The sequence below is a fragment of the Artibeus jamaicensis genome, unplaced genomic scaffold (genome assembly GCF_021234435.1).
Source record: "Artibeus jamaicensis isolate MK-2021 breed Jamaican fruit bat unplaced genomic scaffold, CSHL_Jam_final contig_490, whole genome shotgun sequence".
In the NCBI taxonomy this organism is placed as follows: domain Eukaryota; kingdom Metazoa; phylum Chordata; class Mammalia; order Chiroptera; family Phyllostomidae; genus Artibeus; species Artibeus jamaicensis.
The window spans coordinates 1,072,764-1,142,958 of record NW_026521861.1 but is presented as its reverse complement, the minus strand read 5'-3'; the positions used below and the strand labels follow the sequence as shown (position 1 = coordinate 1,142,958).

Sequence of the window (70,195 nt, the reverse complement as noted above, 5' to 3'; positions counted from 1 at the left end):
CCTAATATCAGACATCGAAGGAAGAAAAACGTCAAGACTCGTTTATAGTGCAATACACCAACCCTGGCCAGAAACAGAACTTTGGCGTATAGTCCCATTCGCAGTGACTCTAAAAAACAACAGAGAATACTTCCCAGTGGGCAGAATGGTGAACATTACATTTTGTGGCTCAGCATCTGGAGGTAGAGATGGCCTGAGAAGGAGGTTCAGTGAACATATGGGCAGTGGCTAATTGTTTAGACAGGTGGCCAAGGGCTTGAAAGGAATGAGATTCCTTGGGGCAAGGACTTAGAAAGACAAAATACAAAGAAAGGAACTTTGGGGGTGGATGTGGATTGTGAAAATACTTGTGTTTTATGAAACTGACCACCCAAAGCCCCCCACTATAAAAAGGGTTCTCAGTAATCAGGTGGACAGAGAACCTATTCCATATCTCAGTTGATCTCCATCCCCAGGCACCCAGGCCCTGCTCAGTGTCCTCCTTAGCAAACGGCCCCGAGACTGAAATGAGCGCTATGCACGAACTCACCATCTCACCAGAGTTCATCTGTTTACCATCACCGCCAGCAGCAGCCATCAACCCCGGAGCCCTCCGACTGTTTCACAAGCTCAGAAGGACCATCAGGTACATGGAGAAATGTCTGGATGAGCCACCTCCCGCATCGAGGCTCTGTCGATACTGTCGCCCACGGACTCACTCCACGACTTGTGCCTGACTTTCCACAGCCTTGTTTCTTACCAAGAATACACTTTGCAGCTTTAAAACCAGGCTAATGTCTATGAGATTCACTAATATTGTGACATTATGTATCCCATTAATTCCAAAGCAGCTGACTTTACAGATCAGTGGAATCACATGGCTGGTCCACTCAAACCTACTCTCCCTTTCTCCTGAGCACATGGTTGTCCGCCTGAGGGCCACATTTCCCAGCCACCCTAGTGGCTAGTTCCCCTCAATGGAATGCGAGTGGAATTGATAGTTACAGCTTGCAACTCACCTTCTTAAAGAGCTTGCTGTATCATTATCTTCCTACTAGCAAAACCCAACAACTTTGCTGAAGAAGGCAGAGCTTTCTCATTAGCTTGGGTTTCCAGACACGTTCATCTTCCTTGGATGTAGAAGTAAACTTTTCTTTTGGCAATTGTGTTTTTGGACTCAGTTAGGACAATTTAGCCCTGGCTGGTGTAGCTCAGTGGATTCAGTGCAGGCTGTGAGCCAAAGGGTCGCTGGTTTGATTCCCAATCAGGGCACATGCCTGGGTTGTGGGCCAGGTCCCCAGTGGGGGCCACATGAGAGGCAACCACACATTGATGTTTCTCTCCCACTGTTTCTCCTTCCCTTCCATGCTCTAAAAATAAATAAAATCTTTTTTTTAAAAAGCAATTTAGTATGTTATGATGATATGGTATAGTACTTCAAGGGTGAGGTATATGCTGGGAGTTAGCGATTAGTATAGGATGTTATTTCTCCCACAGCCAAATCATATATGTCCAGAAAGAGGGGGTGGCACTTCCTACAAGTGCCCAGTGATCACCCTGTGACTCTTGTTTTTACTGCACGAGGGTTAGAAAGTCCCCACCCAAAATAAACCACAGTTGCTCATGCCAATGGAAGAACAGGTGAAAAGAGGGTTATGGGATCGGCCAGGGCGATTAATTCCGAATATCAAGGTCAAATAGGATTTTTTTTCTTACACTCTGGCCAAAAAGAAGTATTTACGGCACCAAGGGGCTCCCTCGGGTCCTCCCCCCCCCCCCGCAATGCTATGCCCAGTGGTAGAAGTGCAGGGAAGACTACTGCAACTCTGCACCGACAGGACCACCGGGCTCAGGTCCCCCAGGGTGTGACGCCTTGCTTCTCTGCGGGGTAAAGGAGGCACACCAACCAGCTCAGGTGCTGGCTAAAGGCAAAAAAATAATAATAAAATAAAACAAAATAAATCACACAATGAAAAAAGGGAGGGAGGATGTCATCAGTAGAAAACAGAATGTCATACCGCAGAAAGAAAGACACTGGCTTTTACCTCCTAACCTTCATCATGTCAGGCATTTATATATTTTAAAAATATTTTATTGGATTTACTTGGGTTATATTGGTTAATAAAATTACATAGGTTTCAACTGTACAGTTCTATAGTTCATCATCTGTATATTGCATTGTGTTCACCATCCAAAGTGAGGTCTTCCTCCATCACCACTTATCTCCTTCCCCCTGTTCTACCTGCCCCACCCCTTCTCCCTTTGGTAGCCACCATGCTGTCTCTGTGTCTATGAGGGTTTTTTTTAATTTTGAAGATTTTATTTATTTATTTTTAAAGAGAGGGAGAGAAACACCAATGTGTGGTTGCCTCTCCTGCTCCCCCCACTGGGGACCTGGCCCTGAGGCATGTGCCCTGAGCGGGAATCGAACCAGGAACCCTTTGGTTCATAGGCTGTTCTCTGTATCTATGAGTCAGTTTCTATTTTCTTTGTTTGTTTTGTTTACCAGATTCCCACATATAAATGAAATCATATGGTATTAGACATTTATATATGAAAATGCAATGCTTAACTGCATTTTCTTCCAGTTGCTATTCCCTTGCTATTGTATTGTGTGATGGTGATTAACTATACAATTTAGTTTAGTCTACAGGTTGCAGAATACTGAGACAGGACTCCAATAGAACTAGAAGAAGAATAGACTTCTGGCCAAGATGGAGGCATAGGTAGACACACTGTGCCTCCTCACATAACCAAAAGAAAGACAGCAACAAATTTAAATACAAAAAACAACCCAGAAAAACAAACTGACAGAAAATCGAACTGTATGGAAGTCTGACAACCAAGGAATTATAGAAGAAACATTCATCCAGACCAGTAGGAGGGGCGGACACGGGCAGCCAAGAGGAGAGAATGCACAGCAAGGTGGCAGCTGATGGAGCAGGCAGTTCCCTATTTGCATGAGGATTAAATGGGAGGAACAACTGGGGAGTGAGACAGACCAACAACCTAGGGCTCCAGTGTGGGGAAATAAAGCCTCAAAACCTCTAACTGTAAAAACCTGTGGGGGTTGCAGCAGTGGGAGAAATGCTCATATTCACAGGAGACTTCATTAGAGAGACTGACAGGGTCCTAGAACATACACAAGCCCAGCCACCTGGGAATCAGCACCAGAAAGGCCCAATTTGCTTGTGGGTAGCAGGGGAAGTGACTGAAAGCCAGCAGAGAGCTGAACAAGCAGCATTGTTCCCTCTTGGACCCCTCCCCACATACAGCCCACAGTGCAGTGATGTGAATTGCCCTGCCCTGGCGAATACCTAAGGCTCTGCCCCTACTATATAACAGGCGCTGAGACAAAAAAAAAAAAAAAAAAAAAAAAAAAGGCCAAATAAAGGAACAGATCAAAGTTCCAGAAAAAAGAGATAGCCAACCTATCAGATGCACAGTTCAAAACACTGGTAATCAGGATGCTCACAGAATTGGTTGAGTATGGTCACAAAATAGAGGAAAAAGTGAAAGATATGAAAAGTGAAATAAAGAAAAATGTACAGGGAACCAACAGTGAAGGGAAGGAAACCAGGACTCAAATCAATGGTTTGGATCAGAAGGAAGAAATAAACATTCAAACAGAACAGAATGAAGAAATACACATTCAAAAAAATGAGGAGAGGCTTAGGAACCTTCGGGCCAACTTTAAACATTCCAGCATCCAAATCATAGGGGTGCCAGAAGGAGAAGAAGAAGAGCAAGAAATTGAAAACTCTTATTTGAATAAATAATGAAGGAGAACTTCTCCAATTTGGCAAAGGAAAGAGACTTACAGGAAGTCTAGGAAGTTGAGAGTCCCAAACAAACTGGACTCAAGGAAGCACACACCAAGGCACATCATAATTACATCATCCAAGATGAAAGATAAGGAGAGAATCTTAAAAGCAGCAAGAGAAAAGGAGACAGTTACCTACAAAGGGGTAAACATAAGACTGTCAGCTGATTTCTCCAAAGAAAACTTGCAGGCAAGAAGGGGCTGAAAAGAGGTATTCAAAGTTATGAAAAGCAAGGACCTACATACAAGATTCCTCTATCCAGCAAAGCTATCATTGAGAATGGAAGGCAGATAAAGTGATTCCCAGATAAAGTCAAGTTAAAGGAGTTCATCGTCACCAAGCCCTTATATGAAATGTTACAGGAACTTCCCTAAGAAAAAGAAGATAAAAACTATGAACAGTAAAATGACAATAAACTCACAACTATCAACAACTGAACCTAAAAACAAAAACAAGCTAAGCATACAACTAGAACAGGAACAGAATCCCAGAAATGGAGAACACATGGAGGGTTATCAGCAGGGAAGGGGATGGGGTAGTGGGGGAAAGGTACAGGGAACAAGTAGAATAAATGGTAGGTAGAAAATAGACAGGGGGAGGGCAAGAATAGTATAAGAAATGTAGAAGCCAAAGAACTAATATGTACGACTCATGCACATGAACTAAGGTGGAGGAATGAGGGTGCGAGGGGGGTGTGCAGGTCAAAGGGGAATAAAGGGAGGAAATGGGACAACCATATAGCATAATCAATAAAATATATTTTAACAGAACTAGAAGAAGCATAGAATGAAGATCCTGAACTTAGGAGCTATGAGGGTTTGGACTGTCTCCCTTGGGGGACAAGTTAAATACATTCTGTATGAGTGATGTTCAGTGCAAACTTTGGTGTGCAAGAGAATAAACAACCAGTTGCCTGTGTCCCCAAACAGGGACCTGGCCCACAATTCAGGCATGTGCCTGACTGGGACTCAAACCAGAAACCTTTTGGTTTGCAGCGCTCAACCCGCTGAACCACATCAATCAGAACTCCGTTTAAAAAACAAAAACAACAAAAAACCTGCCATGTGAACACCCCTCCTGTTTGGGAAGACTTTCCCCAAACAAGGTAAATATTTGCGGAGGAGTTTCAGCCTTTCCTTTGGAAACCTAAGGCACTTTGCTCCCTCCTCATCTCTGACAGAATGGCGCTGAACGAACATGTCTTAGGTGCAGACAGTCAAAGGAACCCACGAGCTTTGAATCACGAGGGAGTCAAGTAAATAAGGACGGAAGGACACTTGAAAAATTACACACAATGATGTTCATGCCAGGAATCTAGTCACAGGGATGCCAATGGCAGCACCCCAACCAGCTTTTCCTGTGGTGTGACCTCATGGTGTTTTCTCAAGCCAGTTTTCCTTAATTCTATACCTTTCAGGTTGATTCTACAGGATCCGAGGAAGGAGCGTCTTCTCTGCAATCTAGGGTGGAGAAGCACTTTCTGAACCCTCTGTAGGTGAGAAACCTCCTGTCCTGTGTTGGTTGGAGAGGGGTGTTGACCAGTAGGAAATACTGGTCACCAAGAAGACTCATTTGTCAAAACAACTGGGGTGGCTGTTATTGACAATTGCCCGGCCTTGGCACCGATATTCAAAGACTCAGCACCCCGCCCCAGTCCCAGAGGTCGGAGGGCCAAAATGGCAGAGAGGTGGGGAGGGTTCAGCTCTCCTGGGAGGAGCAGTCAGAACTGGGTTAGCTGTTCCTTTTCTCAGGGTTCCTAGCCCTTCTAAGGCGTGTAAAGAGGAGGCAGCGGCGCTCACTGTGATGAACACAGTACAGCCACAAGGGAGCTTCCGGCCACACAGGAACCTCGGTGCTTTCTCCCCAACAAAAACTAACAGCACCTGAACTCTTCTCTGAGCCTCGCCCTTGCTGTGATCCTTCGTGGATGCCGTTGTGTGCCGGGAGAACTCACTGCGGGGGAGAGGGGTGGGCGTAAAGCTGGCTGATTCCACCGATGCCCCCTTGGGGATGTCGTCTCGATACTGGAGCAATGCCCTCCCTGGCTCCTCCTGCATCCTCCCGGGGCCAGGACGCCGGTAGGGCTGGAGAGGAGGCTTAGTGTGGTGCTCGCGTACACCCGAGGGCCCTGGGGAAGTGTGTGTTTCTCCTTCCAGATTCTCTCCTTGGAATTCTGCGACCTTCTTCTCCCGGCCACGAGATGGATCAACTCAAACCACCCTGCCCTTCCCATGGGTTTCGGAGCGTTTACCTTTCTGAGGCTGGGTCCGGATCAGGAGCGAGGCGCCTGGTCAGGGCGGGCTGAGCTCTGCTCTCGCGAGTCGTTGCCTCGGAAACCCCCGGGAGCGACTGCGCCGCTGGGGCGTTGCCCAAGTGAGACAGGGCAGGACCCCGCGCCCCTGCGATCTGCATAGTAACCTATTTCCCGCAATTTCTGGAGGCGGAGGGAGCCTCGGATCCTGAAGGGCGGAGGGGGGCAGGGGGGGGGGCAAGCGAGGCCGCTGCTCATTTTCCTGCCTGGCCTGGTTCCCAGGAAGGGATGAAGCCCACAGAACTCGATGGTAAATCTCGCTGAGCCCAAGCTGTCTCGGACGTGTGTCCCTGGAGTGCAGGGATAAAAGGACAGCCCTTCACTGCCAAGGCCAAGGGCGCGGCCTCTCAGGCTGCCCTCCGCAGCCCAGGACAGAGCAAGGTGGCTAGATTTCGCTTGCAGCTCGGCGCACTCAGGCCCACGAGGCGGAGTGGAGCGGCTCACCTCCAAGAACCGGCCTCCTTTGCTGAATTCTCCAGCCTTTGTAGCGGCCCGTGCAGTCAGCACCGCACGGCACCACCCAGGGCCTGTGGAATCCGGGCCCGAGCTGGGTGGAGGCTCCAATTTACGGACTGGTCAGATCCAAGGGGTGGACACAGGCTGCATTTTCTTCCAGACCACCCCGCCCCTCGACACACCCAAAAGACCAGGTTTGGGGGCGGTGGTGCAAGATGGCCCTTCTCTCCGGAACCTCTTTATATTGCAAATTCCGGATGCTGGCGGGGCCGAGCTTCCAAATGAGAGCCTGTTTCTCAGCCTTTTCGCATTTCTGGAGAATTCCAACCTGGTAACCCTGCCTCAGAGTGTTCCCTTCTGCCGGCCTGACACTCCCTGTGGCTGGTGGAGTGGGCGCCTGGCAGGGTGAATATGGGGCCCTTCTGAGTCGTTCACTAACCGTCCCTACAGAGCTTTTAGCGGAACTCTCGACGCGGACACAGGCTTGAGGGTGCCCTGGGCTGTCTCCAGCGCACCAAGGGGCAGCTCCACGAAGGTGCCCCTTTGTACGCGCCGATGGGTGGGCGAGGGGGCGCTTACTGGAGTTCTGCGAACTCCTGTTACCTGGCGGTGACACCCCATGACAAGGTAGGAAGCTAAACTGCAGTGTGGAGTGGACGGTGGAACCCACCCCAGAAGGCTCAGGGATTGCTAGGGGCCTTCTTTAAATGGAAGGTTCTGCCCAGCTGGTCCACCAGAGGCCCCAGGCCTTCCCGTGATCTGCTGCTTCAGCCAACTCCCCGCCGCCCCCCGCCTCCCCCCACCCCACACTTTCTCTGCGCCAGAAGCCTCTCCCACCGGTCTAGGCTGGCAGGTATTGCACTGGCGCTGTAGATCCGCTGCGAGGCGCCTTTGGGTCCCAGCGACGCTGTGCGCGGAGGAGGGCTGGCAGCTCATTCTGCTGTAGTGAGGACGTAAATCTGACTTGGGGCTGCTGTGGAGTTAATAACTGTCCCCCCCCTTTCCTTCTGCCCAATCCCCTGCAGAATCTGCCCAGGGCAGTATCCAACCACCTTACCACAGACCAGAAAGCACCCACTTTCTGGCCTGAGATGTTCTGGAAAGGGAGAGAAGCCTGTGACTACGAAATGGGTTCAAGGGTACAAACCCATGCATCTGTGAGCTCAAAACCCGGCTCCTAAACAAGCGTGCCGACGTGCAGAATGTGGTCCTTCCTTGAAAGCAAGTGAACTGGTGAGAGGATGCCAGTGAAGCCCCCTAAGAATTTTTCTGTAAACTTGGGAGATTGGCCTCCTGGTCTGTGTGAGGTCTCCGGTCTTGGAGCGAGTGAATGCAAGTGATCCTACATTCCCCCTGAACTGGAGGCAAATGTGGGGGTGAGCTCTGGGGACAGCAGCCGATGTGTAAGCTACAGATATCCAGGGAATGTTGGGTAAATGAGTAGAAAGGAAGCAGGACTGGGCCAGCCTGAGAACCAGCTTGGGAGTCTGAGAGAGACAGAGCCACAGTGTGCTCCTGTGAGCATGCTAGGAGGTGTGTGTGTGGGGGTGTGTGGTGGGGGCAGAGGGGTGGGCAAGGGGGCAGGGGGACTCACCACTCTGCGTCAGCCCCACCCCGCCCTGTGCGTGCCTGCAGCCCTCTAGGGCTGGGTGGGTCCTCATGGAAGTTTTCTCCCTCAAGTCTCCACCCATCCCCGCTGGGTCCCCACCAGCTCTCTGCCCGCCTGCCCGGTGGACAGTTGGGCACCTGTAAAAGCAGGGACTTGCTAATCTGCCTTGCTCCAAGGAGGGCCTGGAAGTGCACCACCTAAATACACAATAAACCTCCCTTTGCAGTGCTGCGGAGGGAAAACTCCCAGTGAGGACAGCCACCATTTGACTTTCCCTGGAAAATCAAGGGTCTAGGAATGAGGTGGGAAGAGCAAGGCCCCTGCAGATTATAGGATGCTCCCGATACAGCTCCCCCAAACACCGCTGGGTGGAAAAGCCAGGTCGAGGCACTGCTGGGGCTTCCTGAGCTTTTCCTGGAGCACCTGAGAGAGCCGGGAACTTCTACCTGCATTATCTCTTTAATCCCTTCTGTAATCTCAGCAAAGATTGGCCCTATAATTTGGGCAATGAAAGTGCAGGCTCCTAAAATTCAGTGAACTTTCCAAAGGTTAGGAAGCACAGAAGCTGATTTCGGAACGTAGCTGACATTCAAAGCCACTTCAGCAGCCGCCTGGGAGTGAAAGAGGAAGTTCGAAAGAGGGACAGGTGCAGAAGGAGAGGAAATGGGAGATTGGAGGGGCCACACAGGTAACAGGGGAGGAGGAGCAGGACATAAGAGACCAGCGAGGGGTGAGTGGCGTGCTGGAGAGTGAATCGTCAGAACCATATCAGAAGGGGTACTGATTGTGTCTGCATTTTCATTTCTGTAAATGAAATGGAAAAATATTCCAGGGCAATTAAAATAAGACCACAAGCCATATTTGACATGTAAGTTTGAGAGTCCAGGATTAAATCGCAGACACGGGGTGGTAGTTTAAGACCTTGATTCTTAACTAGCATCAGCACCACAGAAGGCTTGTTCTAAAGCAGGAACCTCAGGCCCCACCCCAGACATAGTGAATGAGGATCTGCATTTTAACAAGTGTTCCTTCCACATGTTAAAATTTAAGACAATGTCAGGGGACATGCATACAGTATATGAATGGCTACATCTTGTGTTGTACATGAAGGAGCCTTCCCTGGGCCACCTCGCTGCCTCCTCCTCCTCCTCCACCACCACTCTGGAGGAGGCAGGGAAGACAGGAAGGCTGTGCCCTCTTTGCATATTCTGACTGATCCTTACTGCCTAAAAGATCAACATAATAAACATAATGCCCCTGCAGACTGCATGCTTGTATCCATCCCCACATAGTCTCCGTTCTCCAGCCCAGAGCAGCCTCCCCAGCTACAGGCTTTGCACAGAGCAGATGGAAAAGAAATGGAAGCATTTCCCTTCCTGGTTCTCCATCCCTTTGTCTAATAAAGTATGGTTCATTGCTACTATTTTTAACTTTCTGCTTGTTTGAGCCCTCTCAGCCTGCTAACCCAGAAGAGGGAGAAGCAGGGTGGAAGTGCACGGAGCCCCCTTCCATCCCAGGAGCAGGCAAGCTGAGGCTGGGAAGGCCCAGAGGGTGGGTGTCGGACTAATGCGGAGGAAGAAGAGGTGGTGTCATGGGCCTGGCAGTGCTTCAGGGAGAGTCTTGGAAAGTGGGGTGAGGGGTCAGGCAGTCAGAGCCAGAAGGGGCCCAGTAGCTAGGAAGCATTTTTCCCAGAGTTGTAGGGAGCAAACTCTCAGTGGACCCCTGAACTAAGAGCTCTGTCCACAAACTGAGACATCCTTTGAGGGGGCTGGTAGGGTCTCAACCTGAGGCCTCCCCGAATCTGCCACATCTCTCCCAAGGGCCCTAGTTCTAGGGTTAGACTCTGAGTGGGAATGCTGATCCCCATCTCAGGTCAGCTGTATGCTCTTAGGGAAGTTGCTCTGGACTTGTGTTTTCCTTGCATGTAAAGTGGGGAGGAAATACCAACTACCTCGCAGGACGGTTGTTAGGTACATGGAGTACCTTTAAAACCTAGTGAAGTGCCTGGAACAAGGAAAATGCTCAGTAATGTTGCTTATTAATATTACTATCATTATTACTTTCCACCTAGGTTGAGTACACCCCGCTGTCCCTAGGGTCCCTCAGACCCCAAACTCCCAGGGCTTTGGCTCCAGTCTCATCTCACCGCGACGCCCCTAGAGGGCGCCCGGAACTCACTACTCCTGCGTTTCTGCGTTGAGGCCCAAAGTCCGGTTCCCACTTTGGAAGATTGAGTCACCTCCAGCTATTGGGTTTTGAGACTCCTCCCGCAGGAACCCAAAAGACATGGGCTCTGGGACCGCAAGGCGGAAAAGGTGAGGGGGCAGGAGCAGCCTCCTCCTTAGGGCGACACTTGGCAGTGGGGGCCTCGACTCCCCAGGCCCTCCACCACCTTCTGGAACACACAAGGGGACCCAGATTTCCATAGGCTCCAGGAGGCAGAGGCGACCGCTGGACCTCTGGGCCTTTTTAGGGTCCTTGGCCAGAATCCAGAGCAGTCTGTGGCCCCCAAGCTCAGTCTCCAGCTCATGGGTGGTGGTGGTGCGGGGGGCGGTGGCCACCAGAGTCCTAGAGCTGGAAGTTAATGCGCCAGCCTAGAAAATCCCCACCCCCAGGCTGACTGGCAGTCAAGTTAGTCCCTCCTCCCTCTCGTCTGGCAGAGGAGTGGAGAGAAAGGAGCGGAGGGATGGCCGTGGCGGAGTGGCCGCAAGATAACCACCCGTGAGAGCTTGGTGGGGCCCTGAGGGGGTAAGCTCGTGCGAGTAGCAGCGAATGCCAGCAGTGGAGATTGTGTGCGCGCGTGTACCTAGCACCACACACCTGTGGCTCCCCTTGAGTATCACGGCGCACCCCATGCATAGGAGAGGGGCTGTGTGAGGTTATACTCAGTGTAAGCTGTGAATGAGGGGGTGTGAGTTTGTACCCACCCAACATAACATGGATACTCGTGGCTCCCTCCACTCATTCTCATCCCTTTCCCATCCACGGAACGCACCATCTTCGGAGTCTGCTCTGAGCTCCTTGGAAATCCGAATGGGCTCCAGCCCAGCCAGGCCCTGTACTGGACTCCCTGGAGTGAGGGACCCAGGCGTGGGTGCAGATGAGTGGTGACAGGGGCCTCACCAGCCGGTATTGGGCAGTGAATTTGTGCCGCTGGGGAAAAGCCCAGGCAGCTCCTGTTCTTTGCCCAGGCAGCAGCCTGGCTGCGGGGCTCCAAACTCTGAGCTGATTAGGGAGGACCGAGGATGGGAATTTGCTGCTTTGGAGCAGGACCCTGGGGACTGTGTGGGAGTGAGTAGTGTGTGAGGGTGGATGCAAGGGGAGCAGGAGCAGCAGAGCATGAAGGAGGGGGTCTCCTCCCACCTCTGGCCTGAGGGGCCCTTAGGGCAGCCCTGGGGCCACAAGTGTCCCTTCCCCAGCATGGCCGCTGATTCCCAGCTGCTCCAGCTCTGCGCCTGGAACCTTCTTGGACTTCCTGCGAGTCACTCACGCCACAAACAGGATTCACCTCATGTCCTGGCAGGGGGCAACAAACACGCCAGGCACTGAAGCCAAAGCATTACCAGGCGGAGCTCTGGCCATGCCCACAGAGCCCCCAGGCACAGATCCCACCGCACAAAGCCATTATTATAGTTAACAGGTTGAGCCAGATTCTCTGTGTCACTCTGTGCCACGGGAGGCAGAGCCCGGACTTCTAGGACCCCCTCCCCACAAGGGTTTCTGGGCTCCCACTGAGCCACCGGGCTGGGTGCTCAAGACCCACTCAAGACAAGGAAGGAAGCGGGCCTTTCTGTCCAGGCAGGTTCGTTAATTTGTCTTCTTTTCCCCGCACCTCTACAAAATTATTCGGATAATTCCTTTTCTATTTTTGAACAGAGAGACCATTTCTGTCAGGCGCCTGGCAGGCGGGAGTTGTGAAATTTCTGCTGCGGATAGTTGGCCCTGCCTGTGACCTTGGCGGCCTCCTCCCCTCTCGCTTCTGCTCCTCAGAAACCGGGTTGCAGGCCCCGCCGACAGCCTGGCCTTTCCCGGCTGCCGCAGCCCTCGGCCGACGCGGGATTCGCCAGGATTTGGTCCCAACGAATTCCTGGCCAAGAGTGGGTAGCCTTGCGCGGCTCATCAGCGCCAAGAGCCTCGGTGCCCCTGGGGTCTGGTTCCTCCGGGGCGCATCGATCTGGGGCATGTGCCTGTGGGAGGGGCCCCGGGAGGGCGCGCCACCGGGCCACCCGCGAGCTCTGGGAGCAGGTCCGAGGTCCGAGTAGCCGGTTAGGGCAGCCAGGTGGCCGCCCGCACCCGCATTAGGCATGAGGTGGGGGGCAGCAGCGCTCGCGGTTCTGGTATGCGGGGTGCCCACCTCCCCGCGAATCCCCCGGCAAAGCCTCGACGAGCTGGACAGGAGCCGAGAGCAGCCGGGAGGAGCGGGCATTCGCCGGCCGGACGGGAGTGTGAACCCTACCTGTTTGTAAAGCTGGGAGGTAGGCGGTATTTTGGAGAGGACGTGCCTTATGCCTACTTTTGGTTGCGTTTGTCTTGTAAGAGGGGGAGAAGGGGTAGCGGTGAAAAACCCGGTTTGGGGGTTTGTGTTTGGGCTGAGCGGCCACTCCCGATTCCTACCTCAGCTCCTCAGCTGGGCAGTCTGAGGCCAGAAAAGACCCGGGAGCCTCCAGACGTAGCAGCTTCCTGGAGGCGGCTGTTCTAGGACCCGGAGGCCCCAGTCTCCCCGCGGTCCTGCTGCTCCGGACTCCTGCGCCTGAAGGTGTGAGTCTTAGAGACCAAACATGGAAGACACCTCACCAAAAGAAGAAACTCCAGAAACAGCCGGGCTGGGAAACTCCAGGACTGGTGAGAGGGGAGGAGACAGCCAGACCTGCCCAGGCAGAAGGAGTGGGATTCTACGGTTCCAGGAGGCAGTTTCCGGATTTCGCTCAGCCAGGTTCCCCGCGCTGCAGCCATGGCAGGCTTGAGAACCGCTGCAGACCCTGCACTGTGGCCAGGAACTGTTCCCCACGACCAGCTGCAGAGTCTATCAGGGCCTGGCCTTGGTCACCCTGTTGGTCTGGGGGATTGGGACAGGAGGCTGACCTATGATTTTTAGGCCCAGAATTCTCTCTAAGAGAGCCAGCGCCAAGGGGGCCACAAGTGAGGGATGAAGGAGCACTGCCCACTCCCCACACAGCCAAATTTCCTCTTGGGCCTTCTTGGGTGGGAGGTTGCTGTGTTTTGTCCTGATTTCCTAGGGCAAGTCCAGGATGGCAACTTGGCCAGGGTGAAGGACAGTGACTCCCCAACCCCAATCCCACTGCACACGGCCCTGTGCCCACTCACAGGTCCCCCACACCACTCACCTCTCATTTCTAGACACAAAGTTTTCTCACTCTCCCATCCCAAAGAAAGAGCCTCCTACCTCCCCTCTCTACTCTCCCAGGATGGCATGTCCCCCAGTCTCTCACCACCTAGCTCCTTACACAAAAGCAGGCCCCAGTTATTTTTGTGGACCTGAGATGGGTCTGGTGTGTGCATGTGGAGGAGGAGGGACCAGATATTGCGGAGAGTGTTGTGCCCTGTGGCTGCCGTCCTGGCTGGAGTGGTCTGGGGCTTCTCTGAATGTTCTTGAGAAGTCCCTTATTCAGATCTCACCTAGTGCAGGCTAGTGATCCCGCCCAGGGCATGCTGGTGCCGGGAAGGCCTGCTGAGAGCACCACGGCGATCCTGGCCCCCTACTAACTCGGTGCCCCAGTGTCTGCAGCTTGCTGGGTAAAGGCCTAGAACTCCAGAGTTTCGAGCAGATGTCAGCACCCCCACAATGTATCTGCCCACCCTACCTGAGACTCCCCACTATCTTGTACACCACCAGCGCACAATTACACCCACTCACTGGCAGGAACAGTCACCCACAGTGATCCCACTCCCCACTAATTCATTTCCCCAAATACATAAATACTGTCACACATGAGTATATGCAGTAACATGCACATCTCACGAGTGACTACACCTCCCACTCAGTTACACTCACATAATTACAGATGACACTGAATTGCAAACATTCACACATTAGCGTGAAACACACGCACAAGGAGAAACTAATGTGTACTCTCACAAACACGACCATGACTCACACACAACCACAGATACGGGTGGGTGATTACACACTTACCCCCAAACCCAGCCCCACTTACACGTGGTTACACACACACACACACAAGTTTGAGTGGATACTGATAGTTTCGATTTGCAACTTAAGCAGAAACAAGCACACCAACAATTGCAAACACAATTACACACTACTACAAATATTCACTATCAGTAACATTCTCATTGCCCACACCACTGCAAACACACGATGCACACACACAATTCTCACACTCAGAGACATTATATCTTCTCCAGCACTAGCTGTCCCAGGGAAGCCTTGCTGTCCTTCCTTGCCTCAGCTCCGCCTTCTCTCTGTCCCCCTTCTTCCTCTCTCCAGGGTCTGCTGGTCCTGGCCCCCAGATGTCCCTCAAGATCAGGCACCAGTGGCTGCCCTGGCGGCACAGGCTCACACCAAACCCAAGTAGCTGCAAGGTGCTGGGCTCAGCAAGGAGCAGGCAGCCCTAACTCCGGATCCGGAGGGTTTTATTTTTTTTCACATAAATTACACAAGCACTTTATAAAATGGTTACACAGAAAACACCTTATAAGTGCATAACTTAAACCCCCCCATGAACAGGATCTGGAGAAATAGGCTGCGTTCGTGTGAAAACCTGACTGTGCGTACCTGGTGCGGCTAGGCTAGGAGGGGTGCTGGAGGTCTGGCAGGCCAAGCGATGCCGTGATGGCTGTTGCGTGTGGGATGGCACGTCACAGTGTGGCCAAGGCCTCGTGTTTATGAGAAGTGCTGTTCGGAATGCTGTTCAGGATGAGTCTAGGTCACTCCTGGCCTAGGCCAGATGGTAAGGACCAAGGATGAGAAGGCTACGGACCTGCGTGTGCATGACACTCTGCCACAGGTCCCCTGTGTGTGACGCTGGGGTGACACCACGAGGGACAGTGAAATCATTTCTGTGTGGGCCTATGGGTTTCAGTGTGTGATGAGGAGTGGGATACAGAGTGAGGTTCGAATCAGCGCACGCTGTCCTCAGGGACCCCAGAAGCTCCTCTTCCCCTGCTTCTCTTGATCGGTCCCACGTTAAAAATCGGAATACAATAAAACAGACGCAACTGAGACCCCGAACCGAGACTCCGAGCAGTTCTAGCGGGCACAGGACTGCCTGGGAGTTTGGGAGAAGGTCGCCAGTCTTTGTCCTCTGTGCTTTTTTTCTCCTTTTCCACCGAAGAGAGAAGTTTCCGCTTACACGCAGACCCCTGCGCAGGGCGCAGCGTTCCCCTCCTGCGTGCAGTCTGAGGCCGGTGGAGTCGAAGACAGTCCCGGCTCTCAGGCCGTGGCGGCGACCCCTGGGCTGGGCCGGGGTCTCCGGAGTGGAATGGACAGAATCACTCGCAGGCCGACGCCACAGACGTGACGCTGGTGATCTTGGTGGAGTCGTCAGACCACGGCTGCAGGTTCTGCAGGGCGAAGAGCGAGGAGTTGTGCACGCAGAGCGGGTCCGCGGGCAGCGGCTGCGCCAGGCTCTTCTGGAAGGCCTCTTGCTGCAGCTGCAGGAGGATGCGGTTCGCCTGCTGCCTCTCGGCCTCGCGCTCCTCTGCGGTCTGCCGCCTGCACCGGGGACAAGCCGTTACCCACGCTTCGACGCGATCCCGAGAGAGAGCCTGAGAGAGCACTGCTCCCCTTGGCAGCGCCCAGCTCCAGCTCGGGTCCCTCTATAGCATTCCCTTATCTTGAAAGGTCCTGACTCCGACAAAGACTGGTAGCCCCAGGAGTAGACGGAATGGCGCTAGGTCGGGGAAGCTGTGGGAAAATCCGATAGGCAAGCAGCCCGGGCTCCTTGCCTGCGCGCGGCGCCTACACGCCACCCTCGAAGGGCCGCGCGGCCGAGGGCAGGGTGGCATCTCGCCTCTCCCAACCCTGAGGAGGACCAGACACCCCCTCCCAACCCTGGGCAATCCTTCCCCACCAGGCCAGGCCGGCAGATACGAGCTGCCCCGCCAGACCTCTCTCCTTTTCTCTGCAAACGCCTCCCAGGCTTGGACCTCCTGCACTGAGCCCAGTGCCCCGCAGAGACTACCGCCCGACCAGTCTGCTTCCTCCACCAAGGCGGTCGGTCCAGGGAGGCGATGGCTCACTCATTCCATTTAATGCTTCCCCTCCACCCCGTCAACTGAGATCAAACGTCTGTCTCTAAGGTGGACAGACCTAATGGGAGTCCCCGGGGCCTCCAGAAGCAATTTGTAGGCGATCGATGAAGCCGCGCAAAGCCAGGGAGGGCCTCTCCCGCGACTGCCGCCGGCCTCCTTGCTTTTTGCTCTGCGTCTCCCTGGCCCCCTCCTTCCCCTTCTTTCCTGCACTTTAAACTGCTTGACTGTTTCTCTTCCTTTGGGCTCTGCCTCTTTATCTCTTGTTTTCTTTCACCCCCCACCCCCCACCCTCACCCCTTTGGCTCTTTGAAAATTATAGGAATTTGTTTGAAACGAAAATGGAGGTTTCGATCCTCCACTGGTTTCTTTTTTATATACAACACGTCGTTAGGCTGCCTGGTTTCCTTTTCTCCCCGGGGTGGGGTACCGATCTTCGCGGCCTGCCTGCATTTCCGTTCCTCTCTTTGCCGCCACTCTATCTTCCTCTGACCCCCACCTGGGAGGGGGCTTGCCCGCTCTCTCCCCTGCCCTAGGTCACAGCCCTGGGTGGGCCTTGAGGACACCGGTGTCTCCCCTGCCCAGCTAGCCCTTACTCCCGTTTAAATAGCTTTCCAGAGGCCTGAGGCTGGTCCTCCACCCCTTCCCCAGGCGGCAGGAATGTGGGGAGGGGAGGGCAGCAGACTCGCGGGGCAGTGGCTTCCTTTGTGGCCACCACGGCGGAATCCCAGGCAGATTCCTCGCCTTCATTCAGAAAAAGAGGAAACTCCAATTCCTTCCTCCCGTCCCAGGCCCGCCCGGCCCGGCGCCGCCGCCTGAGTCCAGACTCTTGCGCTACCCACTGAGGCCTGAGCTAGCGAGAAACTGCGGCCGGGCGTGGTTCGGAGTTTGCGGGTCAGATGCACGGGAGGGTGCAGGGGAGCAAGAACGGCCAGCGGAGAAAGCGCCCCTGTGTGCGGAGAATAAGGCTGCCGAGTTTCAGTGGGACACTTTATGTACTTAAGAAAGTGAGAGGTGGCGGAGATAGAGGACAGAATTCGAAGTGTGTCGGGAAAAATTAGTGTAGTTGTGGATGTGTGCCGTGAGAAGTGAACATCTTCCTCTCTCTCACACGCACGCGCACGCGCGCGCGCGCACACACACACACACACACACACACCCATCTGCTCCTAATTGATCCGGACTCAGTGGGACCCTCGAAAACCCCGACGCAGCCGGCAAGGATTGATTTTCCCCTGCCAGGGAGGGGACCCACCGCCCTAAGGCGCGGGGGAGGAGGGACGGAGGAGGGAGTCCGCAGAGCCCGGGCGGCGGTCTGGGGCCCCAGACGCCCTGCAGAGATCCCGGCTGGGGCGCAGAAACAGGGTGCGGGCCATCCTGCCTCCAGTTTCGGGGATATGGGAGGCATCTTCGTAAGCGTGAGGTTATGCAAACGAAAAGTCCCGCAGGACTCTGATCCAGGAAGCTCGGACTGCGTAAACTGCTCTGACCCGCGGTTTCCCCAAGCGCCTGCGAAGATCGGCCGCGTCTACACCGGCACTGGTTGTGCGGGTCAGAAAAACGGGAAGCCTCCAGTAAAACAGACCCGGGGCTCTCCAGCCCCATCTCGGTCGTCCGTCTCCCTTGCTTCCTACTCCCCAAGAGCCTGGCAGGAGGTGCTGGCCCCTTGGAACAGATCGCAAACCGGGAGTAGAGGGAATGTGAGGGCCCCGAGAGGTCCGGAGCCTTGAGTGGCCGGCAGAGGCTGTGCCGCCCACGGCGCCCACGCCGCGCCCGCCCCACGCGCTCACCTCCACTTTGTCCGCCGGTTCTGGAACCAGGTTTTGACCTGCGCGTCAGTCATTTTGAGCGCCTTGGCCAGGGCGGCGCGCTCGGCCGAGGCCAGGTACTTCTGGCGGTGGAAGCGCTTCTCCAGCTCGCAGATCTGCAGGCGCGTGAAAGACGTGCGCGGCTTCTTCTTCTTGGGGGGCGTCCGGTTCTGATAGGGGTGACCTATACGGCGTGTTACAGTGAAGGGTGAGAGGGCCACTGGAGCGGGAGACAGACAGACGGCAGAGGCAAGCGGCAGAGCGTCAGGAGGTGTCCCAGGCCCGGCACCCCGCGAATCAGCGAGCGTAGCGGCTAAACCCCACGAGCGGGGCCTCGATCCTCCTCCCGAAAGCCCTCAGCTCCAAGCCCGAGCGAGAAACAACCCCCTCCCGCCGCCAAGCCGCCGCCACTGCCACCATGGAGGCCTCCCTGGCCCCCGGCTCCCATGTGCCCAACAAGACACCGCCACAGTCGCCTCCTCAATCTCCCTGAGGAGAGCTAAAGGTCAAAGCCCTCCACAGCCCCAGGTCTCCAGCCTTGGAGAAGCTGCCCAACAGCAAGAGGCCATGCTTGGCTAAGACCCTGGATCCTGGGTGCTGACCGGAGCCCCCGACACACAGCAGTATACACAGACACTTCGGCACAACAGTGACAAATTATAGATCTGCACGGCCGCACAGGCACACAGGCAGACACACACAGGACACGAGGCGACACAAAGTGACACAAGGCAACAGCCATACCCTCCCTCTGGACCTTCTTTAGGCCTGAGGAGGATTCCATGGGTTGTGGCGCCCCTAGGTAGGCCCTGTGTTCAGTGCCTTTCACCAGCCCCAGGACCAGTGAGCTCCGGGCTGGGAGTTCCATCAGAGTCCTTCAGGACTCGCCTGGCCTGGGGCTGGGTGGATGGGCACCAGGCTCCGACTCCCCAGACCTGAGAAAACTTGGGCTGCGGCCCTGGGGCCCCTTGGGTACAGGGCCCTTCCAGGAGGCCCAAAGCGGAACGGCTGTTGTACCTCTGCGTGCCCTTTCCTAAACTTTTGCCACCGACCCAGAGTGTGAGCCACGGTTCCACAGTTGGAGCAGGAGCAGGAGCAGGAGTAGGGGACCTACGGTGCCTCCGGGTCGCCCGGCTTAGGGTCTCGCTCTAAGCTGCCTGTCCCCCTCTCACAGTCGGACACTGGAAGCCGGGCCCCACGGAAGTCCCGGCCCGTTCTGCCTGCTTCCTCTCCCGAAGGCTTGGTCCGGAACCCAGACTCAACTCGTGGCTGCTTCCCAGCGGGCTGGGGGCCTGGCCCGGCGGGAGGTGGTGTTCTAGGATCCAGGGAACGCCAAGGGAAGCGGGAAGGGAAGCCGGAGGAAAAGGGTCGGCACAGGAGCGGGGGCCGAATGCTGCGAGCGGAAGCAGGAGCGGAGGGCGCCGAGGCCAGCGGAGGAAGGCGCAGGGCGGGCACCGAAGAGCGCGGCAGCCGGCGCCTCGGAATACGTAATCGTCCCAGGAGCCGTCCTTGCCTGGCCAATCGATCGTGGGCCTGGTCCGTGCATTATTTACGCTGAAGGGCCCAGGGCACTGGGTGCAGGGAGGACGCCAAGCCGGGACAGAACTAAATGAAGCGGGTGGCTTAGCCTCAGGCCGCCACCGACCCAGACAAATCCTGCAGTCGGAGAAGTGCCCACCAGCTCTGCCGCTTCACTGGGGCTCTTGGCCTCTGCTGGACAGGCAGCGCAATGGGCACCGGAGCTTGGAATGTATGAGTGTGTGTGCGTGTTGGGGGGCGGGCAGGAGGTGGGGAACCTGATTTTTCCTTGGTCTGATTCTGGGGCTCGCTGCTTCGGCCAGAGAACGTCAGGACGGAAAAAGTAGTTTGTTCACATCGCGCCCCTTCTCCGAGATTGCCGAGCCCCAAATGCGGGCGGAATGTAGTCCCAAGGCTACATCCCCCTTCCCTCCACCTAACCCGTCCCAGGAACTCTGAGAGGGGATCAGGGAGCGCTTCACAGACCAGGGGTCCTTCGAAAGAGACGCAGAGGAGCCCAGGCTGGGAGAGAACTCTTTCAGCATGGCGATCCCTTGAGCATAGGTAGGTGGCAGGCTGCTAAATTTGGAGAAAGCACCAAGAGGAGCTGGGGGACTAGGCGCGCAAAGGGGGCAGCGGGGAGCCACGTGGGATGGGGGGAGGAAGAGGGGCCGCAGAGCTGGGGCCGCGGCCAGGCGGGGCGCGTGCAGGCCGGACTCACCTGTGAACCTGTCCTTTGTGTATCTGCGGTTACTCTCCATCCAGGGAAAGGTGAGGCCGGTGAGGTTGTTGACGCCCGGCACGGCAGGCACGGAGGGCACGGTTGGCAAGCCGGTAGCCAGAGGCTGTGGGTGGGCCACTGCTCCAGCTAGTGGCCTGTGCGCTGGCACCCGAATCACCCCCGCAGCGCTCAGCGCCCCTCCGCCGCTGCCGCCGCCCGGACCCGGGCCGCCCGCCAGGGCCATGTTCACGTTGTAGGAGCCGGCCAGTGGGCCCATGCTGCAGGCGCCGCCCCCGCCGCCAGCCGGGCCGCCAGGACCGCTCGGGCCGCCTGCTCCATAGGCCCCCGCGCCCCCAGCCCCCGCCCCGGCCACTGGTCCCCCGCCGCCGTAAGGGTAGGCGCCTCCGACCAAACAGCCAAGGCCGTATTCTCCGTCCTGGAGGCGTGAGTTTGGCCCCATACAGCCGCTCTGGTCCGGGCTGTTGAGGATCTGGTCGATGCCGAAGCTGATGGGCTCCGCATGGCCCGGGTGGAGATGGTGCGGACCCAGGTGATCCATGCTGGCCCCCGGCCCCGGCCCCGCGGGGGGGCCTGGGCGGCGGGGCTCGCTGTTTTTCGCTCTGGGGGCAGAGCGCAGGGGCGCAGGGGCGCGAAGGCGGGAGCTGCTCCTGGCTGCGCGGAGACTTGGAGGCGAAGTGCGCAGAAGGGCTAAAGTAGGGGGAGGGGAAGGGGAGAGGGGGCGACGTATTCTACTCCTCTCCTGCTGCTCCTTCCCCTCTCCGGCTGCTTGCTAGCTGTTGACTCTGGGACATCAATCACCGGGCGAAAAAGCCCGGTGCGAACGAGCCTTGCCGTTCCGACCCGGTCTCTCCATTGGCTGTGCGCAGAGAAGAGCGGGGTGAATGACAGCGCGGGGGAGGGGCGGAGACGCGGAGTGAGAGGCCCGGAGCCGAGACAGATGCAGGAGCCAGGGACAGAAGGACGGCGACTGAGGCTCAGAGAAGTACTTCAGGAAGAGGGGAAACAGAGATTTGAAAGGAGAAAGAAAAAGAACAGGAGACAGCCGTTCCCAGAGACCGACAGACAGACGAGCTAACTCCGGAGCTGGTGGTCAGATCCCTCCTCTCAGCCAGGCAGGAGCCGCCCCCTAACTTTGAATTGGGCCAAAGGGGTCCAGCCCACCGGCCTCTGGGGAAGAGGTGTCCCAGCGCTACTGGAGAATCTCCCCAAGGGCTCAGCGGGGAAACACCTGTCCGTCAAGCAGAGGATTTACACCAGACGTGAAGTCCAGCTCGTTAGAAAGTAGAAGACTGTCTACTCCCCAGGTATGGAGCCCAGGCCCCTGAGGCAGGGAAGGTGAGTTCAGGCTTGCCCTTCTTTAAAACACACGCCCGTGAACAGGCTGTATGTTGAAAGAAACCAACAACGGCCCCAGCTCAGCCCGTTTAGAGAAACTGAGGAAGGGAAGGCTTTCTGAGAGGCAGGCACCAGCCGAGGGAGTTAGCTTGGGGCCTGTTGCCAGGGTGCCCGTGCATCAACATACCCCTTTCCTTTCAAACAAACAGATGTCTCAGGAAGCAGTTACCACAGTATCCAAATGAATTCGTTCGGATTGTTTTCACATAGCAACTAAGCCGGGCGGGGGAGGGGGGCTATTTCAAGCAAAAACACCTTTGGACTGTGGTGAGGGGAGGGCGTTATTTTCTTACTTTTGGAATCTTGGGAGGGAGGCCTAGGGGCTTAAGGCAGTGGGGGCTGGGGACGGTGGGACCGAGAAGAGGGAAGTGCACCCTGGACAAATTTAGGCCTCTTCAAAGTTTTGCCTGTGGCTAACTGGCTTCGAGCCCAGGAGAGAAAGAGGAAACTCCCTTCGCTGCTTCCCCTCTTTCCCCTCTGCAGTAGGGAACGGCGTGACCCCTCCCAGAAGCCAAGCTCTGGGAAGGGCGCAGGTTGGGTCACTTGGGATCTATTTCTGGTCCGTTCTGGACCCTGCAGGCCTTGAGAGCAGTGCTCCCTCTGCCAGGCACTGCACTGGAGTGGGAAGGCACACAGTCTACTCACCAGCGCTCACTGCGATGTAGCATTTGCTTTCGCCACGGCGGGTATTCCACTTGAAGAGATCTCCTTGGAGGCAAGAAATGACTTATTCACCTCTGTTCCTCTCTGTGGAGTATAGCCCCAAACCTCTTTGAATGAATAATAAATTAGTAAACCTCCTTATTCAACAAGTTTATTTGAGCACCTACTACCCATCAGGCATGGTGTTAAAATTTTATTAATTTTAGAGAGAAAAACATTGATGTTTGTTGTTCCACTTACTAATTAATGCATTCATTGGTTGATTCTTGTATGTGCCCTGACCAAGGATCAAACCTGCAACCTTGGCATATCGGGACAATGCTATAACCCACTGAGCTACCTGGCCAGAGCCCAGGCATGGTTCTTGGCATTGAGAAAAGGGCAGTGAAGAGAACAAATTCCTGCCCTTGTGGAGCTTGTATTCCATAGGGGGGATGTGAAGAAGCAAATACAATAAGGCAGATTATAACAAGTTTTATGGAGAACACTATAAACCCTACACTAACTCTTCGAGATGAGTATTATCTCTGTTTTATAGACACAAAGAAGTCAAATCTCAGAGAGGCTAAGTGACTTGGTCACGATGGTGGGCCTGGATTCCACTTGCTTTTATGAGTTACGCTGGACACCGGCTGCTGATTGGAAGGGCGTCTCTATAAAGAAAACCTGTCTGGGCTCCAGGCAGGTGGACAGGGGCCCATTCAATATAAAGCCAGATGTGGTTGTTTTAGACACTAAACAGAGACATGAGGATAGAACCCACTCCCTTGCCGGTTCCTGCCTCTCCACCCACCCAATTTAGAAGGTTCCATAACCTTCTCTGGAAGTTATTTGAACCTGAAAACTACTCTTTCCTGCCTCTTATGTTGAAAGAACTGAAAAAGAGATAGACATAAGTGTTTTACTGAGAAACTACTATGTGCCAGGCACCATATCACACTGATGTCATTTAAGACCCCAAACCCTGTGAAATTAATAGAAACATCCCGATTTTTAAGTAATTGAGAAAATGAATGTTCATAGCCATAATACTCATAATGGCCAAAAAGTTTTAAAAATTGAAGAATTTTGATGAATGGGTAAATAAAATGTGGTATCTCCATACAATTGAATATTATTCAGTCAGAAAAAGGAATAAAAACGAAGTCCTGGTTCACATGACAACATGAAAGAACCTAGACAACATGCCTCCGTCCACGCTAAGTGAAAGAAGCCAGGCACAAAAGGTGATATAGTATATAATTTCATTTATATAAACCATCCAGAATAGACGTATCTATAGAGATAGTAGATGAGGATTGCCAGGAGCTGCAGGGGAGGGGGGCTGGGAAGTGACTGCAAATAAACACAAAGTTTCTATTTGAAGAGATGAAAATATTTTGGAGTTAGATGGTTGCACAACTTTGTGAAGATACTAAAAGCCACTGACTTTGTGATTTAAAGGGCTGAGATTATGGTTCATGAATTAGATCTCATTGTTTAAAAAGTGGAAACAAATCCCAAGACTCAGTGAGATGAACAAAGTTGCCCAAAGTCCCTCAGACAGCAGAGGATTAAGCTGGGATCCCAAAATCTGAACTGGTTTTCCTGTAGAGGGTGAGAACGACGAGGAGAGGCCCTTCAGCCTCCTTAGAGGCCAGGTCCCAGCTGCCTTGCTCTGCCTTTCTCCTTTCAGTCAAGAAGTCACATTTGTGCCTAACCACAGTTCTACCTGCTGCAACTAAACCCTTATCTTCAAAACAACTTCTGTTTGTCACTCTCCAGCCGGAAACCCCTCCCGTGTTCCTAACTCTCCCCCATCCTCCCTCTCTGCCCTCCTAAGGCGCCTTCTCAACCCTGCCTGTTCCAGCCCTTTGGGCATCCACCTCACTCATCTCTTGAACGCCTCACTTCTGTCACTAGTTGTCCAGGGAACCTGGGAGGAGACCTCATCCTTGCTGGTCTACGCTAAGTTTGGCAGAGGTCATAGCCACCTAGGGGCCCACCGAGACTGTCAGGCTGCTCTCCTCACCGAATCCAGCAACCCACGGACATCCTGCCTTCCCCCTGCCCTGACTGCTGCCTGCCTGCCTCATTGCTTTTGGATTTCCCAACAACCTCTCCTGCTTAGCAGAGCCAACTTTTGTATCAATCCCGTTCTGAGCTGCTGGCCTCCCCCCAGCTGGGGTTCTTCGAGCCCAGCTCAACCTCAGCTTTTGTCTTCCAATGGGATGGTGGCAGAGGGCAGGGCTACCCCCTCAGTCCCTTCTCTGCCTCAGAAGATAAAACAAGCGCACCAGGATTCCTTGGGTTCTGGCCCCTACCACTCCCTGGAGCAGAGTTTTCTGAGCACAGTGCTGCAGTGCAGAAAGTTTTCTGAAATGCAGGAGGAGACTCAGGGCTTAGATTCATTGCAGTCTGTGTTTCATTACCTTGCGGACTAGTCCTGTCAGGAAAGGGGAGGGGAGGGGAGGAGGCACAACTCACAAAGCACCAGTAGAGTCCTAGCTACCTTCTCATCCCATCCTCCAAACATCCCGTGATGTGGCTTTTGTTGTCTCCATTTCACAGATGAAGAAACCAAGGCACTGAAAGCTGGAAAGGGACAGAGAGGGGACTCAAATGCTGCCTCTCTGACTCCATTTATTACAAGCTGCTTCCTCTACACCAAACTAGACAGATGTGGTCCTTGCCTTACAGGAGTATCTTCCTATGCATCTAGGTGAGTCCAGCCCTGAGGCCACCTGGTAACAGCACCCCCTTCCAGCACCAGCCATCCCACCCCCACACCAGGCATGCAGAATAAAGAAGCACCTCCAATTAAAAGAGGAGCAGCTGGGGCTGAGGCTGTGGCAGGGGAGGAGGAGAGGGAGGGCTCATCCACAGGGGGAGGCCCCTCTGGATCCCACACTGCTCCCTTCCCCCTCTGGGAGAGACCCCTGAGCCAGGGGTTGTCCTTTAGCTTAGGGGCGTGTATGATAACTTAATTACTTCGTGTCTGTGGGGCTGTGTGTCCATGAGGGGGGCTGCATGTGGAAGTGTGCCTGACGGTGAGGGCAGTTGTGCTTGTCTTTAAGGAATGATTTTTAAAATCTGGTTTTTTGTGTTTTTACCCAAATATGTACTGAGCGTCCGTTATGTATCAGTGTGAGGCTGTTGGGTACATCACAAACAAGAGGCATGTCGGCAGGAGTGTGGGGGAGACGGGGTCTCCATCTGTTTTTCAACTGGGTCTGTCTGTGTAAGGATGGTGTGCCAGGGAGAATGCAGGTGAATGTGTGTTTTCTGTGACAGGGTGATTGTGTGTCTCTGAGACTGTTCCTCCACGGTGGACAGGTGCAGCTGGTGTGAGGGTGTCCCTTGACTGGTGTGTGAGAGTGTGACTGCAATAATAATAATATGCACTGCTGCTGGTGGGTGTGCAACCGTGCAAGGAGTGTCTTGGTTTCGAGTGTGGTTGTCAGGAAAACAGCCGTGTGTGGGCCTGTGGGTGTGGAAGAGGGAAACAGGGTTTGCCCAGTAGGTATGTAGTAGGAAAAGGGTGGAGCAGGCGGAGAATGTGCGGGGACACGTTACATGACGCGTTCCGTGGTGGGACCACTGAGGTCTAGATTTCTGCCCACCTGCTTCAGTAAAGGCGCAGGATGTCTCCCCTTCCATGAAGGAGGCAGGCACAGCTGGTGACTTAGGGACTTAGAGGTCCAGTAAAGGGGACCGCACCTGTCCAGAGCCCTGGGGTGGGGGTGCTTCTCTGCAGGAGCCTAGGTCAGGGAAGGAGGGAGTGAGCAGGTCAAGCTGGTTCCACCCACGCGACTCAGTGATTCATCAGGCCTGGGAGGGGGCAGTAGGGGTTGTACAAGGCCAGCCCCAGGTGTCCCCACCTGGTCCTTATAGTGAGAGGGGCCAGGGAAAGTGGAGGACCTCTCCAACTGGACAAGACAGGCACACATCTCCCATCACTGGAGGGTAGAACATGGAGGGACAGGGGGCAGAGACTCTCTGATGTAGGATATACCTCAGTGTCACCTGGTTTAGGAGCCAGCGCCTTCTCCTCCTCCCACCCCACTCCAAGGCCTGCTTGAGCAATAGGGTCTCTTAAGTCTGGACCTCCCCTCCAGGTCTTCCCCTCTCAGCTTCTGACTAAGGAAAGCTGTTGGCCCCATCATCTCTGGGCGCCGAGCTAGGGCCTCCGGCCTCTCTCTGACCAACCCCCTCCGGAAGACCCTCAGGCCCCACCATCCAGCGTGGGTGCTCTTGACCCACTATATCCCGAGAGGGGACTCCAAAGCAGGAAAAAGGGTAGGACAGCGGCGCTGGAGATGGCACAGGGGAAGTCAGATGCCACAGCTCTGCCGCCCCCTGCCAGCTCCAGGACAGCCCCTTGGGCACCCCCAGGTGGGCCTCCCACCAGGGGGCCCCAGTGGGGCCCAGCCTCCCATCCTTAGCCTCTATTTTTGGACTTACCCAGCCACCCCGCAGGTCCTTGCCCGGTCTGAGGAATTCCGGGTGGCAGAGGGCACCTTGGTAGCCGGACCCTGAGCGGGGTGCGGGAGAGGGAGCAGAGAGAGCACTAGCCTGCCTCGGGCCACCACCCACCGTCTTCTAGGGACCACCCTACTGCCTGCCGCGGGCGCATGCGGCTGACCAGACCCCCTCCCTGGTCCAGGGCTGGACGTCCGCAGCTGTGCGGGTTGGCTAGCTCTGCCCCCACAGTAAAGCCAGGGTGAGCGAGCTGTCCCCACCACGGCGAGCCTGCAGTGGTCCCATCTTCCCAGAATTCTCTCCTCAATTCCTCGCCCCAGGGAGCATAGATTTGGCCGCAGAGGGAGGGCGAATGGAGACCTTCGAGCCCCAATACCGGACTCTCAGCGGGGCTGTGATGGGGAAGGCCGTCTCAGGTCTCAGAGGTCGCCCCTGGGAGCCCGGGCCACCTTGGCATGGATAGGTCTGGTAATTACAGGGGCGCAAGGGGTACGTGGGAAGGTACTGGTCCCCACCGGCCGCTGGACGAGAGGGCCTGGCAGTCCCGTGAGCCTAGTGGACTGGGGAGCGTCCTCCCACTAAACGGGCTGAGCTGGAGTTCGGCTTTGAAATGAATTCTCCGAGCTCCTCCTCCGTCAGAAAAGCACGGGCGGGGGGAAGGGGGGAACGAATGCGGTCTGGGAGACCCAGCTGCGGCAGGGCCCGCGGCGGCGGCGGTGGGAAGTGGGGGTGCTGTGTTCCACACTGGGTCCTGACTGCACATGGACCCGCGCGCGTGTGCAGGTGGCCACGCGCAGGCACACTGAACAGCTGGGGCTTTCCGGGCACTGTGCAGGAGCAGCCACAACACCCTCTCACACCCACTCCCTGACCCACACTCGCCCGTGCACACAAAACTCAGACATTCCTGAGTGCGGCCCCCACGGATGCCCACCTCCGCCCCTGGGTGCCCACAGGCACACGCAGCCGCACTCACACCCCCTCCGCACAGATGCAAGACAAACCCTCTCCCTTCACGCACATAGCCTACAGGTCACACGTGCACAGGTACGCACACGCTAGGAACCCGCCTTTTCCACACCCCTTTCCACACGTCCTTCCTGCTCCCTCCCTTCACACTGATTGGGCTCACGAGCAGCCACATAATTTCTCAACTTTTCCGACGAGGCCTAGGTCATCCAGTCTCCGAAAGGGGGTGGGGATGGGAGCCGCAGGTGCCGAGAGTGGGGGGCGTGCCACAAAGGGAGGGACTGTATCCATATGCATGGGCTCCGCTCACAAAGAGCAGCTGCCGGGAGCTCAGCCCCCGCGGGCCCGGAGTTGCGCAGAAGCGGCGGCCGCTCAGCTAATTGAATTAGGCCGGTCAGGCCCTGCCACCCTTGCGCCACCGGCCTCCGCTTTGCCACCCGTCCCAGGGCGCCGCAGGCGCTTGTTCGGTGCCGAGGGACGGGTTGAGGGAAGGAGGCATCACCGCCTGAGCCCCGGCCCGAGGCAGCCTCTCCCCCCAGAAATAATCCCATTGTCCCGCGGGGCGCGTGTGGCACTGGGCCCCGGGATTCCCAACTGGACCGCGACGTTGTGATTAATGGGACAGTGGAGAGGGGGCTGACACGGCCCTCCTCTACCCACCCAGTCCCTGGTTCTCAGCTGCCTCTGATTCGGGTGCCATTTGCTCACCTGGGACGTGAGGGTGGGAGGAGGAAGGAGGCGAGTGGGCTGCTGGAAATTAGAGGCTCAAATGCCTTAGTGAGGGAGGTGTGTCCCGCGTGGGCAGGCGCAGTGAGGCTGTGTGAGAGTGGAGAGAATGAGTGGGTCGGGGCACGTGGCTAACTTCAGGAGTGTGCAAGAGCATTGTGAGCCTTGAGCCCCTGTGCAGTGGGTGAGGCCTTGGGCATGTGCCGGTGTGAATGTGGTTTGAGTGTAGACTGTGGGGCCCTGTGTCAGTGAGGTGTGAATGGGGTAGGTAAGGAGACCCAGCTCCTGCCTCTGGGGGGCCACACGCACCCCAAAGCCAGGGGCTGAGTCTGGCACTGCCTGGGGTCCCACAGGAAGTGCCTTCCTGTGCACTTGCCTTCCCCTTAGCCCACATTTCCAGTGGCCTCACCAGAGACCCCACCACTAGCAACTGAGCCCAGGGTATTCAGGACTGGTGAGCAAACAGACCTGCTTCTGAGTCCCTTGGGGGCAATTTCACACTCTTACCTCCTCCACCCAGAAGCAAAAGGCCTGGGACTGGCCCAAAGTGTGTGTGCGTGTGTGTGTGTGTCTGTCTGTCTGTCTGTCTGTCTTAGGGGTGTGTCCAACAGAGTGAGCCACGTGATCCTAGGAGGGTGGAAGAGGGCCGCCACCCTGGGAATCTAGGGCTGCCATGGGCTTTGAGGATCACTCAGTGGTCAATAGTGCTACTGAGACCCTGATCCAGCCAGGACCCCTGGCCCCAGCCCATCCATCTGCTGCCCCCTGAGCTTCCTCCAATCACCTAAGTGGCACAGTGAAGGCGAAGTCCCCTAGCAACCTGACTAGGGCGGGGAGCAACCCGAGGCTGGGAGCCTTGTGTCCTCCAGAAGGGTCCGTGCATCCAGCAGGGACCAGGAACTTCTGGAGGAGTATTGCAAAGGGGAGCGGTAGCTGTCACCTCCACACCTCTTTATCCCGCTGCCCAAGGCTCCTGAGGGGGATGGGCGTTGGGGTGGGTGGCAGTGATCTGGGGCCCACTCTCACAGGTGGGGGGCCAGGCCTCTGCAGCCCACACGGTATTTCCCAGGACTTTTACTGCATCACCAAGATGAGCGGTGACATCCCCCTCTCCCCTTTCATAAATATTGCATCTTCCCAATGCAATTACAGGAGACGGAGCGGCATGAGCATTTACTAAATAAGATTATGGGGTAATGCTAATGCAGTTTATGTCTGCGCTCTGACACCAGACAAACTCCCTATTAATAACCTCTCAATGAGGCAGGAAGCTCACAAGGTAGAGCCTGGGGCTGCCCACACGGCATGTTCACTAAGAATGGCCGCAGCATGGCAACCCGGGGCTCTGAGGCTCTGTCTGGGCTGCCAGGGCCACCCTCCTCTCTGGGCCTCTTGGCTCGCAGCTCCCTTTCTCCAGAGGCTGCCTCACCATCTGCCCCCACCATCTACCCTCACTTCTTCCACTTAACTTCTCTTTGGGCAACAGTTCGGTCCCAGCTGGTGTGCCACCCCTCTCTTCAGAGTCTGGAATCCACGCTGCTGGAGGGGCCCAGTTCTTCCCTAAACGGTATGCAGGACACATTCTTCCCTGGCTTAGAACCTGCTCACCTTGCCTATGGGGAAAATCAAAGCCCTTGACCCCACCATTCAAGGCCCTCAACTTACTTTATGCTTCACCTGTAATGCCCTCTCCCAGGCACTGGCTACCATTAGCCATTTGTGTCAGCTGAGATCAACACTCTCACACCCTCCCACTGGCACCGCAGTTTAGGGTGCAAAGCTCTGATCATACCCAACCCCACTGCCAAAAACAAAAATTAAAAACAAGAGGAAGAAAGAAAGGAAATTTCTAGCCCTACTTCAAAACCCAGCTCAAGTTTCTGCCTCCCCAACAGTCTCCAGGCACCATTCACGAGTCCTTTTGGTCAGGAGCACAGTGCTTTATAAATCGAATTGTTTTGTGTTGTAGACTTGGAGTCTTTGGGGTCCCAGCCACCCTGCTTTATGAACGTAAATCAGACTGGATCAGGTAACTTCTCTGCCTCCTCCCTTTTTTCAAAACTAAAACAGGCACAATGAATGCTGTCTTCTAGTTCATCAAGCCATTATCAGAACCAACATAAAAATGAAAAAATGTAAAATTTCTTAATTCATCTTTGCTATGGCATTAACATTTATGTAAGATGCTCATTAGTCCTGCAGCTCTGGGAGTCCTTGACACTGAGTGTTGTCCAACCTGCTCAGTCCCCAGACCCTCTGAACGCCTCGGACGTGCTAGACACCCTTGCCCTGGCCTCCCTGACTTCCCTCCTTCTGAGGGTCCCATGGAGAGGGCAGGGCTAAGGCAGTAGAGATGAGTCCTGGGAAAATAGGATGTCAGCACAGCAGGAAAAGTTCAGACAGGATTTCAAGGTCAAGAGAGTCAGTCCCGGGCCTCATGCTTCATCCTGGTGCTGGGTGGTCATTAACGCAGCCCTGGATTCTTCTTGGCCTCAAAAAAAAAAAAAAAGACATTTCATGGCCAAGGACCACAGTAATGAGGAACCGGGGATGTGCTGGGTAGCCTGCAGACTCAGCAGAACTTCTCTACCTTAGAGGTCTCTCTCCTCCTTCCTCCCTCTTCCTCCATCCCTCTGAAGTCAGCAAAGCCTTTGAACAGCATCTAGAAGGAGGTTCCTTAGCCTTTGGAGCAGCACAGGGCTGAGGCGCACTGGTAGGTCCTCCGTATAGGCCTCCTGGAGCCTCTCTCCTCTGCCCCCGCCTCTCCACCAAGGCCAAACTGCCTTGGCCTCAGAGAGTTCATAGGGTCTGTAGGGACCGGCTGGAGCCCAGGGCCCAGAAAATGGTGGGGCTGAGGGTGGGTAGCAATGCTTTACCATAATCTCCAGTCCCTTGTCCCTTAAAACTGGGGGTAGGCCTGGTCAGGCCAGCACATATTTACCAACCCTGACCTGCCACCCCTGCCCTGGGCTACAGGTGACACTGAAAGCTGCAAACTTGCCACTTCGGACTTACCACACCATCCCTTTGCTTATTTATGAAGCATTACTCAACTCTCTTTTCTCTTTCTCTCCACCGTACCCCTGCTGTCCAGTCCCCCTCCCGAGTGCTGCTGGAAACCTTCCCAAACAGCCCCTTTACCCAACTGGCACAGTGTCTGCACACAAACACATGCACCCACTCACAGGTACATGCAGACCCTTACTCTCAAACACACACATGGGGGGGCGTGGAGAGAGAGGGAGGGAGAGAGAGAGACAACACACGTAAACTCCTGAGCCCAGTAGCCCATCGCTGAAGTCCCAGGTCCACCTGTGCAGACATGCAGTTGCATTCTCGCCCCTGAGAAGCATGGACACAGAAGTAAACGAGCACAGTTTCAGAAGCTGATGCTGCCACTGAATCTTCCAGAGCTTCTCAGGGATCAGAGACGTGCCTTCTTTTGTGCTTAGTGGGAATTCTCCATAAAGAGCACAATGTGCGTTCAGGGCGTCTGGGGCTTGTACACAGACTGTATGACAAGACTGGGATAAGCCCTCCCCGGAAGCACCTGAGCTCTGAGTCACCCCAGAGGACCTGCAGAAGGAGGAGCGCAAATCTGAGGGGGGGTGTTCATTGGAACCAGCACCTGCCCATCATTTGTACTCAGTAAATCAGCTGAAGATCCTAGGGCAGGAAGGAGGAGCCCAGGAGCAGGCTCCAGAGGGTGTAGATTTTGAAACCGGAAAGGAAGAAGCTATTTGGGCCTCTCTCAAGGAGTGACTGTCTGTTCCAAAACACACAAAGCAATGATGGCGCTTTCCCGAGGGGTGGCTACTTGGGTCCTGGCGAAGGGGAGCTTCACCAGAAGGGTTTCTTTCCATCTCAGTGTATTCAGAAAAACCATCAGGAGAAAGAGAAGTGAACTAGGGTAAGGTGTGGGGCTTCCAGGAACCAGAGAGGAGCCAAGTATAATGAGAAGACCAAACGCACTAATATTCGAATGGAACCCAAATTCTCCCTCTGCCACTCCACTGGCTGTGAGATCTTGGGCAACACAACCTCTCTGACCCTCGTTTCCTTTTCTATAAAATGAAGATATACTATCGTACTCTGTATGATGTCGGTGAAGATCAAAAGAGTTGGAAAGACGTGAAGTGCTCAGCGTCACATTGGCACGTGGCAGGGTCCAGCAGATGGTGGGGTGTGAGGAGGAAAGGACAAAGCCTGAAACCCAGGGCAGGCAGGTTGAAGGTCGTTCCCCAGCGGGGACTGGGGCTGCTGGCACCGAGGTGGGACCCAGAGAAAGAAGGGCAGCTACAGGCTGCAGTGACTGTGCCCTGTCGGAGCGCACAGTGGCCGATACTCTGACGCTAGGCTGCCGAGTTTCAGTCCTCCTAGCCGTGTGGCTTACAGCGAACTTCTGTGACTTGCTTTCTCCACCTGTAAAATGGTTATGATAGTAAATAATAGGATCTAGTTTATGCACTTGTTATGAGAAGTGAATGAGTTAATATTTGTAAAGTGCTTAGAATAGTACCTGACACCTAATCATTGCTATCTAAACATACGCTAAGTAAATAAAAATAAACCAGGCTCACAAGCTAACAGGGAATCCAGCGGCCGGAGTGCGAGGAGGAAGCAGGGCAGCCACAGGCAGCCGCCTCTTCGCCTCCTCGTTGCAGGGTCTGTGCTCCTCAGAGCCCGGCCTCTCAGATGTCCTCTCTTCCCCTCTAGTGCCTGTGGCTAGTTTACCTTAGGAAACAAGTTACCCTTTAAAGTCTTCAGGTTGCTCAAGGGTTTGTTAAGGGAAAAGAAGATATTTCTTTTTTAAAACATTTTATTTTTAGACAGAGCAGAAGGGAAGGAGAGAGAGAGGGAAAGAAATATCAATGTGTGGCTGCCTCTCGCACGCCCCACACTGGGGGACCTGGCCCACAACCCAGGCATGTGCCCCAAATGGGAATTGAACCGAAGACCCTTAGGTTCTCAGGCCTGCACTCAATCCATTGAGCCCCACACCAGCCAGGGTGGAGATATTTCTTTACATGTTGTTGGTGGTGCTGTGGATTGGTCCCACTCTCCTGGGGTTAGGTCAAACCACAACACTGTTCACACCCTTTGATCAGTTAATCCCACTTTTGGGACCATACCCCAAAGAAATAAAAAAGCAATTTGTACAAAGATGTTTATAATAGCACTATTCATAACAGCTCAACCTTGGAAGCAACCCAAACACCCAACACTAGGGAAATGGTTAAGCCAGGCGGGGAACAGCAGCCCAAGGAGGAGCCCAAGCCTCCACCTCCCAGATGTGACACAGAGGAGTAGCGGGAGCTACCAAGATGCCAAGCATCGTGAAAATGGCAATGTTCCCCTGGAAATTTACAGACTCACTGCCCGACGAATCTGAATCATACCAGACATTTTCTTGGAACCAGAAAAAAATGATTCCCAGTTTCACATGAGAAGTAAGTAAGTGAACCAACACATATCAAATAATTTTCTAAAGAAAAGCAAATGTGACCAGATGTTAAACCATTTTGTTATAGGGCAGCAAAGTGAAGACAGTGCGGTGTAGGCGCCAAAACAGACATTTACGTCAGTGGGACAGAAAAGAGCCCGGAAATAGAGCCCACCACCCGGGAGTCTCGGATAGATGCTAGAAAACAGGGAGAAGGAAACGTAACTCGTCATAAATGGTGTCGAGAAGAGCTTTGCCATTTGAAAAAAATGTCATTTTACATCATATAAAATTAAAAGCAAGACAGTTAATAATTAAAACAACCGAGAGGGTGTGTCGGTGCAGGGAAATATAGGTACAATGCAATGTTTGGGTTTTGCATTTTTTTATTGACTCATCCCCTTTTTAAATTTTTTTATTTATTTATCTTTAGAAGGGAAAGGAAGGAGAGAAGGAGAGAAATATCAATGTATGGTTTGCTTCTCATGCATCCCCTGCTGGGAACTGGCCCCTGCTGGGAACTGGCCTGCAACCCAGGCATGTGCCCTGACTGGGAATCGAACCACAATCTTTTGGTTCACAGGCCCGCACTCAATCCACTGAGCTACACCAGCCAGAGCTTCAATGCAATGTTAAATGTAAAAAATTCAAAGAGGACTGTATGTTCTCGTAACTACCACTCCAAAAAAGTGCGTGTCCTCCTGACCTTGATAAGGAGCAAGGGATGAAACACTCTAATTCGTGTATAGGCTTGGTGCTTCGAACTGATGGCGCTTTTTGTTGTCGAGAAGGGAGGAGTTGAGTGAAATGGGGGAGGAAGGGGTGTGAGTCCTCCCACGCTCCCACCTTCCCATCAACACAGACAAGAAGTCAGTGCTGCTGGCGGAGGGGCTGGGACTGTATCCACGCCAGGTGCCAGGTCGGATGGGCGACCCAGCAGCAGGAGACAGCCAGAACAGAGGGCTGTGAATACTCGCTACCTTCTAATTTGATGCTTGAATCTGGCCCTGAACCTCGGCTTCCCTGCCCCCAAACCAGACTCAGACACCTACCAGCTCCCGAGAAGCCGGACTGCCTGTAGGTTTCCAATTTCAGTCCTCTGTTTATAAACTGGGTGGCCTTGGACCAGGAACTTAACCTCTCTGGATCTGAATCTTCTGATCTCTAAAGTGGAGATCAGGGTAGCATCCATTCACAGAATTGCTGTGAAAATTAAATCAGGGAATTCCTGTGAGCCCACTGCACAGTGCGTGGCCCATAGTAAATCTTCAGTCGAAGGTTGATTATAATTTGGGTCGGGGTTGAGGAAATTCGAATAAAGTAGGTAGAAAACAGTGTTTGATTTCCTGGACACCTATGTCTTCTGGGTGTCCAGTTGGTTTTATGGCTGAGCCCACCTGGCTTTCTCCCTTATCTCAGCTGACAAGACAAGAAAGCCTTGGCCAAGAGGGGGTCTTCATTGTAGACCAAGAACCCAGTGCTGACACACAGGGCTCAGCTGCCTCAGCTTCCTCCTCCGTCATGGGGCTCAGCCTTCCCCTCCCCACGGGGGAAAAGACCAGGCCAAGTCTCCACCAAGGATTCAGGAAAACAGCCTGTGTGACTGGGGCATAAGGAGAGGAGGGGCCAGGTTCTGGGCACTTGACTGCAGGCCATGTCTTCCTGGGCAGAGCACTGGCCTTCAGCCCCCTCGTCCTGCTGTGAGCATGCTTGCACTTGGCTCCCTGCAGTGACGGCTCCGTCCAATTCTAGACTGCAGCTCCCACCATGAGGCTCCAGGCTAACAGGAAAGCAGGGATGCTTTTCTTGAACTGTCTTTCTCTAGCCTTCTTGCTAAGTCTGCCACAGTCTGGGCAACAGGAGTGGGAAGTGCAGTGAGTGTTGTATTTCCTGCCATCTTCCCTATATGTCCCTCGCATACAAAGGTGGGAGTTTCGTTATCTTTTGGTGAAAACTTTTGTGCTTAGCTAAGGTAAGACTTCCAAGAATCTACTTATGGCCACTGAGTGGCCCCCCAGAGGGTCAAAGGCAGTGACCACCAGGTCTGTGCAGGATGGAGGGACATGCAGGGCATGGCTCTTTGAAAGCCAGGTGGCAAAGCACTTTCTTCTCCTGGGGTTGGGACCAGGTAAACCTTTAAGAGCCACAGTGACTACAGAACAAAGTGAACCTCAGTCCTAGAGAGAGAGGAGCCCAGAGGGGCCTTGGAGAGGAGAGAAGGAAACCTGGCGAGAGCCGAGGAGCCTTCCTGACTCCGCAGGGAGGGCGACCCCACATATCTGCTCACAAATTTGAACCCAAACAGAGTTGGGGAGGTTGATTACCAAGAAAGCTTTCATGCATTCACCCATTTATTCATTTATTTATCTCTGCAGCCAACTTTGTGGAGCTTTGCTCAGAGCCAGGGTGGTGCCTACAAGGATTGAGCTGGGAAAGGGGTTCAGGAGGGACCCACTGGGGGCGGGGCAGGCCCAGCAACACTCTCATTTCTGGCAGAGCCTGAACCAACCACTTCTCAATCTTTCTGGAATTCCGGGTGACTTTGTACTTTGCCTGTGTTTGTTATTTTTGCTAACCCCTGTTTGCTTGTAGTTCCTGGTGATTAGAAAAACAAGCAAACCAAGCCTTGAACACGAGAAGGGGGGTGTATGCTTGTCTCGGAGATGGGGAGCAGAAGAGGCCTGGAGAGCTGCCGAGAGACAGAGGTGCAGGGAGGGAGAGCCAGAAGTCAGAGCTCTTCTCCCTGTCCCCAGTCCTCCCCCACGACCCTCCCCCCTCCCCAGTGTCCCCAGCCTCCTTCTTTATCCCCGACTCCTCTCTCCTCCCTTTACATGTCCCCCAGCATCATTCAGGTTCTCAAGGCCCCTCCCACTCCCTCTTGGGAGTCTGGCCATGGAGGGGGTGCTGGAGAACTCGGGCTGGGCCTGAGCATCCCCCTCCCCAATGAGTTTTCATTCTGGGATGCACCCTGGCCTCTGAGGGTCAAAGGTGGCAGCTTTATTTACTCACAGCCATGCTCTCACTGAGCCGGTCCTTTCATCATTTTTTATCACTGAAACAGCCCAGTGGCTGCAGGCGCCCTGGGAGACCACCCCTCCACTTCCCCTCTCCCACAGCCTTCAGACACACAGACACTTGTGTCCCTCCAGTAAAGGCTCTGCTCTCTCAGAGAAGTACAGCTTTACTCTTGGGACAGTTCTCAGCTGTCGATTTGATCACATTCCTCTGTTAGAGCCCAAGCCTAAGAAAGAGGCTGAGGGTTGATCAGTGTGAGAGAGTGGGCATGTGTGTGAGTTTGTGTGTGTGAGAGAGGCTGAGGGTGCATGTGTGAGAGTGTGCATTTGAATTTGAAAATCAAGGTACATTTAACATGTCTGTCTTTGTGTTTGAGAATGTGTTTGTGTGTGAGAACCTGTGTGAGTGTATATAAGCATGTTTTTAAGATTTACATACACATATGTGTGCACATGATAACCACATATGTGAGAGCAATGAGAATGTGCACATGTGCATGAGAAACTGGGTGTGTTTTGGGATTGTGTGAGTGTGCAGGTGTGCAGACTTGTGTCAGAAACACGCACACAGAATCTGCTTGTGTGTGAGCATCCCCAGGCATGAATACCGTTCACAAACATGTCTGCACAATAGCGAGATAGATCTCAGAACTATGACGTTAAGAGGCAGGGCCAGACCCAGAAGTTAACACACTGTGTAATGTCAATTACATAAAGTATAAAAACAGGCGGAATTGATCCATGGTGTCAGGAGTCAGAACAGGGCATTGTGTCTGCAAAGGGGGTGTAAGCGGATCCTGGGTACTGATGACACTCTACTTTTTTGATCAGGATGCTGTTTACTTGGGTGTGTCTACTTTGTGGAAATTCATTGAGCAATACACTCATATAATAATAAACCATAAAGTACATATGTATTTATGTACCGTCTGGATTTATGTTATAATTCAATAAACACCCCCCACAACTGAACATGAAGACGGTCCCTATACCTTCCCTCATGTTCCTCACATAGACCCACCCTGCTCACCTTCTTCAACGGTCCCTGGACTCTCTTTCTCTTTGCCTCCTCCTGTCCCCTCCAGGTGAGGTTGTCTGAGTGTATAAGGGGCGTATGAATCTGCCTGGGTGCATCTGGTGAAATTCCTGTCTGAACCACAGCGTGCCTCCAAGGTTCCCCCAGCTCCACAGCCCGCTCCCCACCTTTTGCTCACCTTTCTGGGCCTCCTCTTGGAGCTCAGTGACCCCTTCTATGGCAATGCCCCTGGGGGTAGAGCCCAGATGGGGGAAGACTTGGTCCCACCCTCCAGGAGCCCCCCCAGCTAAAGTTCTGGAGTGGGTCAGACCTCAGGTGTGCACACCAGTGAGGCAACCCTGGAAGGCCAGCCTCTCTGCAGAGGGACAAAGTGTACAGGGGAGGGAGTAGGTGGCTGGAGGGCATTAGCTGAGGATGGCTTTTTAGGAGAAAGGGGGTCTCTTTTTGGAGACCTCCCAAAGGTGGACCATGACGGCACTAGTTATGCTCCCAGAATCTGGTTTCCTAATCTGTAAAGAGAGAAAGCACTGCCCTGTGACCTTCTGCCCATGTGTATCTGTGTGCACACGCCTGTGGGTGATGTGTGTGCATGTGCTCGTGCCTGTGTGGTCATATGTGCACGTGAGCCCCTGGGCTCCTGCTCCTGCAGGTATAACTACCTGCGTTCCTGCTCCATGGAGGAGGTAGAGTAAATTTATCCCATTCCTAATTATTCTACCCTGTGATTTCTACACACATTTGCCTTCCACATGTCCCAGTTTGGGATTCAGAACCTCTGATTTCTCCAGGTCTCCAGGACCTAGGGTCTACACTGGGGAGGGGAGAGGGGCAGCCCGGCTCAGCTCCCTCATCTTCCCCTAGGCTGGGAGATTCACTCCTCCAGCCTGGTACCCCTTGGCACCTTCGGTAACCGGGCTCTGTCAGCTCCATCCCAGGCCCAGGTCCTTTCCCCAAGTCAACGCCCCTCCCACCCCTTCCCAAAGCTGATCAATCTGCCTGGTGACCAAGCATCTCCAAGAGGCACCTTCAGTGCTCCTCTTTAGGGGAACAGCCATTTCACCAGAGCTGGGAGAGGCGGCCAGAGCTGGGAGTGGAGTAGGTGGGAGGGCAGGCTGACCCCTCTAGAACAGGTTGGAGAATTAGGCTGGCTGCTGCCAGAGGCTGCCTCACCATACTTCTCTCTGACCTCAGCTTGCAGCGAAACCTCCTGGCCTGTCTTTCCAGCTGGAGAGTGGCCTCCTTCTCCCACCTCCACTCTCTGTAGGTCAATCCTCCTTCCTGGTTCAGCTGACATTTCATCTGAGGGACTCGGGGGCAACTGGGGCATGCCACCCCCAGCAGTGTCCTGGAAGCATGAAAGGGATGAGAGATGGAGGTGTGACACCCCTGTCCTCCCCAGGTGTCCCTTTGAGAATGGGGCCCTGGCTCTGGACTCTGGAGAAAGAGCAACCCCAGTCTCCTCAAGCGCCCTAGGTCTCCATAGACCCGCAGACCAACAGACCGAAAGGGTACACAGAACCCCCGACTCTGCCATCTCAACCTACCTGATGGAAGGTGGGCCAAGACAGTGTTCCCTCTTTTAAGGGGATGAGAAACACAGCCATGTGTATACAGATGCACAAAACTGAAAAAAAATTGTTGAACACTGACTATGTGCCAGGGGCTGTTCCAAGAGTTTCACATAACTTCGCTCACTTAGCCTTCACAGCGATCCTACGGAGAAGGTACATTCACTATCCCCGTTTTAAAGATAGGAAGGCTGAGGCACAGAAAGTTTAGCTAAGGCGGTCATACCTCCAAGATGGTATCTCCAGTAAATAGTGGGTTCAGGATTCAAACCCAGGCAGCATGGCTCCTGAGCTCTCCTCTTAACCACTGCCTATAATACACACCTAATTACCCTTAAGGAAAGGTGTACACACAGCTACTCGCACTTAAGACAAACCATCTCATAATTATTTCTATAACTGTGCATAGAACTATATCATTACCCAGATGTTAATCATACCTAACATTTGTACAGCAGTTTATTTACAAATCACTCTCATGCCCAGACTCAGTGCCCGAGACCAGGAGGAACAGCTTCCCGGCAGCGGGCAGCAACCAAGGCTGCCGCTCCCTGGCTCAGCTGAGGCTCAGCTACTTGGCTGGAAATCATATGGGCTTTTTCCCCTTCTTTTCTTCAAATAAGAGTAATATACCCTTAGTAGTAACATTAAGACACGTTGAGGAGTGCCGCCCTTCCTCCCGTCATTCCCGTTTCCAGAGGCAGCCACCGTGAGCGGTTTCTTCGTATACGCTCCAGAAACTGCCCATGCACTACAGATTGTGGGTGGCTTCTAACCCAGATGAAAAACTCTCACCAAATGGAGTAGCCCTCCGAGGTCACTCGGGTATTAAGTGGGGAAGCGCAGTTGCCAATCCAAGGCTTCCTGACCTGGAGCCTGCGTCCTCCACTCCCTTCGCCCCAGGACCCATCGCCTCCTCCATCCAATGCTGGCACCATGATGGCCCAGCTGAACTGATAGGTTCTCTCACCCCCAGGAGTGGTCCAGAACTGTGCTTTTACAGCAGGGCCAGGGGCTTCACTGGAAAAGGATCCCCTCTGGCAACCCAGTCTAGGGGAGAACTTGCTGGGCTGAGCCCTAATGCAGGGGAGTGCAGGGAGAGGGCCTGGGAACCTGCATGAGACTACACAAGGGTCAGCATCCGCCAAGGCATGGGTCCCAGTATGCCCCTGTTGAGTCCTTATCAGGTTGCACCGAGGCCTTGGGGTTATGGAGGGCTGCCTCAGCCTTCACAGCACCTCCCAGCCAGGACACAAGATCAGGAAGGGGGGGTGGGTCTATGGCTCCCAGAGAAAAGGGACCTTTAGATAAGGACTCCCACTCTTCTATCCTCTGCCTCAGGGAGATGCTGAGCAGGAGCAAGGAAAGCATTGTACTATATTTAGCTCCTGGACGTGAGGGGTTGCTGTGGAAGCCCCTGCCTCCTGGGTGAGCTTTCTGTGACGTCCCCCTACCACAGCTCTCACGAGGACTCCCAGACTGTCCTCAAGCCTTCTGTCACACAGAGCGTGCAGGACCAGGGCTTCAGGAGACATGGACTGCCAAGGTTTACCCATGATCCCAGCTGCTGAGACTGTCCCAAGTAGCTCGACACAGTGGTGCCAGGGTACTGTGACCCAGGTGGCCTGGGCTGTCCCTCCCGGGTCCCACATGCCTCAGGCCTGTGACACAGCCCTCACTTTTCCTGTCCTTATCCAGAATCTGGAGAATGGGCCTGGGGAGGCCCAGGCTAGGGCCCACCGTTCCTTAGTCCTCAGGGGACACCCTTCGGACCAGAGTCCTCCGCAAGATGTCCCTTTCTCATCTGAGCAAGACAGAGCTTGCATTGGGGATCCCTAAGGTCAGACTCCATGGAGAGAGGGAAAACCAAGGTGAGGCTTGCAAGAGCCAGAGGAGGGACTGAGCCTGGAGCCACCTCTCCACAGTCTCTGGGCCAAGGTGACTCTGTGGGACAAGGTGGACCTCCCCCAGAGCTCACCCTCTCCTTCCTTTGCACACGGCAGAGCCTCCCTACGATCCTGTCACGTCTCAGCGTGAACTTACTCCTTCTGAACCCCACACCCACAGCTCTGGTGAGTGCAGGGCAGGCCTTTGTCTGAACCACATTTCTACCTGTGGGTAGCAACAGTGTCGAACTGGGAATGTGAGGACAGGAGACTATTCCCAGCTTAATTTCTAACTGAAGGACCTTGGACAAGTCACTTCCCCACTCTGAGCCTCAGTTTGTCCACCTATAAAATATGAGAGTTGGGCCCAAGTTAACATCATGGGAATCTGGGAATGAGCTGGGGTGAATAGACGTGGCAGTGTGTGTCCTGCTTGTTAAATTAAGCAGGCTCTCTCTCTGGGGGTCTTGGGAACTATAGAAAGTAAGGACCCTTAAAAGGGTATTACTGGTCAAGAAGAAAGGACGCATGTATGTTATACATGTAAACATGAAGCTTACATTTGTACACAGGAGCATGAGTACACATTTAAGGGTGTGTGTGCATGTGTGTGTGCAGCAGCTAATTGATCCCACCCTCCCAGTCGGGGTGGGGGAAGGGGCAGAGAAGGCAGTCACTCATTAGAAGGCAGCTAATGGGCCCAAATGGCCATGTCAGCAAAGGATGGGCTCAGATGAGCTTCCTCCCAGAGGGGTGAGGGGAGAGAAGTGAAATAGGAAGAGGAAGGAAGAAGAGAGCAAAAAAGAGAGGGAGTGGGGAGAAAGAAGCCTTCTTGGGAGAAACTATAAGATTTGCCATCTTTGACTTTGTCCCCATGATTAATCTCTCCCACCTGTGAGGGGAAACGTCTCTGTGACCAGAGGAGTAGAGGGTGGGGAAGCTGGTGGGGGAGGGAAGGAAAGCACGCATACGTTCACGCACCCACAGACACAGGTATTCCAGCCTGCACTCACGGGCCCGCACGGTCTGAGACACCAGGACACACGGCTCATTGTGCATTCAACATGTGCCCAAACACACAGCAGGGAGGGGGGCAGAGACATGCCCCTTGCACAGGTCTCTTGCACACAGAAACACGGGCATGTGGAAATGAGAATGTATATGTGTGTTTCACCCAAGGATGACAGCTCTGTGTTAGGTGTGGGGGACAGGGGTCCCCAACCTCTGGGTCGTGGGCCAGTACCAGCCTGGGCCTGTTAGAAACCAGGCCATACAGTAGGAGGTGAGCTTGAAAGCTCTGTGTCTGAAGTATCCCAAAACCATCCCATGGGCCCCACCCCCACCAGTCCGTCCCTAGTGCCAAAACGGTTGGGGACTGCTGGTGGGGGAGATGAAGATGAAGACAGGGTCCCTGCCCTGCAGAGACTGACATTTAGTGGGGGGTGGCGCTAAGGAAACAGACCATTCCTGTGGTGTGACAGGTGCTGTGCACCAGGTGCGCACAGAGATGCGCCTTTCAGGATCCTCTGGGAATCACCTGCTGCTCCCTTTGCCCAGAGCCGTTTGTATACTAAGGGGCGGGAAAGGGGGAGCCAAGGCCGGCATCCCTTACTTATATTCACTTAGCTGAACCCTGTGAAGGGACTCCTCACGTCACACCCACTTCCTCCCCTACCTCCCTTCACCGCCCCAGATGCCTGACATTCCTTCCAAAGTCTCTCACTTTCAAATTGTGAAAATGAATGTCATGTCTTGATATTAGCAAGTCAGATTCATAGTCCGGACAGCCGGTGACAGTGGGGGAGGTCTCCAAACTACTTTCCAAAATGATTATTTCTACTTGCACAAAGAAAATAAAGACCTGACTCTAAAAGTGTTAGAAGACAACATACACATGTGTTAAATAATTTTGGTTTAGAGAAGGCCGTTCAAAATCAGACCCAAACTATAAAGCCATCAAGGAAAACACTGATAAGTACACTACATCTAAATTTGAAACTGCTGATAAAAGATTGAAAATGATAGAAAGATAAGCAGCAAAATCATAACAAATATTAACATCCAGAATAAAGAATTCTAACACAACAATAAGAAAAACCATTAAAGCTCCATTAGAAAAATGGGCAAAGTATATGAACAGGCAATTCATACAAACAGAAATACAAAATATTCAATAAATTTAGGAAAATACACTGAACACTAGAAAAACATAATCATAATTAGTGAAATGCAAATTAAATAGAAGGTTGATTTTTGCTTGACCCATTAGATTAGAAAAAAATCAGAAAGGATGCTAGTGTCCAGCATTGGAGAGGATGTATGAAAAGTGGGTTGCTTAGACTCATAGACAGAAAACAAATTGATGGCTGCCCAATTGGGGGAGGCAGGGGGAGGGTGGTGAACAATGTGAAGGGATTAAGAAGTACAAATTGGGCCCTGGCTGCTGTGGCTCAGTGAATTGAGCACTGGCCTGCGAACTGAAAGGCTGCCAGTTCAATTCCCAGTCAGGGCACAGGCCTGGGTTGCAGGCCAGGTCCCCAGTTGGGGATGTGTGAGAGGCAACTGAGTGATTTGATGTTTCTCTCCCATTCTCTCTCTCTAAAATCAATTTTAAAAAGAGAAGTACAAATTGGCCATTATAAAAATGTAAAGTATAGCATAGAGAATACAGTCAATAATACTGTGAAACTATATGAAGTCAGATGGATATTAGGCTTATCAGGGTGATAACCTTGCAAGTCATGTAAATGTCTAATTACTATGTTGTACCCTTAATACTAATATAATATTATACGTCAACTGAAATTGAAAGATTTTTTAAAAAATTTAAAGAAGAGTGGGTTGTCTCATCAGCAAATGGAAGCACATCAGTTGACCCAGTCTTCCTGGAGATACCTTGGCAGTTTCTATTAAAATTACTAATGGCCAGCTCTGTCTTAGCAGCTCTGTTTCCAGAGATCCATTATCCTAACAAAAATATTCACGTTTGCCCACAGGATCACATACCGGGGTGTCCACTGTAAAACAATGAAAAGTTAGAAGCAACCTAACAGTCCGCTGGTGCGGGGAGGATGGCTAACCAAAAAGTAACACCCCGTGCTATGGAATATGTCATACGTAGCGGTTAAAAGTAATGAGATGGAGGTGTAGCTCAGTGGATTGAACGTGGGCGTGTGAACCAAAGCATCACCAGTTTGATTCCCAGTCAGGGCACATGCCTGGGTTGCAGGCCAGGTCCCCAGTAGGGGGCATATAACAGGCAACCACACACTGATGTTTCCCACTCTTTCTCCTTTCTTTCTTCTCTCTATAAAAATAAATAAATAAGTTCTGTAAAAAATAATAATGAGGTAGATCTGTATGTATTCATTCAGCAGTATCTCCAAGCATATGTTTTTTAAGTTACATTTTAATTAGAAAAGTTTGCAGAAAAATATTTGTGTGCAAAGATAAAAATGTACCCCCCAGACAGCATATCTATTTATGTATGACATATATGAAGTCTGTCCAGAAGGTACCCAGCCATATATAATATGAAAAATAGAGATATTTATTGAAGAAGATACCAGAAGCATTGTGCATCGGACACTGACACCTCAGTCCCCTTCAAAGTAGACACCTCGGGACCTCACACAGTTCTTCCAATCACCATCAGCTGCCCTGTCGTATTTTTCTGAATCTCATCAACAGTCTGATATCTCCTCCCTCTCAAAGGAGATTTTAATTCTGTGAAAAGCCAGAAGTCACAGGGCGCCAAATCTGGGCAACAGGGGGGCTAAGTCACCTGGGTGATTTGGTGTTTTGCCAAAACCTTTGTATAAACCGTGACTATGAGCTGCCACATTGTCATGATGAAGCTGCCAATCACCATTTGTCCATAGCTGTGGCTTTCTGAATTATTCAAATAGTTTCCATGGAGGAATGTTCAAGCTTAATGCAAAATTTGATGCAGATTCATTGCTCTACTTGCTCAGTCATTTTGAATGTTAAAGCCACACGGTACACATGCTCATTCAACAGTGTCTACCATCTCCACTGACTAGTACAGTGAAGTCCTCATTGTTCACACATGCATATTCTAGTCCACTCTCCTTGGCTGCCAGGTTACATCGATGTTGTGCAAACTGTTCTCATTATATTAATGATGGCTGGACTTTTTCTGGATGGACCTCATACATGTATACAAATGCAGAGGAAATGATCAGAAAGGATACTCAGTCAACTGACCACGGCAGTAACCTCTGGGGAGAATTCTGGAAAGGGTGCTTCATCTATCTTTTGTACAGTAAATATGCACTTGTAGCTTACTTTTGAAATTTAAAATGAAGGTACATTGATTTAGTTAATAAAGGCATCAGCAATGAAACTTGATATACACACAAAGAACCAAGAGTCTTATCCACACCTTTGGCAATAATTCTGCTTTGGCAAATGTCACAAGGATTTGCTGACTGGCTAGAGTCTTTCATTTTACAGAGGTAAGGAACGATGGCCATGACCCAAACCAGAGCTGCCATAGAAAGATCACAAAAGGTTAATGGAAAGTAGAGAGTGGCAAGTTGACTGTGTGTTCTTGCCTGACTTGTAATTTGTGGGCTTAGAGACAAGTCCAGGCCCAGGAGGTTCTGGCTGTACCCACAGACCCTGGATTCGGTCCCAACGATTCATGGCAAATATTGAGTGATGGGCGATGCTAACTGTCACATCAGGCAGCCCTCTGCCGTGGAGAGAACCTGCCTTGCACATTTCCTCATCTGTTCCTCATTGTAACCCTGAGAGGGAACTTCTGTCACTATGCCCGTGTCACATTTGGCCTCCATGATGACCCTGTGAGGGCTTTTCTCTCCACTGCAGGTGTGAAAACTTAGAGACATAATGTGTCCAAAGCCACCTAGCTGGTTAATAGCAGAGCAGAGACTGAACTCTGGATTTTCTGGGATTTTTCTTCTAAGACACACAGACAGTAACTGCTTTTCCCACCCACGTTTGTGCTCTCACACCCAAGCCCAATCATTCACACTTGGGAGCACCCATACCCCACACACTTACACTAGCACACTTGCCTAGTCACACTTGCTCTTTCAAAGACCAACACATTCACACTCATGCTAGTGGCACACACTCAGCCTCACACACCTACACACACCACGGACACACACACTCTTAGTCTCACTCACACAGGCACAACACTCATAAGGCCCTGGTGGTTCTCCCTCCTTCCCAGAGGCCAGGTCTCTAATCTTGACCTTGACCTCACTGAAAGTTTTTGGAGGGTGAGTCTGGGCCTCTGCAGAGTGGCAGGGAAGCAGATCTGGACCCCACAACCCTCCTCCCATCCTTCCACCTGCCACACTGTGGCTCCAGCCCAGGGGCAGAGGCTGCCTGTGTTTGGGCAGCAGCCAGGGTTGAATGAGTAAGAGCAGCCAGAACAGAGATCGGAATAGAAATCCACTGACATCCAGACCCTCCTCAGGCCATCCTGAGCCTGGTGCAAAAACCTTGGGCTCCGAAGCCAGGCCTATGGGGTTCGAATCCAGTTCTATACCTCCTAGTAGGATGATTTGGACAATTTGCCTCACCTCTCTGTCTCTCCTTCCTCACCTGTAAAGCTGGGCTGCTTATCTGCCTGCTTTGCAGGACTAATGTGAAGGCAAAATTGCAGCAGCATCTGGCACAACACATAGAAAGTGTTCAGTAAAGGGGAGCTATTTTGTTACCATCATTATTATCACTGCTATTAAAAATGCCCCTAGGAGTGGCTTGTCGCAGAGATTGGCCAGTGGGCAGATGGGCTGAGGTGGTCTTTCCAGGGCAGAGCAGAAAGGCAGGGGTGGGGGTAAGGCAGGTGCTGGGGTAAGAAGCCAGAGAGGGCAGCAGTGAGTGAGGGGGCTCCTCCCCAGGAGGGGCAGACACAACTGGAAGCAGGTGTTGAGCACGGCCTCTTTGGGGTCCCCTGGTTCAGAGGGCAATTCCTGTCCTGCCCCAGAGGCAGGTGGGAGCTGGGGGCCTAGTCTTGGATGCCTGACATCCATCCCTCTGAAGCCCTAGATAGAAACCAGGGCCCACCCGTCAGCACTACCTCCATTTTTCCTCCTTATCCCTGTCACGGGCTAAGGGATGTCAAACAGGCAAGACATCCATCCTACGCTTGCTCTCTGGGAAGCCACTGTGTTCTCCAGGCACTGCAGAGGGGCTTGGAGGGCCGGAATTTTTCTGCCTGGGTAAAATTCCTGGTTAGACTGGAAAGCATTTTCTGCTACTTGATCTTGAGGTGGGAAACTGAGGCCCAGGACCCCAATCCAAGTCCAGGATGAGTCCAGCTGAGCTGGGGTTGGAATCCCTGACTTTTACCTCCAATACTAGAGCACCAGGCCTGAGACAGGCTACAAAGGCGTCCATGACCTGGACTGAGGAGTCAAGATCTGCACCTCCTGGAGGTGGGGCCAGACTTAGCCAGCAGCTGAGGACAGATAAGGCTTTTCCGAGGCAGCCCCAGGACTGTTAGATGAGACCACAGGGAAGTGGGAGATGGGGGGACACTGAGGCCAGGGCTGCTCTGTCTGTGGCCTGGGCCTAGCCAAGAAGGCCAGTTACCCAGAGGCCCCTGCTCCCCAGGGCCCCATCACTAGGAGCAATTCTCATCGCCTCGAGGCCCAGTCAGATCCCCCCTACCATCCCCCTGGCACCAGCCTGTCTGAGCTTTCCCCATCTCTGTCGCCCACGACGTTTGTTTTGGTAACTGCAATGACTGTGGTCAGAGCATAATTGGGATTGAAACACCCACTTGGACCCCCTGAAGGATAAACAAGCTGGGCTGAGGCAGCCCTGGAACTGATGTGAAGACAGATATGAAGACGGCGGGTCCAGGGAGGCCAGGCAAGCTGGGTGTGGAAGGGCTGGCAGGGGAGGGAGGGAGACCGGGCAGAAGGAGAGGGAGGAGGCCCGTGGCACGCCTGCTTCTAGGGTAGCTGCGCCAGGAGATCAGCATTCTGATGCCAACTAGGAAAGCCTTCCCACCCAGGTGCGCTGGTCTGTGGCTGCCCTCAGGAAGCTTCAGGTCTAATAGGATGTTCCCCTGGCCCTGAGGAAGTCTCTTGGGCGGACTTTAGGAAGCTTGTTAACCCCTCCGTTCCCTGGACCCTGTCTCCATGGGCTGCAGTGCAGCAGGTCTTCAGGCCCAAGTGTCACACTTAGAGAAACGCTGGTCTTCACTGATAGGGAGGTCTTGACCTTGCCTTCAAGGGGCCTGAGAGCAGGAGACAGGGCTCTCTCTGCCTGGGGCTTGGAGTTCCCAGCAGGTCACATATGTCCTGGAGGCAGGAGGGACACTCCAGGATCCCAGCTAACTAATAGCTGCAGAAAGCTAGGGGGAGGGGTTCACCATAAGGACACCTAGGCAAGAACTGCCAAGGAGACGGATGTTGGATGTTCCCATTGTTTTCCTAGGACTCCAGTTGAGGCAACTGGGGCTAAAGGAGGCTTGGCTGTTCTTCAGAGCCTGGTTCTGCCAGCTCTACCCTTGGGACTCTTAGCATTTAAAGGGCCAGAGTCCCGTATCTAAGGCAGAAGCAGCTCCTTGACTAGGTGGCAACACGATGCCATGCAGCGCTCTACCAGCCTCCACAGAGGACAGAGGACCATGCCCTCAAGGTGTCTGTGGGGGCTGAGAGACTTAGAGAAGGGTCTAGCTGGGGATCTCTGGCAAGCCCAGTGTCGTAGCCACGAGTCTCCTAAATCTTAAGACACAGCTAGCTCTGCACGGAGGAGGGAAGGAATGGGTCTCCTAGGCGGGCAGAGGTCCTTGAGCAAAATGAGTCCACGCAACTCACAGGCCCGTGGGTTAGAATGATCAGACTGCAGGATCAGTGTGTTCAGATCCTGACAGTTGGGCTTTGCTGGACCCCCCCCCCCACCATATTATACCAGTAGCTCCTGTATTGGTTGCTTACAAGCGTCTCCCAACCAAGAGACAGGGAATAGGAAAGTGATGGGCTTGAGCCTGGGAGGGAGAGCCTTGGCTGCCTGCATTTCAGGGGAGCTGGGCCAGGGCCAGGGAAGTTGGGACTGGCTGTATTCTCCCCCACTGGAGCCCCACAGCTCACACACAATTCCTGGGCCCTCAGCCCTTCTCCCAAGACCATCCCCTTTGAGGCCGCCACCATGTGAGGTTTGATGTGGGAGGTGGGTCCTGTCTTTCAGTCCCACTGAGGCTAAGGACTCTTACCCTCAGCAAGACCCCACCTCCACCTAGTCCTCACCATTCTCCTTTCGGAAGACACTTCCTCACCCAAGTGCAGGCGGTCTCCTGCTTCCTGGAGCTGCCGCGGTGGGTTTTAGGTCTGCCATCTGGTGGACGTTGTCACAACTACTGCCATCACCTTCTGAGGCCTTCCGAGAGTGCAGCACCAGGGTAGGACGGGGCACTTCGTAAGGCAGGTCTCCAAGCTCCATGGACACGCCCACATCCTGCTTCCTGGGATGAGGAACTCCCCAAAGCCGGGCTTGATTGACTGCAGAAACTCTCCTGTGTCAGGCAGAGACCTCCAGGTACAGGCTCCTTCCGCGCCACCCCCACCCCACCCCCACCCCCAGCCTTAGGAAACCCAGAGGCTACTCCACAGCTCCCATCCTGTTTCGTTTCTCCTGTCCAGGCTGGAGAGGTCTCCGAGGCCAAAATGCTGTTTTCTGGAGCTGAAGAGTTCCTGCATGTGCTCCTGGGTGACAGAAACTCGGGAATGGGGTCCCTTTCCCTCCCCTCCCCTCAATCCCCTTGCCTGGGGCTCCACGCCCGGGCCAGACCAGTGAACTCCCGCAGTCCAGCAGGGACCCAGAGGTCTGAGGATCCACCCCAGAGACGGAAGGATAGAAGCCCTCATTACAGGATGCTTCCACGTGCAGGCAATGGTGAATAATTTATGTACAAGGCGGAGAAGACAATAAATCAGCAGCAATGATTAACATGAGCTGTTTTACGTGTGAGAAAGATCTATGGCAGGAGGCTGCCAGGTTGCTGGTGATTAATGCTGCTGTTTGCACTGGCTTCTGGGCCTTTATATTCAATTATGGGCCTGGAGTATGTGGGGGGTCCTGGACATGGCATGGGGAGACGGGGGGCCCAGAAAGGTAACAGTTGATGCCTAGGACCAAGATTGAGGTGACAACAGGTGGCAGTCTATTCCTGTGGGCACCTTTACGGATGAGAAGGTTAAGTTAGTGGGATGGAATAGTGGCCATTTCTGTAATGAGAGTCACTTTGCCTCTGGAGTTACCTCTAAGTACTAGTCAAGGGGGTGTGCTGGGCAGGGGGCAGATGAAAGGCATCCGGAGTCAAATGTTGGGTTTCTAACCCCCTACCCCACCTGCCCTGCCCCCCCCCCCATGCTGCTACCACCAGCCAGCACTCAAGGGGTGGTGGAATAATACTGGCCGCCAGCTAGGGTGTGGGGTGGTGGTTAATGCTGTAAAAAGTTCCTTGTCAGCAACAGAGCCAGGGAGCTAGGTCCTATCTCCACATTCTGCTCAGGGTGGTAGCAGCAGGGCAGGCTGGGAAAGAGCGCTCTGGGTGCCCTCCTCCCAGCTGACCTAGGAAGCCCTGGAAGGCGCCCTCCCTAGATTCCCACACTTGGGCCTCCCATCCTGAGCCAGCTCCAGCTGGCCCCCGTCAATGCTGGGGGCTCCAAAGACCAGCAGTGCCTTGGGGTTAAGCGATTTCCCCCTGCGCCTCCCAGTCCCGGCTCCTATGAGCTCCTTCCTCCTTTCTCCTCCTTCATCTTCTTTTCTTCCTCCTCCTCTTCACTGACCTCTGTACAGTGTGGCCCTGCCTTCCCTCAGGACCCAAGGGTTATTAGGTGGCACAGGGTGGGTGTGGGGGTTCTTCTGGGAGCTGGGCTGACAGCTCCCCCAGCCTGCTGGGAGCCTGCCTTAAGTCATTCTACCCATGGGCCAAGGCTTCAGAATTCCAGTCCTGGGGTGGGAGGAGGTGCTGAGAGAAAAGGAGAAAGGAGCATTGTCCCCTTGGTTGGGGTGGGTGGATGGGGCACCAGGGGAGGCTGGCAGGGACAGGCCAGAGTTTCTGGCTAGAGAGAGAGTCTCCGGTTCATCTCCTCCACGCTCCCACGGCCTGCACACCCCACAGCTTTGTGGGAAGGAGCTCTGTCACCATGCTGTGGGTCTCTGTGTGGTATGAAACTCCGTGTCTGCCTCCGTGAGTGTCTGGCGAGTGTCTGGGTCTGCAGCTGTGTGTGCCTGTGTGTCTGAGCACCTGTTGTGTCTCCGTGGGAGCGCCTGTGTGATGAGAATGTGAGCACACACACTCGAAGCAGCTTCACTCAGCCCCATCTGGCCCATCATTCCGCGACAGCAGTCTTTCTTAGCCCCTAATCCCCTGTTTGCCTGGCTCATCCCCTGGACTCCTTGGGACTCCATTAATGAGCCCTGGCCGCCCCAGGACAAGCCCCAAATTAACCCCACTGCTGACCCTGACATGGACACCTATAATTAGGCCAGCAGTGGCTGAGGCAGAGAAGGCCCTCAGGCTCAGTGGAACAAGGGCAAGGCTGGGCCGGGACAGGGTGCCTAATGCCCAGGAATGCTGTAAAAACTGTGCCTGGCTCCAGGGCCCCCTGCCTGGCTCACCTCTAATACCTCTCAAAGCCTCCCAGACGGGGCTCCAGGGAGATTACCTTGCGAAGGGGCCCTGGAGGTGGGCAGGGCTGCTCAGCAGGCCCACCCTGCTGGCTCTGGGCTGGGGAGGCTTTGTGGAAGGGGAAAGCCGCCCCTGTGGCCTCAGAACCCAGCAGCCAACCACAAGGTCCTTAGCAGTCCAGAGTCCATGCCCATGACGGCAGCTGCCCAGAGAAGAGCCAAGTCCAGGCTGGCTGGTGCACCCCCCCCAACCCCGCCAGGGCCAGCCCCTCTCCCCTCAACTTGTTTTGTTTGCTCTGTGCAGCATGTCCGGTAGCTCCATCTGCATTAACCCCTGACCCTGACTGTAACTCTTCCTCCCTGCTGACAACTGTGTTTACCCAGTGGCTTTCTCAGGCACATAGCGGAGGGCTCATACCTTGCCCCTCCCGCCTGGGCTCTCCCAGGGAAAGCTGCATCCTGCTTGGGACTCCCGGACCCCAGCAGCTTCTAGAAGAACCCATGAGTGTGCTGGTGCAACTGATGTGGCTGTGGCTAAGGAGCTGGGAGGCAGCAGCCACCCCACTTCAGGAGTGGGGGTAGATTGGTACCATCATCTCAATGTGCCATTTGGCAAGAGCTATCAACATTTTCAGTGAAAATATTTCATTTGATCCAGTAATTCCACTTCTAGGAGTTTGTCTATGTATGCCCCACAGTGGTGCTCAGAGGAACATATCAAGAGAATTTACTGTAGCATGGTCTGAGCTAAAGAATAGAAACATTCTAGTGTCCACCTGGAGGACCAGCTAAATCATGAGGCCAGAGCCGTGTGATGGAATACTATGCAGCCATTCCAAAGAGCAATCTGCATGTTCCCACTGAGAATGACCTTCAAGGTATAAGGACAGCAAGGCGCAGATAAAAAGCAAAGTACAGAATAGTGAAGAACATGCCATCATTTGGGAGCGGGTGGTAAGAAGGGAAATATGCAGACAAGGCTTCAAATATCTTTGAAAATATCTTTAGAAAAACCTTCAAGGGGCAGCAATGATGGCGGCACCCAGGAAAAGGAACTGAGAGAGGTGTGGGCGGGAGACGAAGTTTCACTGTTGTGCTCTTGATGAGTTTTTTGAACTTTGCACATACTTTACCTTTCGAAAATAAACAAATGTTTTATACATACAAAAATAAGTAAAGTGCATATTTCTTGGGGCCCACCTGCTCTATTTGCAGAAATCTAGCCGACAGAAGCATACAAGTTCACCAAGATTGTACAAGAATGGGCTGTTGTTTAAATGTCATATGCTGGAGACAAATGTTCATCAATAGGCAATTGTCTAAGTAAGTGATGGTGTCTGCAGGCTGTAGAATACTGAGTGGCCACACAAAAATGAAAGCGATCTACACGTACAAGCATGGAAACACTACAAAGGCAAATAAGGGGGAAAATATCACTCTGCCCTGGCTGGTGTAGCTCAGGGGATTGAGCGCAGGCTGCGAACTGAGGGGTTACCAGTTTGATTCCCAGTCAGGGCACACGCCTGGGTTGCAGGACAGGTCCCCAGTAGGGGGCGAGTGAGAATCGACCGTACATTGATATTTCTCTCCCTCTCTTTCTCCTTTTCTTCCCCATCTCTAAAAATGAATAAATAAAATCTTTTAAAAATATACCATTCCATTTATATTTTTAAAAGAATAAAGAAAGAAAAGAAAACTCTGTTTCCCTATGTACATGTATATTACGTAACAGTATCCCCAAAACTGGAAAAATAAACAGTAAGTTGATGACAGAGGGAAAAACAGCATGGGGAGATTCTCTCTATATGTGTTTAAATATATATACAACAAGACTTCAAGCATTTTTTTGTATAATTACAAAATAAAATAAATAAGAGGTTGAAAAACAGTGACGGAATCTCAGTCGGCCATCTACTCCCTCCCAGAGCACTGGCTTCTGGAACCAGCTGCTATTGTCCCCTATTATGATCCACACTCTTATTATCCTCATGTTGCAGGAAGGGAAATGGAGGCTGAGAAAGGTCATGCAACTTGCCCAAGCTCACGCAGCAACCCCCCCCCCGAGTCAGGCCCCCCAAACTCATAACTTGCCCTTGCCATCTCTCCCGGGAGTGCAGTGTCTTCCGGAGGTGTCCTGAGCTTCTTCCAGGGCGTGGCCATCTGGGCGGGTGTTAACCATTTCCCGCTGGACAGCAACGCACAGCACAGAGCAACCCCCTTCCCTTTCTGTCCACCTCACCTGCTCCAGCCCCCAGAGGACCTGCTGTCAAGCCCAGGCAGGAGTGGGCTCCAGCAGCCGATGCAGCTCCCAGCCTTGGCACGGCTGCCAGCTTTCTTGTCACCTGCTCCTGTTCTGGCTCCTTCTACCAGCAAGAGCGCAGTACCCACTCCTCACCAACACCCACCCCCGCCACAGAGCACCCCCTTAATTACACTTAATGGCAAAGACCATAAGAGCTTTATTAAACTTTATTATGGACCCAATTAGCAGCTAATGCCCCATGACTACTATCCCCCCCCCCAATAATCCCATTAAACATAATGAAGCAGCCTTCCCCTCTTCCCTCCTGGATAGGGGCCGAGGGAACAGGGAAATCCATCTTCCTGGGCCTCACTCTGCTCCCTCAGGCCCATTGGACACCAGCTCAGGCCCGGAGATTCTGGGGACCAGGGCCGGATAAGCAGAGACAGAAGTTAACCAGCCAGTATTTCGATGCCAGCTATTGAGCTCCCACCCACGAGTGCACAGGCGTGCACCCTCACATGTGTACACACAGCCTGGCTGATGTCCAGACACTCCTTTCTCAACACAGGGATGAGGAAACACACGGCCCTCAAACAGGACCCGGTCCAGTGTGCAGACACTCTCCCAGCCAAGTCCAAGAGCTCCTTGGAGTGAGAAGTGGAGCGCCTCCACCCAGTCTTCTCACCATGTGAGGGGTGGGGAGTGGGGGGAAAGGGAGACCGAGGATGAGGAGGGAGGGTCTCCTCTGAAGCCTGTGCCTTCACCACATGCCAGGCCCCTCCCCTGCTTTGGCGAGTGTTTCACATATTAATTCAGCACCCACCACGTACAGTGCAATGTGCAGACACCGTGCAAGGCCCTCTCTGCCACCTCACCTGAACATCGTCACGACCCAAGCAGGCATTATTTCCCATTCTACAGATGAAGAAACTGAGGCACAGAGAGACGGCCAGTTCCGAAAACAGGTGTTCTACATGATTTGCCTTTAAAGACCTCCCCTCTCTCCTTCCCCAACAACACACCTTTGCCCAACCTACGGCAGGTGAGCAGAGATCGTGAGGGTGATTTTCTGTTACCTGCAGGCAGGAGCAAAGGTTTGAAGGACCATCGTGGTGATCATGATAAGCAGTCCATGGGGGCCTGATTCCATGTTGACCTTGATGAGGGTGAAACGACTAGAAACCAGAGAATACCCCTATCCCTCCAGCCACCAGAAGCCCCTGAGTTACTAGAAACCAGTCCCCAGATCCAGGATCTGGCATGAATGAGAAGACTGGTGGGAGGAAATGAAAGCTGTGCGAGAGCAACCGCAACAGGCTAAGTCCTCAGCTACCCCAGTAATCGAACCTTGAGATTCTGGTGCCTGAGGGTCTGTGCTAGGGGTGTCCACCCATCCCCATTTCAAGCACAGGAACTGCCTCAAGTTGGGGCGGAGGTGACACATAAAATCTCTAGGGACTTAGGTCCCTCCACTGGGCCTTGGCCCAGATGAGGAGTAAACTCAAGACTGACAGAGTGGAATCAATAGCTGCCCTGAGCAAGGGGGTGGGGGCTCGGGAAGAAAGACCCTTGAACCTTTGCTTGGAAACAGGCCCCCTGTTCCCACTCCCCCTCCCCTGGGCTGGCCCAGCCTGGAAGCAGCCACTTGAAATGGGTCCCAGGGAGCCTGGGAGAGGGGCTGGCCTCACTCCAGCCTCCAACTCCTGACACCCCAGCCAGGCCCACTTCCCCAACCCGTCCTGGGCCCAGCCCCAGCTGGGGTCAGGAGGTGACAGGGAGAGCTTTCTCTCTAGAACCATCCCAGCCAGGATCTCCTCCTACCCAAATGCACACCCAGCACGGCAGCTCTCCAATTGCTCCATCCCTGGGGAGGGTGGCGGATGTGTGCAAGTCAGCACCTTCTCCTTTCCCAAGAGCCCATGGGGCCTGAGGAGGGGGCTAACTCTATTACCTGGGGTTACTCCAGGGCAGGGCACTGGGGAACCTTCCCGGGCGGGGCCCCTACTCTTCCCTTTGCTCTGGATGAGTGTGCTCTGACACCAAGCCCCCCACTCCACCCTCTGAACAAACAGCACCACCCTCCTCACCCTCCTTACACCCAGAGGCATCTGGTGCCCGAGTGACCTCAGCCAGAGATATCCAGAATCAGCCAACAGGAAACAAGGGGGAAACTTGGGAGGATGGGGTCAGGGTAGAGAGCAGGTAAAATCTGGGGACCTTGGGAGAAAGTCAGCTTGTCCTGAGGGTCTGGTATTGGCTGTACTGTTTCCTGGCTTGCGAGCTTAAGCAAGTCTCCCAAACTCTCTGCACCTCAACTTCTCACCTGTAAAATGGGGCTGAAAATAGAACCTACTACTCAGGACTTTCTGTGAGCGTTGAGGTTGTAACATATATAAAGTGCTTAGCAAGTATCTGAAGATACTTAGAACACAATAAATGAGAGTTTTTGTGTTGTCTGTAGTGATGGGGCTGTCCCTATATTGGTAATAATAATAACAGTAATAATAGATAACATTGTCAGAGCATTATAGGGACCACGGGCCCCTAAACTAACATTATGCTTGGTTCTTACTGAGGAAGGAGGAGCGGGTTCCAGTCTCCTCACCCCAGGCCTCCAAGACCTCCCCTGGCTATAGCTCACCCTGGCACGAGGACCTCGAAGGGCTGACTCAGCCCCGGCTGGCTCCCAGTAAGCCTAAAGCTTCCCCATCGCATCTTCTCAAGTGTGGCCTCCATCCCCTCGCACACACATACTCGTGTGTGTGAGCACACACACAATGTTCCCTCTTTCCCCTCCTTTCCCTGGAGCAAGGAGGAAGAAAGAGATATCAGAATTTGAAGGATGTAAAAATTAGCTGGAGCTGAGTGAGAGAGGAGTCAATTTCAAGACACTGCCCCACCCCCACCCCTCCTCTGCCCAAGGGATGGTGTTTCCACAAGTCTCTGCAGAGAGACCTCCACCCCACCCCAGGTGTGGACTGACACTGTCAGGCGGGGAAGACAGTGAGCGGGAGAGGAGATGGCTGGCGAGGGAGAGCAGCTGCCCCAGCCCAGGGGCCTAACCCGACCCACCCAGCGCCCAGATCAACGCCAGGGTGGGAAGAGGCCAGAGTGGGAGGTTAGCTTCAGCTGGATACAGCTTTCTTGGCCAGAACTGAGTGTCGTGGGCCGGTCCAGCGTGCTGGGGAGCAACTCTTCCCAAGAGGCGGAAGGAATCTAGGACATTGTCCTTTATCTCCAAGTACCTTCCTGACCCTCTGGCCTGTCTGAATGTCTTGCCGGACTCTCGCCTCAATCTTCCCACCTCTCAAAGAGGGCCGAGCATGGGCCGTTACTTGCTCTGCTTTCTGGGAGTGGTCAAACGGAGCAATGGTGGGAACTCCGGGAGGGAAGGCCCTGGCAGAGAGCCAGTCCTCTCGTCCTGTCTCTGTCATCGTTAACAGACACAATTATTATTATTCGGAGAGATGGGCCAGAGGTGGTCAGGGACATGGTTGGGGTGAATGGAATGAAAAAGTCCTTGGTATGTGCCGTCTCGCCAGGTTAATACTCCTGCCTGTCGGACTGACAGCTGCAAGATTGATTACCCAGGCCTCCCGCTCTTTATAACTCGATCAGTCGAATTAATCTCTGGCTGTCGGCCCATCTGATGCCTGAATCACAAATTTAATTTGGAGGCGCACAGCTCCTCCCCCATCCCGTCTCCTCCTTCCTCAAGAACCCCCTTCCTCCTCAGCCCATCCTGTCTCCTCCTTCATTCTCTTTCCTTTTCTCCCTACTTGTCTTGCTCCCCGGTTTCCTGTTCCTCCTTCTCCTGCTTCCCACTCCACCTCTCAGGCCCCTCAAGGGGGCAGAGTGTGGAGGACCAGGGAGAGGGGAGTCAGCAAGCCCCTCCGCCCAGGCCAGGGGAGGGGTCGTGCTCACCCCCCACTGGGCAGGGTGCCCACTACAGCATGCTCCACCCCAAACGGAGAAAGAGGCTTAGCTGACACTAAGTAAGACATATTAATGTACTAAAGACTTAATGAAGTTGGGGGGGCGAGGGGTGGAAAGTGCTTGCTTTATTAGTTTATGGCCGATTAATGGGGACGCCATTACCGTGATGGAGATGGATTGCTGCTGTCAGCAGCCTGGGCTGAGGGCCGGCGGCTGCTCCTCTCCTCGGGTGGTGGGTGCCCCGAACAGTGTCAGAGAGAACTTTATTGGAAGCGCCTACAGGATCCCGCCTGGGGAGGCCCTGAGGCCAGGCTGGAGAGATGGGGCCTGGGGCTCGACTCTGGGCTTTGTAAGGGAATTCCAAGGGGTCGGGGTCTCGGTACACATATCAGTTGAGAACTCACCCAAAGGCACTGGGGCACGGAGGTGGCCTGGCTCTGGACTCGTGCACAGCAGGGGCTCGATAACACCCCTGGGGGAAACAGAGGGAGGACACGAATAAGACCAAAAGCCCAGGACCCAGTGGATCTGCCTGAGACCCTTTGCAGGAAAGGGAGTGGAGAGCAAGCGGAGTGAGTCCTATTCCTTCCAGCCCTCCTCAGAGAGGGACAGGGCACAGAGGTCCCAGGTCCACTAGCCCAGAGGACAGGGGCACCGATCACAGGCAGCAGTCTGCCCTAATGAGCCAGGCACCTCACCCCATACCCCTCCGCTGGAATGGAGGCAACAGTCATGTGCCTCAGCCACCTACCAGGCAACCAGTGGGAAGCAATGGGTTGGAGGATGAGGAAGGTGAACCCAGGGGTGGGCAATGGGAGGTGGGGGGAGACAATACCCACCCTCTAGGCTTTCTTAGGCCTGGGGCTGGGGGCTCCCAGCCATTTGATGCACTGACCCAGACACCCCCTCAGTGGCTTCCCCCTCCCCTCTCATTCCCACAATCCCAGACCTCTCTTGCTTTTTGTGAAGAGGGAGAACTAAGGTCAGGACCTAATAGCTCTGCTTCAGGAGCCACTTTCCATCTGGAAGATTCCAGGCCCCAGGTCTTCCATGAGCCCACATCTCTTAGGAGTGTATGACATTTGACATGGCCATTTTGGTGCAGAAATATTAAATGTTCAGAACTTTTTAATTGTTATCCAGTGATGTCCAAAACAAGTGCTCCCCAGCCCTTCCCCAGCCTCACTCTGTCCTGCACCCCCAACCCCATGCCCCACGGCCCCAACCAGTCCCTGAGAGGAATCAGGGATGAAAGGAGATTCCAGGATAGGCTCAGAATCGGTCTATTGACTGAAGTACATGGTATTAAAAATACATTTTTATATTTTGACACAAGTTAAGTCAAATAACTGGCAAAACAACAGAGCCAGAATGCCCTATTTGGTCCATTTGTCCTTTTCCCCACTGTGTGTGTGATTACATGTTGGCTCATGGCCTAGCTCCACAGGCTACATACACCGCGTGTCTGAGTGCCAGCCCCGGGTCTGAGCGTGCTGTGTGTCTGTGTGCCCCTCTGGGGCCTGCATCTGTGTGTGTTGGGTGTCTGCCTGCATCACAGTGCAGACACACCTTCCTGGGGCACCGAGGCCACCACTCCGTGACTGTGCGGGCCTGCAAGAGCCAACCATTAGTTCAGGGGTCACCACCCAAGCTCACCTCCCCAGGTAGGAGCTACCTGCTCAGCCTAACTGGGAAATAAATACCCTGTTTCTGAGAGTAATTTAATTATTGGCTCCTGTGGACTAGTGGGTAATTAAATTCCGTAGCTCCCAAAGTAATTAATTGCTATGCAAATAGTAATGCCCTCTGCTTTGGAGAGGAGGATCTCGGCCTGGGTTTGCCCTGCAATTAGAAGCTAATAATTACCCTGTCAGTTCCCAGCTTCTGCCGGGTAATTACCTGCCGAAATGCCACTGGTCACTGAGGGCCATTCCCATCACCTACCTGCTCCTGTGGTTCCGGCTCTGGTGGCCCTAACAGCCAGAGCAGGGCATCCCTGGGGTGCCAATTGACCTTGAGATCCTCCCAATCCTGCACCACATCTAAAACCTCAGCAGCCCCAGAGAGACACCCTCACTTCTGACTAAGAATGACTAAGGATGGACGCTCCCTAGCCTCCCTTCGCTAAGGGAGACACAGCCTCAGCTCCTAGGCATGTAAATTCCTGTTAACTAGGTTCGACCAACCCACACTGAGAATCCCTAGCTGGTGGGAACTTTCCTAAAGGGTATCTAACGACTTATCTTCACCAAAATCATGTTTTGACATATCAACTAATGGAGCAACAAGAGTGGAAGAGAGAGCAGTAGCCACTCTGTAACAAACATACACCTTCTCCCAGTTGTTCTAGCAAACACAAGGTCCCGCAGAAGAGGGATTTTGAAGGTGTGATTAAAGTCCCTAATCAGTTGACTTTAAACTCGGGAGATTATCTTCTGTGGGCCTGACCTAATCAGGCAAACCGTTAAAAGGGCCTGAGCTCTTCCCGGTGATGGAGAATGCAAACAGTAGCGGGGTCATGATGGCTCTTCCCTCCCCTGACTTCCTTTTCTGACTGCCAGTGGACAATAGCTCTGCCAGTGCCCAGGCTTCCAGCTTGGCCCTGATCTTTCCTTCCTGATGACCTCACCTACAGATTTTGGAATTGCTTAGCCAACCTCCACAATGGCATAAGCCAGTTCCTTACGACGAACCTCTGTCCTGAGTTCTCTGCCTGCCTGATACACCCCCCTTTTAGAGATAAGGAAATTGGGATCAGATGCAAAATAGTGGCTGACCCAAAAAATCCAGAGCTAGTAAGTGGGAAAACGAGGTCTGAAGCCAGGCCCCCAATTATGTTACCACCTCCCACTCAACAGTAGGGCGTGGCTCCAGGTGCCAAGTCCCAGGCAGGTCCTACCTGTGTCTAAGTGGGAAAGTGTTTATGGATTCCCACACTTCATAACTCCTAAGTATTGCTGTGGTTCAGCTGCCTTTTCATTTCTCGTCTGGACCTTGTCCCCTCCAGGGCTCCCAGACCCCTGGCCCAGTATCTAGAAGCTCTCTCTGATTCCTTCCTGAGCGTATGGGGCTGAGAACGGCAGCCCCAGTGTGCCTTCTGGGCACTGGTCTTCCCCCCGCCAACACTACCAAGGAGGAGGAGGAGATTTGGCATCAGGAAAGCCAGGGTGATGATAAACAGGTTTCCCAAACTTCACCTGGAGGTGTGGGCAGGAACTACATACAGGGCAACGTTCAAAATTCTCAGTACCATGAAATAAAGGTCCCTTGACATTAGTGAGGGCTTCATCTCTTTGGGAGAAGCCAACCTGAAGAGATCCTTTACTTCCTCTCCTGGGCATCACCTAGCCCAGCACCCCCATGGTAGAAGGAAAACAATGGTGTCCCTTGGTCTGGAGTCTGAACCTTGCCTTTTATTCCCAACTTCTGCTTCTCACTTGCTGCAGGAACTGATAAGAGTCATGCTCCTAGGAGCCTGTGCCTTCACGAGGGGGCAATCCATCGTCTCTTGCTAGAGATAGCACAAAGCTATCTGATCACTTACAAGTTAGCACTCTTTTAAAAAATATATTTGATTTATTTATCTTTAGAGAGTGGGAAAGGGAGAGAGAAAGAGAGGGAGAGAAACAGCAATGTGTGGTTGCCTCTCATGCGCCCCCCACTGGGGACCTGGCCCACAACTCAGGCATGTGCCCTGACTGGGAATCGAACCAGCGACCCTTTGGTTCACAAGCCAGAACTGAATCCACTAAGCCACACCAGCCAGGGCAAGTTGGTACTCTTTTTCAAAAAAAGAAATTGCCCTAGCTGGTGTAGCTCAGCGAATTGAGTGCAGGCTGTGGACCAAAGGGTCACTGGTTAAATTCCAGGTCAGAGCACATGCCTGGGTTGTGGGCCAGGTCCCCAGTGGGAGCCACACAAGAGGCAACCACACATTGATATTTCTCTCCCTCTCTTTCTCCCTTCCATCCCCTCTCTCTAAAAATAAAAAATAAAAGAGATTTAATTTATTTTTTAGAGAGAGGGTAAGGGAAGGAGACAGAAAGGGAGAGAAATATGGATGTGCTAGAAAAACATTGATCAGTTGCCTCTCACATTCCCCCAGCCAGGGACCTGGCCTGCATCCCAGGCATGTGCCCTGACCAGGAATCAAACTGGTGACTTTCTGAACTGCAGGCCAGTGTTCAGCCCACTGATCCATACCAGCCAGGGTGCACCTTAGCACTCTTCAGAGAGCAGTCTAGAGGGTGGGAGCAATGTCTTCCCCATCAGACTGAGGGTTCCCTAAGAGCAGGGGGCCATGTATCTCCCCTCTAAACAGGGATTCCCAAGGGTAGTTTATATTGCCCACTCAGTGTCTGGCCCCAAGGTCTGTAAACATGATTCTCAAAAAGAAAAAAAAAGTACCTACGAGGAGACCAGTAGGACCAGGGTCTCGGGGCATGGCCAGGGACTGCCGGGCACCCTCCACACAATCTGGCCTCCCGTCTCGGCTGGTGCAGCTACTGCTCCACTGACAGCTCTTTAGAATCCGCTCGGAGCTCTGGCCCTGCTGCAATCTCTGGGCGGTGAGTGTTTCCTCCGATGAACTGATGGGAATTGGATTAGGCTGGAATGCCATGTGCTTAGATTCTAGCTGATTAAACCCCCATCTGTGCAAGGCCTGCCTGTGAACAGCTCGTTACATACAATATTTCGAAGGAGGGAAAAAGTGAAGTTGGTATTCCAGTTTTGCAAAGAAGCAGGAGGGAAAGCAGAAGCAAAATGTCAGTTTAGCCCTGGCTGGTGTGGCTCAGTGGGTTGAGTGTTGTCCTGCAAACTGAAAGGCTGCTGGTTGGGGGCATGAGAAGGGCAACCAAACAATGTTTCTCTTGCACATCAGTGTTTCTTTCCCTCTCTTTCTCCCTCCCTTCCTCTCTCTCTAAAAATAAATAAACAAACAAACAAATAAATAAATAAATAAATAAATAAAATTTAAGAAATATTTGTCCAGACTTCTGGCAGGGTCTGTTTGCTCTGTATCTGACCAGGCCAGCACTCCCCACCCCAGGGCACCCCCACTTTCCTCTACTCAGGCCAAGTATACCCTAGGGCTCAGGTGCCTGCACCCTTACTCAGGAGGCCTTTGCAGTGTTCTCAGAGCCCACACCTATCTGTCCCCTGCAAGGAACATTGATGAGGCAGGAAGTTGCTTTGGGGAAAGGCAGGAGGGAGATGAGCTAATAGTGGGAGAAGTCAGACCTGTGGAATCAGTTCTCACCACATGAGGCTCCAGCTCTTTGTTTTATTCTAAAGTCGTCCAGTCTCCTTCACAGGAAATTACAGGGAGTTTAGAGCCCCATCCAGGACAGGGACTCTGGGCTATTCCTGGGCCCTGTGCTGGTCAGCACCAAGGATAGCACCCTAGCACCTTCCCCAATGCAAGGATATCCAAATTCCAGACCCCTCCAAACCCATTCCTTTCTCTTTCTCGCCAATCATGCTTCTCCATTCTTTAACACTCTTTTTCTTTTTCTTTATTCTCACCTTTCTGTTTTTCCTCCCTCTCTTCTTCCTCGTCCTCCTCTTCTCACCCCTTCTTAATCCCGGGGGCAGAGCCTGGCACTGGGTCTCCACCACCAAGTACTTCACCCCAGGAATCCCTCAACAAGAGCTATTTAAACACCTCAAGAAGCCTACCCTACCTAGCCTCTGTTAAAAACCTATTGCCATGATTGACCATCCAAGAACACACATGTGCTGAAATCTGGTGTCCAGCAGGAGGGTTAGAGTAATTGTATTTGAAAGACTGGCCAGCTGCCCTCCTCTCCAGCGGGGTCAGGGGTTGGCCCACCTGATTTAAGTACTCTCAGCATGATTATGGTGCTAACTCCACAGCCCTCACCCCACCTCTCTTCTCCTCCTACCCTTCCCACCCCTTCCCTACCCCTTTGGTCCTCTCCTCTGAGTCTCTATGAAAAGTGGCAGCAGCTGCTGGAGAAGGCATACCCTTCAATGAACATCAGCAATTGTAGTGACTGAGTGTCCGAGCCTTCTTTCCCAGTTAATCTAACTTGGGAAGAGTTGAGGTGTGCTCTGGCTCTGCTGCCCATGAAAGACAGAGAATAAATAACAAGCCAGAGGCATAAACAGATGTGCAGATATATGCAGCTGGTGCTTTCCTGCCAAATTACCATGGACGGAACACTGGCAAGGGGCCAGGATGCCTCCCCCTCTATTTGGAGTATGGCCACCAGGACCCATCCAAGCTCACCATTCATTTGGCAACATCTAAGTAATGGGAGGGGATGCCAGGGAAGGGAGTGGAGAGGCTGCAGGTGCCCTTAGGTTTGGTGAAGAGCTCCAGAGGTTTATGCTAAAGATTCAGGTGTGGGGGGCAGGAAGGAGTAACATGGTAGGGAAGTACAGGGAGTTCTGACCAGGCTCCCTCTGAAGTTTCCCTGAAATAGTGCCCCCCAGGTATGACTTGAAATGGCTTGAGGGTCGACTCTAACAACACGCTCTGTTGCCGCCCTCCCTCTCACTCAAAGCCTGGGTGTTCCTGTGATCTTTGATCATATATGACACTGCTCAGAGTTGGAATGAATGCAGTGGGCAGGCAGCAGCTGAATGAGAGCCAATCAGAAACCACAAAATATGAAAAGATGTCCTTGAAGACTCCAGCCCTGGAGCAAGAAATGCAGGAAAACTAACTGGAGTTTTTGTGGCACTAGGGGACAAAGCAGGTGAGCAGAGAGAAAAAGCATGGGTGGGAGGAGTGCTGTCCAAGGGGGCCTTTCTCCACGGACACCCCCAGATCTGAATTCAAAGAGTCACCAAACCAACTTCCAGGATTTGTTCAGATAAGTCATCTCTCCCCAACAGGTATTAGTTTGTTTTTCTCACATGCAGATTTGGGGGACATAGAACAGTTTTCCCAGTACCTGGCTTCTGCCTCTTCTCCAGAAATGGTGATACTGGTTCCTGACCCGTAGGGATGGGAGACGTGTGCTCGGGTGAAGTACAGCATCATGATGGATGCTGAGCGGACTCATTCTTACAGGCAATGGAGAATGAGAGGGTTATATAATAAAGGTAGCAACCTAAAAAAGCTAAGACTAGCAGTGGAGTGGAAGAATGAGTTGAAGGGAGGAGAGATGCAGAGCAGGGAGACGAGTTGGGAGCTCCTGTCGGCATTCAAGCCTGATGACGGGTCGCAGAGCCCAGCCGTGGGAAAGGAACAGAAGGAAGAATGAAGGGAGAGTTGGTAAGACCTGGTGATGGACTGAACAGGAATCGGAGAGGAAGAGAAAGAGCATGGCCATCTAATTTATTGTCTAATCCAGAACAGTTTTGAGCATAAAAGGAGTACTGGCAATCATTTTACCAGGACAGTAGACATACACTGAGTAATTCTGGACAAATATGGACACACAGAAACCTTGGTAAAGATGACCCAAGGCGTGGCACCTGGGCGACACCATGTATAGGGTGATGCTGACCAAACCAAAGAGGATGGGAAGCAGAGTGGCCGGAGGTAAGAGGTGGGGATAATGAGCTTCATATTGGACTTGCTTAGTTTAAAGTGTTTGGAGAAATTCAGCTGGACAAAAATGGCAGGCCAAACAGCCTCTTCCAAACATCCACGGGCACTGGCTTGGAATGTGAGGTTCACACCTGAAAGAGAAGTCGACATAGTGCATATCTTTTCACCCAGGGATGCCACTTTTGGAAATCTGAAACTAAGAAGTACTTGTTCTTGTGCAAAATGACATGTTTAAGGAAGTTCACTGTGGCATTGTTTGTATAAGCAAAAACTTAAAAACAACATAAAGGCCCACAGGGAAGGAACCGGTTAAATCTATTCTGGAGGACCATGTGAAACATATCTATATGTATTGAGGTATATCCTTATGTCCTGACCTGGAAAATATCTCTGATTTTTTAAAAAATATTTTATTTATTTATTTTTAGAGAGAGGGGAAGGGAAGGAGAAAGAGAGGGAGAGAAACATCAATGCGTGGCTGCCTCTCATGTGTCCCCCACTGGGGACCTGGCCCACAGCACAGGCATGTGCCCTGACTGGGAATCTAACCGGTGGCCCTTTGCTTCACAGGCCCGAGCTCAATCCATTGAGCCACACCAGCCAGGGCTATCTCTGATTTTTTTAAGTGAAAAGAGAAATAATAAAATAGTAATATGACATGAAAAATCTACACAATAGTTCTTTTAAAGCCTAACGTGTGTGTCTGTCTGTCTGCATGTGTAAACATGTAAAAGATCTAGCAGTAGACATACCATATTGAAGGGAAGGAGGAAGGAGGGGCTCCCGCTTCTCACTCTACACATTTCTGAATTGTCTGAAACTGTCCGAAATGTTTATAAGCATACAGTCATGTACTGTATTTTTAAAGTAAAGAACAATAAGAAGGACGTTTAAGCAGACTAAGAAGTTATCTTATGATGGAGGTGGGTGCAGCTCTAAGGAGTGAGTGAAAGGCCGAATCGGGGCTGGCACTGGAGACCTGTTCGCACAGAAAGGGGAACCGGAAGAAAGGAGGCGGGGCCCAGAGCTGCCCTCCGAGAGTGGAGCGGAGCAGAATGCATCCCTGTACCTCTGAGGCTAAGAGAGAAACTCTGCACCCTGCAAACAAGGCTGACGGAGGCGTGGCCTCCAAACTCCAAGCCTCCCCTTCAGCAGGACTGAGCCTACGCACAGCTCAGCTTTGTTCCAGGGACCCTGATATGTCGGTCCTGGGCGGCCCACTGCTGTCCCAGGCACCGTGCTGTTACAGAAAGCCCCCTTCTTTCTTAGGTGCCACACTTGCCTAGAAGACAAACTCAGTCCGAGGCACTCTGTCGCTGTGGGTGACTCAGCACAACCGTAGGGGGCCCAGCCCAGGCAGTCCTGACTTCTCTCTGCTTTCTCTCCTCTCCTCTCTTCTGATGCTGCCAAAACGCCCCGCACCTCTCCAGGTGAAGAAACCCAGAGCGATAAATGAATTCCCTTTTCTGCAGCAGGGGTGTGTGTCGGGGTGGGGGTGGAATCAAGGGGACGGACAGCAGCCGTGACTCACAGGGGCTCCTCCCCTGGGGAGATGGAACCTGACAGACCAGGGTGTGGGAGCTTCGAGGCGATTTCCTGACAAGGCTGTCAGCGCGCTTCACTCCTCGCTCTCAGCGTGTCCCCTGCAGCTGAGCCGAGATCTGCTCTCCGTGTCTCTCTCTCTCTCTCTCTCCGCCTCTCTGGGGCTGTCTTCCCTTGCCCAACACCCCCCATCCTTTGCTAACTTTCTGCTTTGATGCTCCACTCTCCAGCTCTGCTAATGCTTTTCCCTTTTCAGAGAAATACATAGTCAGCTTTTCTGATGGGGTGCCCTGGCCCCAGGTTCCTTCCAACCACAGCACATTTTAGAGATGATTGGGAGTCCAGGGATGCACAGTACACAGGGCAAGGAGCTGTGTGTGTGTGTGTGTGTGCACGTGTGAGAGAGAGAGAGAGACAGAGAGTCAACATATACAGAATGTATGTGCTGCTCAGGGGGTGGGAGGGGTTCAGAGAATGTGTAAGGGGAGGTGGGGACACAGCTGAACCAGTTCAGGTTCCTTGGGTCTTAAAAGATTACAGGACATCAGTATCAGCAGTGTCTACAGTTTGTCTCATCCTTCCCTTCCCCACCGTTTTATAAATGAGGAAGCTGAGGCCCAGGGAAGTTAAATGACTTATCTCCTATCACACAGCTACTGGCAGAACCCGGGTGAGAGTCAGGGATCCTGACTCGTGGACAGTGCCGGTCCGAGACGCTGTCAGAGACCTAAGAGAAAAGGTCCTATTTCTGAGCCACCGTACGTGACAGTTTTGACTAACAGCTTCTCAAAGAGATGGAAAAGCTAGACTCTCCTGGCCTTTGGGGTGCCCTGGGGACTGGCAGGGCCCTGTCTCCGAACCCCCAGCAGCCTCGGCAGTGACAGCAACACCTCTCCTTACCATCTGGGCTGCTGCCCTCCTCCTCCCTGGGCACACCCCAGCATGTAGCAGTCTGGCTGAAAATACTCTCTAACCAAGGTCACCTCCCTGGCAGCAGGTAATTCTTGCCTGGCCCTGAGTCCCACCTGCCTCCTCCAAGGACCTAGCTCCAGACAAACTTGTCTTCTTATCCAAGCTCTGATTCCGGCCCCACCCCCAAGGAATTCCTTTACTTTTTAGATCTGTCCTCTGTCTCCCACCCCAATTCCGGAGCCCTTTTGATCCCACAGCCCCTTAGCACTGAAGTCACTTGCCTTCTCCAGGAATAACCCAAGACACCATGTTCCCCGCTTTATTGAATGGAAGGAAAATTAGTCCTTAACACAAGCTCTAGTCATTTGCCACAATTGTGAAACCCCAGCACGGTGTCCCCCACACCCTCTGCACCAGCCCACACCCTCTCCTAGTCCAACACGTCCCTGTGCAAAGCTGCCATTGCCCCAAATCTACCCCCGGGCCTTCCAAAGGGGCCTGAGCTTCTGGGATGTGAAAGGGGAAAAATGAGCTTGGTACGGCACCAGGCTTTCTCTCACACCTCTCCCATCTCCCCGCCCTTCCCAGGAAGAGAGAGTGGAAAGAAAGGTGCAAACAAGAGGCTGGCAGGGCAATAAAACTGTCAGGGCCTTGCCGTGCTTCCTCTCACTGGATCCTCGCCTGCTTTTCCCCAACGCCCCTCTCCCCTCTCCTCTCCTCCTTCACCCTCCCTCTCTATTCTCTCCTGAAGATCCTGCTGCAATTGCAGCGGAGGCAGCGGCATTTGGGGGATGAAGCAGGAGAGGTTAATTATTGCTCCCCCACCCCCCAACGCCCCCCCCCACAAGATGTATCTGACTGTCAGAAGGGGTGACAGATGAAGACAAAGTACAGGTATGGCCCCTGCGAACCGGCCCTCAATGTACCAACCAGGGGTGGGAGTGGAGAGGGGCGGGCTACCCAAGTTTTAACCCCTCCAAAGCCGGAGTTAGAACCTGGGTCTGGGCGAGGGTGGTCCTGGCAGGAGCAGGCTGAGCCCTGGAGACCTGTTGGCCTCCTCCCTTCCTGTTCCAGCGATCTGGAGGTTTTGAGGGGTGGGGGGAGAGGAGGCAGGGGGCCACTTCGTCCCAGAGGCTGCAGGATCAGAGTCGCAAGCAGTCATTCCAAGAACATTATAGATGCAAAGAAAGGGCCTCATGGAATAGCCCGTGGGGTAGGTACATTTAGGGCCCAGGATGCCTAGCGAGAGGGAAGAGCCCCACCACTTTTCCACCTTCTCCGGGGCTATGTCCCCCCCCCCCCAGTCTGTCCCAAGGCATCACTGTCGGGGTGCACTTGTGTGTTTGAGGAGAACTGTGTGTCTGAACCTGTGTGTATTTGTGATGCCGTACCTCCATAGGCTCCAGAGAAACTGAATGTGGTGTGTGTGCGTGTGCACCCACAGCACTTGGAAGGGGTATCTGTGAGGCTGTCTGTACCGTGGGCACAGTGTGTGGTGTCTGTGCGTGAGACAGAGCTTCTGCCTGTGGGTGCGGCTGAGGTGAAGGATGGCGTCTCCAGGAGAACGGGGACGTGCGCTTGCTGGTACTGTGGTGTCTACACTTGGGAGGGTGTGGACACGGTGTATCTTTCTGTGGACACACAACATGTGCCAATGTGAGGAGGTAGTGTGGACACCGATGCTGGTGTGAGTGTGATTGTGTGTGAGTGCACACAAGTGTGGCAGCCGAAGCCGCCAGGCTCTGCCTCTC

The 70,195-nt window shown here is 53.3% G+C and overlaps 1 protein-coding gene and 1 long non-coding RNA gene across 6 annotated transcripts; one reads left to right on the top strand and one right to left on the bottom strand.

The window, feature by feature from the left end:
- Positions 1–14,747: 14,747 nt before the first annotated feature.
- Positions 14,748–21,278, bottom strand: TLX1 (T cell leukemia homeobox 1). Of its 2 annotated transcripts, none has more exons than XM_037159435.2 (3): positions 20,459–21,278; positions 18,202–18,439; positions 14,748–15,875 (listed from the first exon to the last, which is right to left on the bottom strand). In XM_037159435.2, exons 1-3 carry the CDS (start codon positions 21,015–21,017, stop codon positions 15,653–15,655), a joined length of 1,020 nt encoding a protein of 339 aa, XP_037015330.1. In that variant the 5' UTR covers positions 21,018–21,278; the 3' UTR covers positions 14,748–15,652. The 2 variants fall into 2 exon arrangements, with proteins under 2 accessions (XP_037015330.1, XP_037015331.1); XM_037159436.2 differs by having other exon boundaries at positions 18,202–18,403.
- Positions 21,279–21,693: 415 nt separating this feature from the next.
- Positions 21,694–50,579, top strand: LOC119059669 (uncharacterized). 4 transcript variants are annotated; one of them, XR_005084444.2, is made up of 4 exons: positions 21,694–21,783; positions 25,088–25,238; positions 30,663–30,722; positions 50,292–50,579. It is a non-coding gene; the product is annotated as an uncharacterized LOC119059669 (long non-coding RNA). The 4 variants fall into 4 exon arrangements; XR_008392247.1 differs by lacking the exon at positions 30,663–30,722; XR_005084442.2 differs by lacking the exon at positions 50,292–50,579 and having other exon boundaries at positions 30,663–38,067.
- The last annotated feature ends 19,616 nt before the right edge of the window (positions 50,580–70,195 follow it).

Coding starts and splice junctions, on each gene's coding strand:
- TLX1 (XM_037159435.2), bottom strand. CDS start 21,017: ATGGATCACCTGGGTCCGCACCATCTCCACCCGGGCCATGCGGAGCCC. Junction 18,440..20,458: donor CACAAAGGACAGGTTCACAG/GTGAGTCCGGCC, acceptor CTCCCGCTCCAG/TGGCCCTCTCACCCTTCACT. Junction 15,876..18,201: donor AACCGGCGGACAAAGTGGAG/GTGAGCGCGTGG, acceptor TCCCCGGTGCAG/GCGGCAGACCGCAGAGGAGC.